At 44.7% G+C, this 62697-nt stretch overlaps 1 protein-coding gene and 1 long non-coding RNA gene across 2 annotated transcripts; both read left to right on the plus strand.

Annotated features, from left to right (window-relative positions):
* Positions 1–1189: 1189 nt before the first annotated feature.
* ARIH2 (ariadne RBR E3 ubiquitin protein ligase 2) lies at positions 1190–57148 on the plus strand. Its single transcript, XM_084752691.1, is given in 18 exon segments — positions 1190–1263; positions 5227–5290; positions 7553–7900; positions 22858–22890; positions 22892–22903; positions 38673–38740; positions 41315–41378; positions 42070–42220; positions 43826–43947; positions 45846–45955; positions 48109–48226; positions 49885–49935; positions 50029–50050; positions 53681–53832; positions 54012–54155; positions 54718–54786; positions 56388–56471; positions 56667–57148. Coding segments are annotated over 16 exon segments (1524 nt in total). The 5' UTR covers positions 1190–1263; positions 5227–5290; positions 7553–7648; the 3' UTR covers positions 56739–57148.
* LOC311580944 lies at positions 7907–13852 on the plus strand. Its single transcript, XR_014773607.1, has 2 exons — positions 7907–9307; positions 9357–13852. It is a non-coding gene; the product is annotated as an uncharacterized lncRNA (long non-coding RNA).
* Positions 57149–62697: the final 5549 nt, after the last annotated feature.

Consider the following 62697-nt stretch of genomic DNA (forward strand, 5'->3'; position numbering starts at 1 on the left):
GCATTACCACCATGATACGGCTGCTACCTGAGGGAGCCTCCTATCTGTCCACAACACTTGGTGACCAGCCCTAGAAAGGACTGGAGTCCTAATGACAGTCTATGTTGGGCAGAATTTGCGCAGCAAAGCACTTAAGAGGTATGAATCACTGGGCCAGGCAGTCTCGTAGCCACGGCTATACAGTGAGTCACTTCTAAATACAACTAACCAAACCAAACCAAAAATATCTGTCGTGCCGGTGATGGTGACTCACGCCTTATCCTAGCACTCCGGAGGCAGAGGCACACGGATCTCTGTGAGTTCAAGTCCAGCCTGGTCTACAGAGTGAGTTCCAGGCCAGCTAATTCTACAGAGATACCTTGTTTTGAAAACCCAAAAAACCAACCAGACATAGACACACACACACGCGCGCGCGTCTTGTAAGGTGAGTGGAAGTCGGAGAAGTGGGTGGCTGGTGAGGTCGTGTCGTGAGAAGGCAAAGCTCACAGACCAAAACTTCCTCCTAACATCTGAAGAAATTCCGAGTACGGCTCTTGTCAAACCATAGTTGATCGGAAACTATGATTCTTTTTATCTACTCCAGTTTCGCCAGAACGGCTTCTCATGCTCTACGTCAGACTGTGAACAGTGAAGTGAGGCGACATCTGGTCAGAAAAAAAAAAAAAAGATAGTTAAAAATATCTCGGCTAACCTCGTGCAGTGGCGCACGCCTGCAATCCCAGATATGCTAAGGGCCTGACAGGTCGCTCGCTCGGTGGGTACAACGAGCTTGCTGCCAAGCCTGCCAAGTGTTTGATCCTCGGAACCCACGTGGTGAAAGGAGAAAACCGACCTCCGAAAATTGTCCTCTGAACTCTACACGCAAGCCACGACATATGCACATAGGAAAATCTAAAAATATATAGCGAAGAAAGACGCCTGTAGGCTAACGCAGGAAACAAATGTCTACATTATTCAAATGCGAACGCTCAGTAGTTTCTCCCCGGCGGGACTCCTGTCCTCACCATAAGACCGCTGGGAAACGCATTTGTCAGAAGCCCTTAAGTCTCATAGACGACCGCGGGCCGACCCCTACCGGAAGTGACGCGGTTGCACAGAACACTTCCGGAGCTGCAGGGACAGCTCCGCCGGAGGAAGCAGCGCGGGCCCGACCCGCGTTCGCCCGCCGCCTCCGCTGTCGCTACGCCCCAGTCAGACTCTCTTGGCCCGGCTTGACCTGGGCTGCCCGGCCTGGGCTCTGCGGCCGGGGGGCCGCGGCTCCCGGTAAGTGCGCGGCGTTCGCCGAGGCCTTGTTTACTCTGGTTGGCCTCTGGGGAGGAGTGGGGAGGAGTGGGGAGGGGGGGGTGCTCCCCGCGCGCCTCCTCGGCGCAGTCGGGGCTCCGCCTTCGCCGCCGCCGCCTGGGAGGCCAGGGCGTCCCGGGGTCCCGATGTTCCGCGCCGAGCCGAGTGACAGACACTCCCGGAGGCGACATCCGGCGCCGGTGAGCGCCCGGTGTCTCCCCGGGGTTTCTCTTCCTCGTTGCCTCCTTAGCTCCCCGGGAGGTCGGAGGCCAGCGCGCCCCTGGCCGGTGGGCCGGTGCACTTGGGCCTGCCCCGCTGGGCGCTCCAGGGAAACGCGCCACCTCCCAGGCTCCTTGGTTTGGGTCGTGCTTGGGAGCTTTTGCAGCGCGCCGCCGCCCGCACGGTTTGTTAACGCCCGTCCTGTGAAGGGTCCTCCCTGCGCGTGGGTCCCGTGTCCGCGCGGATCTCTCGAGGACCACCGTGCGCGCATCGGAGAGGTGTGCGGTCGCGCCCGACGCCACTGGTCGAGCCTCGAGAGAGGCGGTAGTGTTCTCGGACGAGTTGGCCCCAGTTCTGATTGTTACTCTTGTCTTATGGAACTTTGTGTCAACGACGGACACATTCTAGACCTTTGCAGTTCATTATGGTACCCGCTGGCCACGCACCACGGCCACTTAAGCATTTGACATGTAGTTAGTAAGTCTGAGAAACTAAGCTTTACTTTTTAAAAGAAGCTAATTTTAAATAACTCCGTGTAATTAGTGGCTACGTGCCATTATTAAGGCAAATGAGTTTTGTTATTTTTTAGACGTTGCCTCTCTAGCATAGTCCTAGCCGTCAAGGAACTCAATATGGAGACCAGGCTTGACTGAAAACTCCCCCTGCCTCTGCCTCCCAAATCCTGGCGTTAAAGGCACACACCACCAAAGCCACCACACCCAGCTAGTGCAGAGTTTTAAAACAAGTTGCTGATTCATAATTTTTGGCCATGGAGTTTTCTTCAAAAACATAGTTAATAAATGACCACTTATGGCCAAGTACTACAACTGGAGTAAACATCTGTTAGGCTAACCACATTTCTGTGTTCTTGTCAACTTTAACATCTTTTTTTTTTCTTTTGATTTTCTAGACAGGGTTTCTCTGTGTAATAGCTCTGGCTATCCTGGACTTACTTTGTAGACCAGGCTGGCCTGCTTATGCCTCTGGAGTGCTGGGATTAAAGGCATGCACCACCACGACTGGCAAACTAATAGATCTTTATCTTACTTATTTACTTATTTTCTTGTACTTGGCCAAGTCTTGGAAGCAGCTCAGAATGAGTAGGAAAGTTTATGAAGATGACTTTGGACAGCCGGGCAGTGGTGGCGCAAGCCTTTAATCCTAGCACTTGGGAGGCAGAGGCAGGTGGATCACTGTGAGTTCGAGGCCAGCCTGGACTATAGAGTGAGTTTTAGGACAACCAGAGCTGTTACACAGAGAAACCCTGTCTGGGGTGAGGAGGAGGCAGGAGATGACTTTGGCTCTTGAAAAAGTACTAATTATGCAATTCCTGTCTGAGAAGTAGTCAAATTTCACATCTTGAATATGTTCTGATATTAAGAAAATTCCCTAACCAGCCTGATAGACCAGGCTGGCCTCAAACTCAGAGATCCACCTGCCTCTGCCCCCAGGTGCACCACCTGTTCACAAACCCTTTGAACAAAGTCAGGACTCACTTTTCTTGTGTGTTTGTATTTTGAGACAATGTCTTGCTCTATAATTGCCCAGGCTGGTCTCCAATTTTGATCCTCCTGACTAAACTCCAAGTTGGGATTCTCAGAATGTGCCACCAAGCTCAGCAAATCAGCATTCTTTCAAGAAGCTCTAACAGAGCCTCTTGGTGGCGCTCTGCTTTAGTCTGAGCATTCAGGAGGCTGTGAGCTCTGTGAGTTTGAGGTCAACCTGATCTGCATAGTGAGACTGTATCTCAAAAGTGTGTGTGTGTGTGTGTGTGTTTTGGTTTTTCGAGACAGAGTTTCTTTGTGTAGCCTTAACTGTCCTGGACTGGCTTTGTAGACCAGGCTGGCCTCGAACTCACAGCGATCCACCTGCCTCTGCCCCCCAAGTGCTAGGATTAAAGGCATGCACCACCACACTGGCTTCCCTTTTGTTTTTTGTTTGAACAATCATAAGATCATAAGGAAAAGCCAAATGGCAAAGAACGAGTTTTTCCATAGAGCGTAGTTTAAACATTAATTGAGTAACAACAAGCAATAATGAGTAATCTGAAGTAAATTTACTCCTATATGCTATACTTGAAAGGAGCAGGAAAACATTCCAAGAACAGTTCTGTTTTTTGAAGGAACTGAGGTCATAAGACTCTTGTCTTGTTTTCTAGGATTGTTCTCATAAGCACTCAAAATTCTCACACTATTCGTGGACCGTGTTCCACTAGTCAACTATGTCATGGTCACTGAATAACATGAAAAAGGAACACTAATATTGCCTAATGGCCAACCTACTTAAGTACATTTTTATTGTAAATTTGAGGCCTGGCTGGCCTCAAATTTTGATGACCCTGATCCTCCTCCTACTTTTGTAAAGCGAGGCACTGAAGTGTGTAATTGCAGTATTTCTACTCAATTGTGGGTGGTGGAGACAGGAGAATCCTTGGCAGGTCTTAGGCTAACTAACCTCTCATATGCATTGCTATAACAAACCCTACTTCAAACAAGGAGGAAATGAAGGACCAATATCTGAGCATGTAGTGAGTTTTAGGTTTGCTTAGGCAACTTAATGAGACCTTGTCTCAAAAAGTAAAACAGGAGTGAGCATGATGATGCACGCCTTTAATCTCTGCACGCAGGAGGTAGAGGCAATGTGATTTCTGTGAGTTCAAGAACACCTGATCTAACATAGTTCCAGGATAGCCAGAGCTGCTTAGACTCTGTCTGAGGGCTTGAGGGGGTAAAGTGCTTGCCTAGTTAGCCCTGTGTGAGATTCTGGATTTAGTTCTTCTCATGCTAGATAAGTGATGCTAATTTGCAGTGAGTGTAGTGGCACATACCTATGATTCATACATTCCACAGGGGAAAGCAGGCCTGGGATACATATCAAGATCCTGTCTCCTCGAGAGGCAGAGGCACGTGGATCACTGTGAGTTCGAGGCCAGCCTGGTCTACAAAGGGAGTCCAGGACAGCCAAGGCTACACAAAGAAACCTTGTCTTGTAAAACACACACACACACACACACACACACACACACACACACACACACACACACACAAGAAGGCTGGAGGGATGGCTCAGAGGTTAAGACTACTGACTGCTCTTCCAGAGGTCATGAGTTCAATTCCCAGCAACCACATGGCTCACAACCATCTGTAACAAGATCTGTATACATAATAAATAAATCTTTAGGAAAAAAAAGATCCTGTCTCAAAACAGGTAAAGTGGGCTAATGGGATAACTCAGCAGGTAAAAGCACTTGCTGCCAACCTTGAAGACCTTCCTTAAATCCCTGGAACTTACACAGTTGAGGGAGAGAACAAATTTCCACTAGCTGTCCTCTGACTTCCACTCATGATGGCATGTATAATGCATAAATGAGAGAAAACAAAAAACAGCTGGGTATGGTAGCACACACAAGGTTTCTCTGTAGCTCTGGCTGTCCTGGATTCACTCTGTAGACCTGGCTGGCCTTGACTCACAGAGATCCACCTGCCTCTGCCTCCCAAATGTTGGGATTACAGGTGAGTGCCATCACGCCTGGCAGTAACACATGCTTTTAATTTAAGTACTTGAAAAACAAGCAGGTGGTTCTCTTTGAGTTCAACGACAGCTTGGTTTACAGAAGCGTTCCAAGACAGCCGTTACATGGTGAGACTCGCCTCAAAAGAGACAAAATGAACTGGAAAAAGCAAGGCATTTGTTTAAAAACACAAATATTGTCTCTTTTCATTTCAGATGGAAATCATATGACACAGGCTGTTTGGGTAATATCTGCAGGAAAGATCTTTAAAAAGTACAGGTGATTTAAACATTAACTTTTTCCTTAATTTTGTTACATTGATGTGCTTGTGTGTGTGTTGCCTGTGGAAGTCAGTACAGTTTTCACTGGTTCTCTCCTACTCTTGTGGATTCAGGGATTAAACTCAAGTTGTTAGGCTTTGTGGCAGGCATCTTTATGCACTGAACTGTCTTTCAGCCCAAGGTTAACTTTCTGTTGAAGAGAAAGTTTAACCACCAGATTGTAGGAGCAGAAGCTCTAGTTAACTCAGTAACATGTTTGCCATAGGAACTTAAGGATCTGAATTCTAATCCCTCATGACAAGCTGCATGTGGTGGGTGGGTTGTGTTCAGCCTCAGTGCTGGAGGGCAAAGGCAGAAGGATCCTTGAGGTTGACTGGCCAGCTTGTAGAGCCAGCTCAGTGAAAAACCATGACTCAAAAAAAGGTGAGCCAGGTGTGGTGATGCATCTCAGTACTGGGAGATGGACACAGTCAGATCTGTGGGTTCAGAGGGCAACATGAGTATACAGTGAGTTTCAGGCCAGCCAGGGCTACATAGTGAGACCCTGTTTCAAAGCAAAACAGAACAAACCAAACACAAAATGGAAGGCTGGCAAGATAGCAAATTTAATGACCTGAGTTTGATTCTTCCAAACTTGGGACCAACATGGTAGAAGAAGAGAAACAAATCTACAAGCTGTCTTATGATGTCTTGTGTGCTATGGCTCACACACTCTTTCTCTCTGAATAAATGAGTGAATGAATGAATGAGTGAACGAACATACATTCTTTCTCTCTGCATGAATGAAGAAAGAAAGAGAAAGAATAATTAAAAAGCGAAGTGGGAGTACGCTCCAGAGACAGAGACCGGCAGATCTCTGTGAGTTTGAGGCCAGCCTGGTCTACAAAGTGAGTCCAGGTCAGTCAGAGTGACACAGAGAAGCCCTGTCTCAGGGAAAAAACAAAAACAAAAACAAAACACAAACAAACAAAAAGCTAATTGGGAGCTGGCTATGGTGATATACACCTTTAATCACAGAATTTGGGAGAGAGAAACAGTGAATTTATGTTTTATGTTTATGTTATATAGTGCATCATATATGTTTGTGTAATATATATAGTGAGTTCCATTACAGCCAGAGCTACATAGTGAGGACCTCTCTCAAGAATAAAAACCTAAAGAATAAAAATAAGGGGTTTTAAAGTTTTGTAAACTGACTGCATGTTAAGTGTACATTTTTTTCCTGCATTCATTCATTATTTTTTATTTTATTTATATATTTTTGAAACAGGGTGTCTCTGTGTGATCTTCGCTGTCCTAGACCACACTGTGTAGAGAAGACTGGCCTTGAACTCACAGAGATCTGCCTGCTGGGATTGAAGGCTTGTGCCACCACTGCCCAGCTTCATTTTATTGTTGTTGCTTTGTTTTGTTTTTGCTTTTCAAGACAGGGTTTCTCTGTGTAGCCTTGTCTGTCCTGGACGCGCTTTGTAGACCAGGATGGCCTTGAATTCACAGCGATCTGCCTGCCCCTGCCTCCCGAGTGCTGGGATTAAAGGCGTGCACCATCACAGTGGGCTTTAGTAGCTAAATCTTTAGTTATCCTCCATTTGTACAGGTAGCTGTGAAAATACATTTTTCCCTGAATGTCTCTGGGGAAAAAAGGACAAAAATTCATTAGAATTTTGGAGACCTTTAAAAAAAGAAAGAAAGAAACTCCGCTTATTGTTGTGTATGTCTGTGTGTGAGTGCTTCTTATGTAGAGGGTAGGAACAACTTGAGTCACTTGCTTCTCTTCTACCATGTTGGTACCAGATTTGAATTAATTTCAGGCTTGGAGCCAACTGCCTTTACTTGTTGAGCCATCTTCTCGGTCCTTGGGATTTGAGTCCTTGTCATGAGGAAGACATCCTTGCCTTTTCACATTAGGACTTTAGGACTTTGTTTGTCCTGGGTTTCTGTCTCTTAGTGAAGAGTTCTCTTTGACAAAAGTAAGCCAGGGAGGTGTTCTGAATAAAACCAGAATTGGGATAGGCAGCTGGGTGGTGAAACACTTGGAGGGAGAGGCAGATGGATCTCTGAGATTGAGGCCAGCCTGGTCTGCATAGTGAGTTCCAGGACAGCCAAGGCCACACAAACAAACCCTGTCTTGGGGGTGGGGGGCGGTGCGGATTGAAATAGGCTAGAGTGGGAACAGGGCTAGGGCTATGCTATTTTGATTCTTAAATGATTTTTGCTATAATTTCTCATAAGTAGTAATACTTTTTTTCCTTTCTCTTAGAAGACAAAAACGCTAATGCATTTGAGAAAACGATAAAAGTTGGGGGGAGGGGAAAAGCAACTGCTTTCCTGATCTGCAACTTGCCTGGATGTTAAGATGTCCGTGGACATGAACAGCCAGGGGTCTGACAGCAATGAAGAGGACTATGACCCAAACTGTGAGGAAGAGGAAGAAGAGGAAGAGGACCCTGGGGACATAGAGGACTACTATGTGGGAGTAGCCAGTGATGTGGAGCAGCAGGGGGCTGACGCTTTTGATCCCGAAGAGTATCAGTTCACTTGCTTGACCTATAAGGAGTCTGAGGGTGCCCTCCATGAGCATATGACCAGCTTAGCCTCTGTCTTAAAGGTGAGTAGTGCTGCCAGTTCAAATGGAATCTCTCTGGTTAAATTGAAGGATGATATGTTAACTAATGACTTCCGTATTGATTAAATGAATGGTTGTAGCTTGAAACCTAAACCTATATGTGTGTCTCATCAATTGGATATTTTGTTACACTTACTTGTTTTGAAATATAAATACGTTGGGTGTGGTGGCATTTGCCTATAATCCCAGCACTCTGGGAGGCAGAGGTAGGTGGATGGATCTCTGTGAATTCGAAGCCAGCCTGGTCTACAAAGTGAGTCCAAGACAGCCAAGGCTACATAGAGAAACCTTGTCTCGAAAAAAAGAAATATAAACATGTTCATCTTTAAAGGAGAATAAAGTTAAGATCAGAAGTATATGACAGAATTGCTTAGCCTTTATTTGTTTTAGAAAGTGAGTTCTGTGACCCTTGATGAGATGCATAGGTGATCCACTGTCTTTTTTTTTTTTTTTTTTGAGACAGGGTTTCTCTGTGTAGCCTGGGCTGTCCTGGACTTCACTTTGTAGACCAGGCTGTCCTGGAACTCACAGCGATCCACCTGCCTCTGCCTCCCGAGTACTGGGATTAAAAGCATGGGCCACCACCACCTGGCTGATCCACTATCTTTTATTCAGTTTTTTGATAAGTGTCTTAAAAAGTATACAGACCTCCTGGTTTCCTGTGATCAGAGTGCTCACAGATTTCAGGTACTGGTGTTTACTATCTTAATTTGAGAGTTTTCATAATTACTTTAAGAAAAACAATTCTCAGAGCATATAATTGGGGATATTAGTATAAAAATTTTTTTAAATGATTGTACTCAGTTATTCCAACAAAGGTGCTTGAGTTTTTTGGGGGGGGTTTGTTTGTTTGCTTACCTCTGCCTCCTGAGTGCTGGGATTACAGGTATGCACCCCTAACTTGTTTTTGTTTCTTTACCATGTAAACCAGCTACTTTTTGAATTTATATCTCAAGACAGTTTTGCCCTTTCAGTATCTAACATGTATTTTTAAATGCACAGGGTTTCTCTATGTAGTCCTAGAAACCCTGGACTCACTTTGTAGACCAAGTTGGCCTCGAATTCACAGAGATCCTCCTGCCTCTCCCTCCAATTGCTAGGATTAAAAGTATTTACTACCACACCTGGTATTGTTTAGGCATTTTCCCAACATACTTTCTTAGCAAGATGTTCATCAAAATATGAAAACAGGAGCACTTGTCTTCTTTACTAGTTTGCTGACTTTCCTTCACGAGTCACCACGTGGCTGTGCTGGATGGCACTGAGGGTCAGTGAGGCTCAGCAGGTAGAAACACTGGCCTGTATCAAGCCTGACCTTCTCACTCAGTCTCTAGAGCCCACAGAAAGGTGGAAGGAGAGTTATACTCTGTGTGTGTGTGTGTTGTGTGAGTGTGTGTGTGTGTGTGTGTGTGTGTGTGTGTGTGTGTGTGTGTGTGAGATATGCACGCTCCTCTGCCCCAAATAATGCCAAAGTGAAGGTCAGAAGGCATGATGGGCTAGGCATGGGACCACACATGTGATCTCAGCACTGGGGAGGTGGCAAGGTAAAGATCATAGTGAGTTTAAGGCCCCAAATTTATAGTGAGCTCAAAGCTGGCTGATGCTTTACAAGACTGTCTCAAAAGCAACCAAGTAGCCAAACAAAACAAGACATTCCAACCATATTTTCTTGAAGTTATTTAAAATGGAAATACCCATGTGTGTCCTATATGAATTTCTGGATTATTGTATTAATGTCTGGTATCCAGCAAAAAAATCCCATGGTTCTGGGCATTGTCCTGTAGGCCTTTAATCCCAGCATGTGGGAGATAGAAGCAAGGTCATCCTAAACTACCCAAAGTGTTTGAAGGATACATACCATTTTAACCAGTGTTTTCCTGGTATCCCTTAACAATCCCTCAAAGCTGGGTGTGGTGGTGTATACCTTTAATCCCAGCACTTAGGCAGAAGCAGGCGCATCTCTGAGTTCTAGGCCAACCAAGGCTGCAAAATGAGACCCTGTCTTAAAAAAAAATTCCCCTCAAATGTCATGTGCCTGTATTGTTTGGCCACAAGTGTGGTCTCAAACAATGCCCTAGAGGCTCCCAAGGAGATTCACTCAATGAAAAACACAGGCAACAATCTAAAGGAGCCATGAGAACAGAAAAAGGTAATAAGATCAAGGGAAGGTTTTACAAGGGGCTGATCATATGTTACTTTCATAAGGAAATAGGATAGTAAAATAATAAGTTACATATAAAGAATGTGTATGTTACAGTTTATATATATATATATATATATATATGTATGTATATATGATATAATAACATAATAATATGTTAAAAACAAAACATAGGGAAGAGTGGTATTGACCCAGTTATCAGCCTTAAGTGGGACAGAAAAGGCCACACAGAGAGTTTGAGATTTAGGAGTCCTTTGCATAAATGGAAACGCCCTAACCTTGGTTAAATGAAACTGTCTAGTACAGAGGTACAAACTGGACAGTTCCTTTTCTGACTTCTTTTTTCTGTTTTTCTTTTGTTTATTTTCTTTTTTCTTTATTTGGTTTTTCGAGACAAAGTTTCTCTGTGTAGTCTTGGCTGTCCTGGACTCACTTTGTAGACCAGGCTGGCCTTGAACTCATAGCTATCTGCCTGCCTCTGCCTGGGATTAAATAAAGGCTTGCATCACCATTACTAGCTCCCTTTCTACTTTTCAGCAGTATCTTCCTCAAAGGGAATTGAGGTTGGTTTTTTTGAGACAGGGTTTCTCTGTGTAGCCCTGGCTGTTCTAGAACTTGCTCTATAGACCGGCTGACCTCAAAACTCATAAGAGAGCCTCTTGTCCCTGCTTCTTGAGTGCTGGGTTAAAGACATTGTGCCACCACTGCCTGATTCCTCTTCTAATTTCTTAGAGATGGTTTATTATTATTTTAAAGTTGTATATTTGCCTGTGTTCTTGTGTGGGCCTGTTATGTGACTTTAGGTGCCTGGGGAAGCCAGAGGTGTTGGGTCCTCCTGCTGGGGTTACGGTGGCGGCTGTTAGCTGTCTGATACGGGTCCTGGGAAATGAACTTGGGCCCTCTGCAAGAGCACTACAGGCTCTTAACCATCGAGCCCCTCTGCAGCTCTGCATTCACCCCGCACCTCACTTTTTTTTTTTTTTTTAATTCACGGTCTCACTGTAGCCCTTGCTGGCCTGGGACTCACTATGTAAACCAGACCACCCTTAAACTAACAGAATGCTCTCTCCCTAGTGTTGGGAATTAAAGGTGTTGGACACCATGGCTTGATTATTGGAAGTGGTTTTTTTTTTTTGTTTTTGTTTTTGTTTGTTTAGATGGGGGGGGGGGGTCTTTGCAGCTCTGGCTGTGCTGGATTTGATATGTAGACCAGACTGGCCTAGAACTTGGAGCATGTCTGGGCTTTCAGCTTTGTTTTGTTTTGTTTTTAAATTTTATTTTATTTTATATGAGTGCTTTACAGAAGAGGGCAGCAGATCTCATTATAGATGGTTGTGAGCCACCATGTGGTTGCTGGGAATTGAACTCAGGACCTCTTAAAGAGCAGGTGGCGCTCTTAACCACTGAGCCATCCCTCCAGCCCTTTGTTTTGTTTTTAGACAGTGTTACTTTGAGTTTAGCTGGACATTGTACTCTAGCTCCTCCTAAATTAGTCTCTAGAGTTTGGAAATCACAGGTATTCCCTGCTACATTCAGCTCTCTTGTGGTGAGGCCAGTGAGCCTTGAGATCTGCGGGAATCGTCATCTTGAGACCAGCAGCAGTAAGGATCGCTCCCTGCCTGTTCTGGGCCTGTATGCCTCCCTGCATATAGCCTTTTGACCTCTACCTCTGCCACCGCTGAAGCAGTCCAGTAGCTTGGTGTATAGGCTCCCCTACTACAACCCCCCCCCCCCCCCCCCCCCCGCTGCCAGACTAAGACCCTGCTGACCCCCATGCTCCACCTAGTTAAGCTTCATAGCTTCCATCACCAGTGCGCAGTGCTGTCTGGACACCCCAGGCCAGAACAATATTGCATTCACAGGACAGCTAAGTCTACACAGAGAAACCCTGTTTTGAAGAGTCAAACAAACAAACAAAACAAAAAGTCAACAAAAACCCAAAATGAGCTTTGATACAAGGCTTTAAAAAATGATTTAAATATTTTGAGATTTGAAATCTTTACCTTTTTAAATTGCATGGTCAGGTGGAGTGATACATACTTTTAATTCAGCTCTTGGGAGGCAGAGGCAAGCTGATCCTTCTGAGTTCAGAGCAGCCTGGCTGCATAGTGAGTTCTAGTTCACCCAGTTCTGCATAGTGAGGCCTATCTCAAAACCAAAACCAAAACAAGGGGCTAGAGAGATGGCTCAGGTTTAACAGTTCTGGCTCCTAGCAGATTTACTAGAATGTCAGGTATGTGCTCCCTTTTATGACATACTGCTAAAATTCTTTTTTTGTTGTTATTTTGTTTTTCTTTTTTCTTTTTCTTTTTTGGTTTTTCGAGACAGGGTTTCTCTGTGTAGCCTTGGCTGTCCTGGACTCGCTTTGTAGACCAGGCTGGCCTCAAACTCACAGCGATCCACCTGCTTCTGCCTCCCGAGTGCTGGGATTAAAGGCGTGCGCCACCATGCCTGGTGCTAAAATCTGTATCCCAAGCTGGTCTCGAACTCGTGATCCTCTTGCCTCTGCCTTCTTCAGCAAATCCTACCGACATGGGCCGCCACAACCAGCAAATCTTGAGACTCTTTCAGCATTTGCTAACAGTTTGTTCAGGAAAAGATGCTCAGCCTTGGCAGAGCCCCAAACAGGGCTCAGTCTAGTCTATGGTGTGTGATGATGGGTGAATTGCAAGGTATACCTCTTTCCCATTGTGTTCTTTTCTCAGCATCATGTTCAAGGTGTGGTCAGAGAAGAAAATATTTAGGGCCCCATCCACCTGCTGCAGGAGGGAAAAGAAATAGTCTACTTTGGGAGCCATAATGAGCTACCTGGGGCAGGAGGCAGGAGGCAGGAGAGCCTTAAAAGTGAGGTAGAAAGGGATTGATAAGATGACTCAATATGCCCTGGTGGTGCATCCCTGTAATCCCAGAGAACTCTGTCTGGAAAAAAAAAAAGATGGCTCAGCAGGTAAAGGTGCTTACTACCAAGCCAGATGGTCTGAGTTTGTTAGGACCCACAGTAAAGAAAGAGAGAAATGAAATGACTCCTGCAGGTTGTCCCCATTCAGCTGTAGTCACACAAATGCTCACATATGTACAACAAGGTGAATAAGTAAATGTAATAAAAGATTTTTAAGTGCGATAGAAGACATTCAGACCCCATGGGGCAGTGAGCATGGAAGGAAGAAGATTGCCTTGTGTGCAAGCATGAGAGTATACACTGTATAGGGAAAAGGAAATAAATGGTGGACTATCCTTATAATTGGAGGGAAGTTATAATCTTGAGTGTCAGTGAAGTTCATTGCTCACTTGTCGAGTCTTTTGGATAGAACTAAGCCTGTTACTGCAGTAGTATTTGTAGTTCTTCTTGCTTCATGAGTTACTACATGCAGTAGAGCTGGGGAAATGTTCCCTAGGTTCTTTCACTCTCTTGCTTGAATTTATTTTAAAATCTAATGTTTGCTCTTCAGGGGAATGTAGGTAAAATCATGCCAGGCTCTTCTTCTGGGTCATTTTTTCTCCATTTGTGGTAAATGATGAATTTTTAGGGCTTCTGACTTTGTGTCCAGAAGTTTTTATAGTGTTGTGTTGAAAACAATCTGGTTCTATACTTTTGTCACCCAACTGACTGATATTCTTTAACACAAAATGACTGTGTTTAGTTTTTTTTCTTAGGTAGCAACAGATGCATGTATAATATCTGAAGACTTAATTACTAAATTGACTTTCTTTTATTCTGGAATAGTTGAATTTTAAGACCATTATATTCATATAATATACCTTTTTTTTTTTTTTTTCAAGACAGGGTCTCTCTGTGTAGCCTTGGCTGTCCTGGACTCGCTTTGTAGACCAGGCTGGCCTCGAACTCACAGGGATCCGCCTGCCTCTGTCTCCTGAGTGCTGGGATTAAAGGCGTGCGCCACCACGCCCGGCTGTTACGTTTATTTTTAAGGGGAGATGAGAAATATGCAAAATTGGGATTTGCTTAAGTGCCACTAGTTAAAAGTTGTCACTTTCTAGCCAACTTAGAAAGGATATTGTAGGCCGGGCGTGGTGGCGCATGCCTTTAATCCCAGCATTTGGGAGGCAGAGGCAGGCGGATCTCTGTGAGTTCGAGGCCAGCCTGGTCTACAAAGCGAGTCTAGGACAGCCAAGGCTACACAGAGAAACCCTGTCTCAGAAAAAAAAGCAAACAAACATAAAAAAGAAAGGATATTGTAATTGTGGTGTACGTGGCCCCACAGGTTACTGTGTTCACCACCCTTCAGAAAAGCAGCTCTGTCCATAGCAGGGCAGTTTCCCGTGTTAGTCTTTTTGTCCTTCCCATTTGCCTTAGAGCCACAAACTGTGTGAACAAGGGTGAAATTTCATGGTTGATCTTGAGTTTGTTTATTTTACAGTATTAATGATCATCATTCATCATTCTATTAACAAATAAAATTTTCCTTGGCCAGGGATGGTGGCACACGCCTTTATTCCCAGCACTCGGGAGGCAGAGGCAGGCAGATCGCTGTGAGTTTGAGGCCAGCCTGGTCTACAAAGTGAGTCCAGGACAGCCAAGGCTACACAGAGAAACTCAGTCTCGAAAAACAAAAAAAACAAACAAACAAAAAAAAGTGTTCTTCCCTGCTTGTTATTCTCTAGCTCTTATTCATATATATTACGTTGCTGCAATTCATTTATTCAGTCATTACGTAGTTAGTGCCCGCTGGGTTGGGGGCACTGGAAGAATAGCTCTGAAGTTACTGATGGAGCTGGGTGTGGTGGCGCATTCGTATAATCCCAGCACTCTGGGAGGTAGAGGCAGGTGCACCCACAGGCCTCCACAGATAAACAACGTCTCCAAAAACAACAACAAAAAAGCTGGACAAGGCAGCACATGCCTTTATCCTTGTGGACAGTACACTCTGAAATTACTGTCCGCATACATGAAGTGCATGTAAAGGTGTGCTCTGCTTTTAGCTTTGTTCTATAGTTACTCTGAATGCCTGTGTAGCGTTCTGTCTTGTTCATGAGCCATAACTTGCTTCAGCTTTCCCTGCTAGACAGTTGGGTGAGTACTTTGGTGTTAGAGTTCTTAAGAAACTGGTGGTATTGCTTTCAGCATGAATGTAGCCTTATGTCTCTGTAGGTTGTGTCAGTAGCCTGGATGAGTGGTCATATGATTGGATTCTTTTCTGTCTTATGGTAAAGTCCCTCAGAATTCTTAAGCTTCAGTTTATAATGTCTCCTTCACACCATTAAATGTGATTATATGCATAAAGTGCTTGGTACATAAGTTTATTACACCATTCCATCATAAGTACCTTATTTGTACAATGGGTGTGGTTCTGTAAAAATGCATTTTCTTAACTAGGCTGAAGTGGTGCATGCCTTTAATCCCAGCATTTGGGAGGCAGAGGCAGGTAGATCTCTGAGTTTGAGGCCAGCTGGTCTACAAAGCAATTTCTAGGGCAGTCAGGATTACACAGAGAAATACTGTCTCAAAAAACAACAACAACAAAAAAAGCATTCTCAGGATTGTTCCAGTGTGGGTGGTATAGTGGGATCATACTGAGGAGGTTCCCTGCTGTGCGTGTAGTGCTAGGTTTTATACTTTGGTTTCCTTTATATTAACCTCGAACCCCTCCTGCCTTCTCCTGCTCACTAAAACAAAAGTAAAAACAAATGAATTTTCCATAGGGTTCAGGAAAGGATAGGAGAAGGTAGCCTGTTCCTCACTGCTTCTGGTTGACGGGTGAGCTGTCTGGTCTTCTGCTTTTGTTTTCACCATTATCTAACAAAGTGATTAGCAGATTTGGGGATCCCTATTACCAAAGACACTAGGTGTTTGTTATGTTCCAGATTAGTTTTTTGTTTTGCACCCATGTGTCTGTTAGTCTAAGAAAAACTTGAACGATTTCAGTTGTCAACCTAAAAGGAGGAAGAAGTAGGAAAGATTGAACAAAACACAGATTAAGAAAGCAAGAAGCTTGGGCTGGAGAGATGGCTCAGAGGCTAAGAACACTGACTGCGCTTCCAGAGGCCCTGAGTTCAATTCCCAGCAACCATATGGTTCCTCACAGCCATCTATAATGGAATCTGGTGCCCTCTTCTGGTCTGCAGATGTACATGCAGGCAGAGCAGTATATATATTATAATAATAAATAAGTCTTTAAAAAGGAAGGAAGAAAGAAAGAAAGCAGGAAGCTTCTGCTCCATCTCAACTGTGTCTTCTGAGCACTGTTATGCAAATTGTATGAAAACATGGAGTCTGTCTCTTCTCTTTGGGGTCTCACTGAGAGTTGAGTAGTCGGGCCTGAAGCCACTCCAGCTAGGTTTTGAATTTAAGGTTGTCCTTTCTCAGTCCTCTGTGTAACCGAGACTCCAGGTTTGTGCCACTAGTCCCAGCTACCAGGTGCTTCACTGCTATCATCTCCCAAATATGTATTTAGCATTGCTTTGTTTTATAAGAATCCTATAAAGTATGTCTTCCTAGTTTTTCTGTATTTATTTATTTATTTATTTATTTATTTATTTATGTTTTTCAAGACAGGGTTTCTGTGTATGGCCTTGGCTGTCCTGGACTTACTTTGTAGACCAGGCTGGGCTTGCACTCATAGAGATCTGCCTGCCTCTCCCTTCTGAGTGCTGGGATTAAAGGGGTGCTCCACCACTGCCTAGCTAACAAGAGACAGTTTGTTTATGCTTATTTGTTTTGCTTTGCTTTGTTTTGTTTTCAAGACAGGGTCTCTCCGTGTTAGCCTTGCCAGTCCTGGACTTGCTTTCGAGCCCAGGCTGGCCTTGAATTCACATTGATCCGCCTGCCTCTGCCTCTGCCTCCTGAATGCTGGGATTAAAGGCATGCGCCACCACACCCAGTCAACCTGCTTTCTTTTAGAACCCAGGCCCACCAGCTCAGAGTTTTCCTATGGACTGAGCAGTCCCCATCAATCATGAATTTTAAAAATTCCCTACAGGCTTGCCTGCCGACAGCCCAAATTTATGGAGGTATTTTCTCAGTGGTTTTCCCTCATCACAGATGACTTTAGCACTTATCAGGTAATTATAAAACTAGTCAACATAGCTCATTTATTCTTGGTTCCCAGGCTTCTTCACTCTTGCTTTATGTTTACAAAATTGGCAAGTTAATAGCTTGCTAGCCAGCCGTGCGTGGTGGCACGCAGAGTTAGGTGGATCGCTGTGAATTCGAGGCCAGCCTGGTCTACAAAGCGAGCCCAAGACAGCCAAGGCTACACAGTGAAACCTTGCCTCGAAAAACCAAAAAAAAAAAAAAGAGAGAGAGAGAGAGAAGGAGTTTGCAAGTCAAGCTATAAACAGTTTTAAATGCATATCTGGTTTTGTTTTTGCTTTTTAGTGTATAGGTACATTCCTGGAGGCCAGCAGAAAATTCCCTGGTACTGGATTTACTGTGAAACTCTGTTTGTTTTCTGGGAATTGAACTTGGGTCCTCTGGAAGATCAGCCAGTGCTCTTTACTACTGAGCCATCTGAGGGCTGGTTTTGTTTTTTGAGGCAGAGTTTCTCTGTGTAGCCCCAGCTTTAAGACATCTACATGCCTCTGCTTCCTTAGTGCTGGGATTAAAGGTGTGCACTGCCACTGCTGGGCATGAGATCCAGTTTTTCTTTGCACTTCTGTGTCTAATAAAAATGCCTTTAATCCAAGGACTCATGAGGCAGAGCAGGTGGATCGCTGAGTTTCAGGACAGCCAAAGTTACTTAGTGAGAGCCTGTATTAAAAATAAATAGATAAAAACCTTGTTTGGTTATATTATGTTCTAAGTATTGCTTATTGATGATAACTAAGGCTGGGGATGATAAATACACAAATTGAAAACTTAAGCAGGGTGTGGTTGTTTATGCCAGCACTTGGGAGGCAGAGGCAGGCAGATCTCTGTGAGTTTGAGGCCAGCCTGGTCTACAAGTGAGTTTAGGACATCAAGGATTATGTAGAAAGAACCTGTCCAAACAGAAAATATAATTGTCAGAAGGTTTGTTTTTCCATAAAGACAGGTGACATGCTAAGTGGAGTTGATGTAACAGACTATGGTTTCCAGCTTATGGTACCTATCAGAATTAGTTTTGGCAATAAGAATGTAAAACTTCATTTAGGCATAATATAATAGACTCTTCAGAAGTGAGGCCCAGGCCTTTATGTTATATTCAGCAATTGGAGTTACTGAAATGAGACAGGAGTACTTGCATGCACTGACTGCTGAATGGTGTTGTCAGCATTCTGATTTTGTAGTCTAAGTGAGAGTTTGCTGTGTACTGCGCAGTTATGTTTACAAGTTGGCTAGACTTCCTGTAATACTTTTCATTTTTTTTTTTTTGTGTGTGTGTGTGTGTGCGTGCTCACATGACACAGGTGTTGAGGTCAGAGGACAAAGAGTGGCTTCTTTCCTTCTGTTACGTGGGGCCTGGGGTTCAATTCAGCTCATCAGGGCTTATGGAAAGCACCCTTGACCCACTGAGCCATCTTGCTGGCTCCTTTTGTGATATTTTTGATATCTAAATATAACTTCCTATTACTTCATCAAGATACAAGTGAGTTCTTTCTTACGCCTTTTTTAATAGTAACTGAATGTTGATGAATGATACCTGCAGTTAGGAGCTAGCTAGTGGTGCTCTTGCACAGGGCCTTAGTTCAGTTTCCAGCAGCTCCATTGGATACTCAAAGCCACACGTGACTCAGGTCCATGGAGCCATGGACACCTGCATGCACCTGCACATACTCTAATACACATATTAAAAATGAAACTTTTATGTGTTTTGATTTTTTTTTTTTTTTTTTTTTGGTTTTTCAAGACAGGGTTTCTCTGTGTAGTCTTGGCTATCCTGGACTCACTTTGTAGACCAGGCTGGCCTCGAACTCACAGCGATCCACCTGCCTCTGCCTCCCGAGTGCTGGGATTAAAGGCGTGCGCCACCACGCCCAGCCCTGTGTTTTGAATTTTAATGGTGTCATAATTAAATCCATAAATCTGCCTACTCCTTCGGAGACAGACTCTTGTAAGTAACTTGGACTCTAGCTCAAGGTGATCCTCTTGCCTCAGTTTTCTAGATGTTGAGATTATAGACACGTGCCATCTGGCCTTCAATTCTTTTCTATAACTGTGTTGACAGGAGGAGAAAGGTATTCTGTACATAGCTCTGGTGGATTGTTTGTCTTAGCATGTCCACAGCTCTGGGTTCAGTCTCTTACACACATAAAGCCAGAGGTTGTGGCACAAGTATGTGCCATACTGAGAATGTTGGCAAGATCAAGTAGAAACTTTTTTTTAAAAAAACATATTTTTTTAATGTTATGTATTAGGAGTTTGGTCTGGTTGTGAAGTCCATGTATCTGGTACCCATGGAAGAACATTGGATCCCCTGAGACTGGAGTTAGAGGTGGTTGTGAGCTGCCCAGTGAGGGTGCCAGGATCAAGCTGGGTCTTCTGGAAGAGTAGCTAGTGCTCTCAACTGCTGATCCATCTCTGTAGCCCTCAATAGAAACGTCTTTAAGGTTAGAAGCAAGGTGGTCCCAGCGCTTAGGACACTGTGCTGGAGTGAATGAAAATGGCCCCACAGGCTAACAGGGAGTGACATGATTAGAAAGTTTTAGGACATGTTGGAGTATGTCTGGCCTTTTTGGGAGAAGCATGTCGCTGGGGGTTCAGAAGCTCAAGCATGGCCCCTGAGTGGCTCACTCTTTGTTCTTGCTGTCTTCGGATCCAGGGAAGGACTCCTTCTCCAGAGCCATGTCTGCCTGGGTGCTGTCATGATGACAACAGACTAAACCTCTTTAGCTGTAAGCCGGCCCCAGTTAAACGCCTTCCTTTATACGAGTTGCTGTGGTCATGGTGTCCCTTCACAGTAATAAAACTCTGAGAGAGAAGTTGGTACCAGGGGCTGGAATATTAACTGTGATAGGCCTGACTATGTTTTTGCCTGGAGGAATATGAAACACTTCAGGACTTTGGACTAGAAAATAGATGAGAAACTTTAAGCTGGGCTTAATGGACCATATTAGTAGTAGTAGAGAAAGGAAAAACAAAAACAAAAGGAAAAAGCATGACCTTTCTGAGCCAAAAAGGAGCCGACTCAGCTAAGCCTAAAGTCTGTTGATAGTGCCTACCTAAGAGGTTTTCAGTAAACACTTCCTGACCATCTCTTAGGGCTTTTGTTTGTTTTAGGCAGAATGTCTTGTAGCTCAGGCTGGACTCAAACTTATGGAACCAAGGGTAGTGTTGAATTTCTATCCTTCTGCCTCTACTTCCTGAGTGCTAGGATTACAGGCTGTTGTACTGCCTGCCATACCTGGTGTTATACATGCCTGAAAATTGAAGCTCGGTTTCTAGCACATTATGCAAGCACTCTGCCAACCAAGCTACATTTTTAGCCCTTTTCTGTTGTTTTAACATGTGCTTGAAGTGAAGGGAATGAAAGTAGTTTAGGTTTTACCTTAGCAGAATTTAAAGGTCTATGCTTCAATTGCCTTCCTTCTTTTTTCTTTTTCTTTTAAGATTTATTTATTTATTATGTGTACAGTGTTCTCCCTGCATGTACACCTGCAGACCAGAAGAGGATACCAGATCTCATTATAGATTGTTGTGAGCCATCGTGGGGTTGCTGGGAATTGAACTCAACACCTTTGGAAGAGCAGCTGGTGCTTAACCTCTTAGCCATCTCTCCAGCCTTTTTTTTTTTTTTTTTTTTTAAGAATAGTAAGAGAGGTCGGGTATGGTGGCGCACGCCTTTTATCCCAGCACTTGGGAGGCAGAGGCAGGTGGATCAGTGTGAGTTCAAGGCCAGCCTGGTCTACAAAGTGAGTCCAGGATAGCCAAGGCAACACAGAGAGACCATGTCTCGGAAAAAAAAAAAAAAAAAAGAATAGTAAGAGAATGTAATCCTAGCAGAGGCAGGTAGATCTTTGTGAGGTCAAGGCTAGCCCGGTCTAAAAGTGAGTCTAGGACAGCATAGACTACAGAGAAACCCTACCTTGGGGGGAAAAAAAGTGAGGTAAAGAAGACTTAAATAATAATCTTTGCAGAAGAATCTCTGTGAGTTCAAGGCCAGCCTGGTCTGCAAAGCAAGTCCAGGACAGCTAATGCTACATAGAGAGATCCTGTCTTGAAAAACCAAAACAAACAAAACCTTTTCTACTTCTGCTTTATATTTCTACTTAAGTTTTATTTATTTTGCCGTTTGAGCCTAGCAGTGGTGATTGGTAAGGCAGTAGAAGGTCTGTTTTTGGTGCATTCTGTTGGAATTTGACTCATTAGTATATGTAAACCTTTGAGATATCCTCTCTTTGGAGAGCAAAGGGATGGTGTGCCTAGTTAGTATTCGCTGTACTCTATTTTTTAACCTACCTGAAAGAGGCAAACATTGACATATTTGGATAAGATGGCTTATGGTTACAAGAACAGAGTCAAGGGGCTGGAGCGATGGCTCAGCGGTTAAGGGCAAACGACCTGAGTTCAAGGCCCAGCACCCACGGGGCAGCTCACTACTGTCTGTAACTCCAAAATATGACATTCTCACATAAAATACATGCAGTCAAGACACCAGTGCACATTTGCTGTGGTTGCTGGACATGCTGGACACGGGCATGCTGGACACTAACACTAACTCTGTTAGAGTTTAGGACCTACTAAGTACTGTCCAGGGATTTTCAAGTTGAATGCACCCTTAAAAATACACATGTGTGCATTTGTTTGGAAGTTATCTAGAGGGTGGAGCAGGATATAATAGAGACGCAATGGGCCTGGTCACGAGTTGATGTTAGCACTGGGTAATAAATACAGTTCACTATTTTCCTCACTTTTGTAAATGTTAGGGATTGTTCCTAATTTTAAGAAATGCTTCAAGGTTAGGGATGTAGTTCAGTTAGCAGAGTGCATGAGTGCCTCAATTTGATCCCCAGCACCACAGCAACTAGGAATGCCGGCCGGGCCCTGCTATCTTAGCAGTGGGAGCCAGAGGCAGGAAGATCAGGAGTTCACAGTCATCCTCGCCTATAGAGCCAGAGGCCAGCCTGGCCTACATGAAACCCTGTCTAAAAACCAAACAAAAATCTCATGGTAAAGGAATAAACTTTTTTTTCTTGTTTTGCATACTTCTTTTTGAGTAAAATCTTTGGAGGGTTTTGTTTGTTCTGGGCTTGTTGGTATTGATTTTAATGAACAGACCATTGTTGTCAAGGAATGAGTTAGGTTAGACCAGTTAGCAATTTTCAAATTTGTGTGTTATTAGATTTTGAAAGCATGTTTTACATGTGGATGCCCCAATTAATTACAAGTTCTCTTTCTGTGGCTTTGTAGAGAAAAATGAACGGGAGCACAGCTACCAGCCTAAGCGCTGGCCTTTCAGAGCTGAGAAAATGCAGGTTGAAGTGTGGGGATCTGAAGTCCTCCTGTTTAGACAGACTTGAGGCTGAGCGGGGCCTGTAATCAGTGGGCGCCACTGCCACTGCCACTGCTTTGCTGATTTTGCGTGATTCTAAAGCTGCTGTTCTTTGTCTCTACCATAATTCTACCTCATCTCCTTCCTGCTTTTCCACTCATTTAAGACCCACATTCATTCATCTTGATCTTGTAAACTAGTTTTCCTTTTCTACTCCAGGCTCACCTTTTCTTCATCTGGGCTGTTTAGTGAGTGACTTACTATTACTTTGTTAACAAATGTCATTGGACCACAGAGTGGTTTAACTGGATGAGGCATGCAGACCTACTGGTGTAGCCTTAAAAGATTTCAGGCAGTTGGCAAGTAAGAATTCTAAATAAAAATTGAAACTACCACCTGTATTTTTTCAGGCCGTTGATGCTCACTGCCATCGGCTGCACCCTCCCAATGGCACTGGTAAGTGTGGGAAGGGCTGGTGACAGTTACGGTGGGCTGCTGGATTGATCTTTTCTGGGGAAATTTTTTATTGCAAGTTTTGTTAACTACATGTCTTTGAGGATAGACAGTTTGGATAGCTGTAGGTAACTGAAAGGAAGAAGCAGCTGATCGTGGTCACGGATTTTCTTGGGATGTTGTCAGGAGCGGATGTTGCTTATATATATATATGTATCTTGGTTCCTGCGTACAACTAGTGAGTTCTATCTGTTACTGCTGTGAACACCAAATAAGCCATCCAAGTGCTCTAGGATGTCAGCGAATACTTCCCAACTTCCAGAAATTCTTTTAAGAGTTTGTTCCAAGGATAGATACTTGGCTCTTACAAGAGAGGTCCTGAATGTCGACGGTGCTCTCGGTTTCCTTAAGGAGCAAGCTTTGTCATCCTTGGTATCTTTAGTTCTTTGTGGGCAAGGGATGCAAATATTTACTTGAGTAATTAAAATTTTAATAATGAGTTGCTTGAATTTGTGAGGAGGTTTGGGATTTGGTAGAGGTAGGAAGGAATTTTGTGGTATTATTTATTAACATCTTTGAGGTGGACTTGCAACTTGTGATTGAAAAATAATTTTATAGCTGGGTGGTGGTGGCGCACACCTTTAATCCCAGTACTCAGGAAGCAGAAGCAGGTGGATCTCTGTGAGTTCCAGGCTAGCTTGGTCTACAGAGTGAGTTCAGTACAGCCAGAGCTGTTACACAGAGAAACCCTGTCTTGACACTCTGGGGCGGGGGCGGCGGGGGAGAAGAGGAAAAGAATAAAAAATTAAAAATAATTTCACTAAAGCATTCTCTCTGTTTAAGAACTTAGAGGTGCTGGGAGGTGGCGACATACTCCTTTAATCCCAGCACTCAGAGAGGCAGAGACAGGAGGATCTCTGAGTTGAAGGACAGCCAGGACTACATGGAGAAACCTTATCTCAAAACAAACAAACAGAGAATCTAGTGGTGAAAATATACAGTGAATAAAATTGAAGCCTAAGGCCAGGCTTGGTGGCACATACCTTTAATCCTAGCACTTGGGAGGCAGAGGCAGGCAAATGCTGTGAGTTCGAGGCCAGCCTGGTCTCCAAAGTGAGTCTAGGATAGTCAAGGCTACAGAGAGAAACCCTGTCTCAAAAAAACAAAAACAAAATTGAAGCTTTGAATAGGGCAGCAAGTACAGAGTTGTTTTTATGCCCAGAGCCAAATTGCTGTTGGGCTTGCCTTATCTAAGACTTGAAAGCCTTGTTGACTGAGCAGGGTTACTGTCTGTTTCTGCTCTGTTGCTATGAAGAGACCTCATGACCACGGCAGCTCTCAGAAAAGAAAGCATCTGACTGGGACTTACCGTTTCAGAGGTTTAGTCCATTCTCATGGCAGGAAGCATGTTGGCAGCAGACATTGTGCTGGAGAATTAGCTGAGAATTCTTTCCCCAATCCATAGGCAACAGTAAGAGAGAGATTCTGGCTTGGAATGGGCTTTTTGAAAACTCAAGGCTGGAGGGCTGGAGAGATGGCTCAGAGGTTAAGAGCACTGTCTGTTCTTCCAGAGGTCCTGAGTTCAATTCCCAGCAACCACACGGTGGCTCCCAACAATCTATACTGGGATCTGATGCCCTCTTCTGGCCTGCAGATGGGGTGGCACTTATATACATTTAAAAAACAAAAAACAAAAAACAAAACTTTTAAAGAAGAAAACTCAAGGCCCACCCCCAGTGACACACTTTTCCAACAAGGCCATATCTAATCCTTTCAAATAGTGCCACCCCCTGGCAGTCAGGTGTTCAAATAGTGCCACCTCTTGGCAGTCAGGTGTTCAAATAGTGCCACCCCCTGCAGTCAGATGTTCAAATAGTGCCACCCCTGGCAGTCAGGTGTTCAAATAGTGCCACCTCTTGGCAGTCAGGTGTTCAAATAGTGCCACCCCCTGCAGTCAGATGTTCAAATAGTGCCACCCCCTGCAGTCAGGTGTTCAAATCTATGAGCCTATGGGGACCATTCTTACTTAGACCACCAAGATAGTTTCCATCCTGAGCTGGCTGTTTGCCTTCATTTCTTTTGACTCTAAAATTCTTAGATTATGAGGGAATATGCCTCTAGAATAGTTCTCAACCTTTGAATTGTGGCCCTTTCTGCAAACCTCTATCTCCAAAAATAACTTTTATTTATGATTCCTAACTGCAGCAAAATTACAGTTACTAAGTAACAATGAAAATAATATTATGCTTGGGGGGGGGTTACTACAACATGAGCAAATGTATTAAGGGGTTGAAGCCTTAAGGTCGAGAACAGCTACTCTAAAAACAGCTTATGAAATGCTGAAGAGGCTATAGGCGTATGCACTGTTAACTGTGTTTGGAGCCATTGCTAGTAATAGCAACTAAAGTATTCCTACAGATGTCATTACATCTCAGGAAACCTTAATGATTGGGATTTCTGTGGTCTCTGCTCTTTGTCCACCAACCTTGTTTGTGAAGCAGGAATAAAATTGAGTGGCACGTTTACTAATTCCTTGGAATCAGAACGGAAGACTAGACTCCGCTGCTGCTGCTGCAGCGTACTTGTGTGGGTACCTCTGTAACACAGCATCACCAAGTGCAGACCACTAAACATGTTGGAAGTCTGTGTTAAGGAGATAGCCTTTCAGTTTCCTTAACAAACACAAACTATAAAGGATGTTAGGTGTTTGCCTGTTTCTTTGGGAAGTACTGGTGATCAGAAACAGTCACGTGTAGCTTTTGACATGTGTAGCTAAATGTTGTGTAGGGTAACTGACCACAAGAAGTATGCTCATTCAAGCTGGAAGGATCCTCATCAGCATCTGATCATGTGTGTGTGTGTGCGCGCGCATGTGCCTGCATCCGTGTATTCATGACTGTGGAGACAAGAGGTCCAGTATTCTTCCTAATGGCTCTCTACCTTATATGGAGTCAGCGTCTTTGATGCAGAGTTTGCTTGTCAGTGTGCCTTAGGGATCCTGTGTCTGGGCATCTTTGTGCTGGGAGTAAGTCTGCTCCACACTTAGAAGGGCACTGGGGATCCAAAGACTCTGGTCTTTACACTTGCAAGGACTTTATCTGCTGAACCCTTTCTAGCTGCCTGCTTTCCACTGTCCAGTGAAATGGCAGTGCTGGCTTGTTTCTGCTCCCTCTCCTTTGTAGTCACAGTTTTTTCCTAGTTCCTGAAAAGGTTTTTGATTTTGGTGTGTGTGTGTTCACACTGAGTAAGGTTTAGGCACAAATGTGATAGCAACTAATAGATGTACCTTGTGGAACATCAAGTGGTAGGTATTTAAGGAGCTGGCAAGTTGGTAGTAAAACATTCAATGGGCGGGGTGTGGTTGCTCACGCCTTTAATCCCAGCAGAGGCAGGCAGATCTCTGAGTTCAAGGCCAAACATGGTCTAAACAGTGAGTCCAGGATAGCCCGGGGTACATAGAGAAACCCTGTCTTGAAAAACAAAAAAACAAAACATTCAGTGGAACTTCTTAGAAGGCATGGTCAAGTATGTTCTAATCAAAAATTGCATGACTTCCTTCTAGAATTCACAATATATAATCAGTTAACCTTTGTTTAAAACTGTTAGAATTCCTACACTCATGAGGTAGAGGCAGAAGAATCAGCCTGTCTGCACAGTTCTAGTCTCACTGTCAGGGAACACAACATAACAAAGCCTTGTGTCAAAAACAAACAGGGGCTAGAGAGTTGGCCTAGTTAAGAGCCCTGGGTGCCCTTCTCAATCCTGGATTCAGCTCCCAGCACCCGCATGGCAGTTTACAACCCTCTCTAACTCCGGTTTCAGGGGATCTGATGCCTTCTTCTGACCTCTTCGGGCACCAGTCATACAAGTGGTGTGCAGACATACATGCAAACAAAGCATCCAAGACCAAAACACCATATGATAAACAAAACAGGACTGACAAGATTACCCATGAGGTAATGATGCTTTCCTGCGTAATCCTGGCCACCACCCAAGTTTGACCCCTGGAACTGACCTAAAAGACAGCTGGGCATAGTGGCACATGCCTTTAATCCCACCCAGGACTTTGACAGCAGAGACAGATGGATCTCTGTAAGAGGCCAACCTGATCTATATAGTGAGTACCAGGATAGTCAGGGTTACATAGTGAGAGTCGGTCTAAGAAAAGAAAGTAAGAAAAGAAGTAGGTAACTAAGTTCACAAGTTGTCCTCTGACTTCCACTCGGGTACCATGGCACATGCATCCCCTGTAGCTGGGCATTTGGCTACTTTATTTGGGTTCCTATATCTATCACCCTTCCCAACCCCCAACACTAGGTAGGAGAGAGCAGGGTAGAGGGAAAGGAGGCATAAGCCTCTTTAGACTACTTCCTGCTGATTAGGGACATCGGGTTTCTAGGGACTAGTTCTATTCCTTATCAGAATGTCCAGCAAATCAGCGATAGCAAACCACAGCAGCAGGGACCAGCAGCAGCCACCATAGAATCTCTTAGGGCTCTCCCATATATACACTCTCCAGAGTCCCCAGAATTAAATTGTCTCAGCTGGCAAAAACCATGCCCCTCCTAGAGCAGGAGATGGTCATAGTGAACAGCTGTGGATGGTCTGAAGCAGCCCCATATCCCTCACCTGGGATTAAAACAAAAACATACTCATACAACAAAACTGGGCCTTTAAACTAAAATTCTCAGTGTAATCCTCCCAATAAGGGCCTGGAGTTAGAGACAGTTGTGCAGCAAGTGTCTGGGTCCTCTGCTCTCAAACGCTCCATCCCCGCGGTGAGGACTGTGCTCGTCCTCCTAGCCATTGCCTTTCTCCTATCACGATCCTGAAACTTACATTGTGGACCAGGGTGGTCTCAGACTCACAGAGATCGGACTGCCTCTGCTTTCCCCAGTGTGAGGATTGAAGGCTTGGACCACCAGTCCCAGCAAACTTTTAGAAAAATAGAAACCGGTACTTTAAAATCTCTTAAGGGAAAGTTTGAATTTTGAGGATTATTAGTAAAACTTCATGCCATATATGGTAGCATGTGCCTCTAATATCAGCATTTGTCACAACACACACACACACACATACACATACACACACACACACACACACACACGATCAAAAATCAAAACCAGGAAGGTGGCATACGCTTTGAATCCCAGCACTTGGAAGCCAGGAGCAGAAGGATCTGGATTCAAGGCTAGCCTGGTCTACATCGATCCTGTCTCAAAAGCCAAATAAATAATTAAGTGATGAAATATGTAAACATTTTTGTTGTTAAGAGCCCGTTGTGGAGACGGGTGTGGTGGCGCACGCCTTTAATCCCAGCACTTGGGAGGCAGAGGCAGACGGATCTCTGTGAGTTCCAGGCCAGCCTGGTCTACAAAGTGAGTTAAGGACAGCCAAGGCTACACAGAGAGACCCTGTCTCGGAAAACAGAAAAATTATTAAGCCACTGGGTATGGTTACGTAGGATGTTCTGTGGGAGATGTTTAATATGTTCTGAGATCGCAACCTCCTGATCAGACCCTCTTTTCCTGTGTGGGACTAGTAGTTTGAGTGGTTCTAGTTCCGGAGTTGCCATCCAAGGTCAGTCTTCTAACTTGTATTATGAAAAACTTAAGACGGGTAGGTTTATCTTATCTTTCCCTGAACATCTCTCTTTTAATTTTATTATCATTGTGTGTGAGGTGTGTGTGATGCACCTGTGGAGCTGTCCTTCTGCCCAGGCTTCTAGCGACTGACTTCAGTTCTTGAAGCTTGGGTAGTGAGCAGTCACTTTTACAGATGTAGGCCCAATCAGTTTTTAAGTTAGTGTTTTTTGAGACAAGGTTTTATGTAGCCCAGGCTGGCCTTGAACTTGTTCTGTAACCACGACTTTGAATTCCTTCTGATCCTCCTACCTCTTGCTGGTATTGTAGGTGTGCCCTGGGATACTTAACTTTATTGAAACTATTCTGTTTTGTTGGTTTTTTGAGACAGGGTTTCTCTGTGTAACCCTTGCTGTCCTGGATTCACTTTGTCCCAGAGTGTTGAAATTATAAGTGTGTGCCACTGCGCCCAGCTCCTGCTTTGATTTATAGGAACTTTTATATAGGAATAAGTTCATCTAGTTTTAAAATATTCCATTATATGTTTTAATTTATACATCTGTTCAACAATTACCACAAACTTGGTACTGTTTGTTTCAGTTTTTGTTATTTTGTTTTTGTTTTTTCAAGTCAGGGTTTCTCTGTGTAGCCTTGGCTGTACTGAACTCGCTTTTGTAGATCAGGCTATCCTTGAACTCACAGCTGTCTGTCTGCTTCTGCCTCACAAGTGCTGAGGTTACAGGTATGTGCCATCATGCCCAGCTTTTGTTGGGTTTTTGTTTTTGTTTTTGTTGTTTTGGTTTTTCAATACAGCATTTCTCTGTGTAGCCCTGGCTGTCCTGGAACTCACTCTGTGTAGATCTGGCTGGCTCCAACTCAGAGTTCTGCCTGCCTCTGCCTTCCCAACTGCGACACTATCTTCCAGCTTTATTTTGTTTCTTGAAACCAGGTTTCACTGTGTAGACCAGGCTGGTGTTGCTCTAACAAAGATCTGCCTGCCTCTGCCTCTGCCTCTGCCTCTCAGTGCTGGGGTCAAGGGTTTTGTACCACCACACCCTGCCACAACCCCAGCTTTGAAACATTTTCATCACCCCAGAAGTTCATTGAGATGTTTTTAAAGTTCATCTGTAGTATATACCATTAGTGGGTTCTCTTTATTGCCAAATAATGATTTTCATACTGTAGATACACATTTTGTTTATGTGTCCATTTTCAGACATTTAGGCTGTTTTTGGCTCTTATAAATTATGTTGCTATAATCATCCATGCCCTGGATTTAATGTGGACATTGCTTTCATTTTTTCCCCTTGTGTAGATGTAGATATTTAGGGGAAGAATTGTTGGGTTGTATAGTAAATGTGTATGGTAAACGAAGGAAGGAAAAAACTTAATTATCTTCTAAGGTGGCTTTTCTGCTTTGCAGTAAATAAAAATTCCAGCTTCTCTTTATCACCAGGGGTTCTGGTCCCTTTTTAGATGCCCTACAAATTTCTGCTTAGTTATTTTTTTAACTGATAAAACACGAGGCTCTTTTTAAAAAAAGATTTATATATTATTATGTATACAGTGCCCTACCTGCACATACACATGCAGGCCAAAAGAGGACATCATACAGATCACATTATAGATGGTTGGGAGCCACCATGTGGTTGCTGGGAATTGAACTCAGGACCTCTGGAAGAACAGTCAGTGCTCTTAACCTCTGACCCATCTCTCCAGCCCCCTTCTTTTCTGATCTTTGTCTCTTTTCTTTTTCTTGCTTTATTGTATTGTCCCAGCCGTGCAGCATAATGTTAAATTAAATGAGAGTGTTATCCTACTACTTCCTTAACTTATTATTGAATATGATGCCAGATTCAGGTAGTGTGTTTGATTCTCTGTTTTAGTTTAATAATGGTTTGTTATTCAGCAATAGCTGATATTCTCTCTCATTTCTACACAGTTATTGGGTACATAGTAAGTGCTAAATGTCTAGTTTAGGGCTGAGGGTGTGGCCCAGTTAGTAGAGTGCCTATCTAATATTCATGAAGCCCTGGCTCTGACCTCCAGCACCACATAAATTAGGTGTGGGTGGAGCGAGCATGCTTGTAATCCTTGTGTTTAGGAGGTAGAAGCAGGAGGACCAGGACTTCAAGGACATCTTCAGCTATTAGGGAGTAGACCACCCTGGACCGCATGAGACTTTATGTCAAAAACAGCAGCACTTGGGAGGCTGAGGCAAGCAGAACGCTGAGTTCCTGTCCAGTCTCAACAAAACAAAGCCACAACAGCAAAAGCAGGGCACAGTGGCATAAGCCTTTTATCCTAGCAAGAGCAAGTGGATCTGTATAAAGTTAAGGCCAGCTAGGGTTACATAGTGAGAATTCCTCTCGAAAGAATAAGACTGAGCAGAGTGACAGGTAACCTGTAATCCAGCACTCAGGAAGTAGAGGCAGACTAGACATGGCTACCTATTGAGTTTGAGGCCTGCCTGTAGGGGTGTGGGGGTGTATGTTAAGACATGCTCTTACTGTGCAGCCCTGGCTGTCCTAGAACTTGCTGTGTAGACCAGGTTTGCCTGGCACTCACAGAGATCCACCATCATCTGCCTCCCGAGTGCTGGGATGAAAGATAATGCCACTGTACCTGGCAAGAGCGCCTCAGGATTTAGCTGAAAACAGAATGAACTTGTACTGAAAGGTCTTGAGAGCTGTATAAGTATTGACTATTTTTTTATTTTTAAGTTTTTAAAAATTGGTGTGCATGTTTTATCTGTGATATGTATATACATCATCCGTGTGTGCCTGGTTCCCCTAAGAAGTCAGAAGAGTGTCATGCCCCCTGGAACTGGATTGCAGGTGCTTGTGAGCCACCATTGGCTGATGGGAATGGAACATAGGGCCTCTGCAAGAACTTAAGCTCCTAGGAGAATTGACTCTTAAAGGGTTTGGAGTAAACTGCTATATTCTTGGAGTATTAAAAAGTAATGATATAGGGCTGGAGAGATGGCTCAGAGGTTAAGAGCACTGGCTGCTCTTCCAGAGGTCCTGAGTTCAATTCCCAGCAACCACATGGTGGCTCGCAGCTATCTACAATGGGATCTGGGTACTCTCTTCTGGCCTGCAGGTGTAATGCAGGCTGAGTATTATACGCATAATAAATTAAAAATCTAAAGATTTTTTAAAAAGCAGTAATACGAATCGGGCTGTGGTGACACACACCTTCAATCCCTTCGCTCTGGAGGCAGAGGCGAGAGATCTCTTGTCAGTTCGAGGCCAGCCTGGTCTACAGAGTGAGCCTAGGACTGCCAAGGCTACACAGAGAAACCCTGTTTCAAAAAACTTAAAAAAAAAAAAAGTGATATGACTACTGGTTGTTTCATGAGAAAACTCACCTGTTTGTACTGAGGCTAGTTTTCATGTTGTTTTAGTCAGGGTTTCTATAGCTATGAAGAGACAGCATGACTACAGCAACTTACAAAGGAAAACATTTCATGGAGCTTGCTTACAGTTTCAGAGATTTAGTCCATTATTGTCATGGTGGGAGAAATGGTGGTATACAGGCAGACATGGTGGCACACAGGCAGACATGGTGGCACACAGGCAGACATGGTGCTGGAGAAGGAGCTGAGAGTTCTACATCTTGATCTTCAGGCAGCAGGGGACTGGGTAACACTGTGGGCATAGCTTGAGCATGTAAGGCCTCAAACCCTGTCTTCATAGTAGTGACAGTGACACACTTTCTCCAACAGGGCCACACCTCTTAGTAGTGACACTCCCTGTGGCTAAACATTCAAATACATGAGAATATGGGGGTCATTCTTATTCAAACCACCACAAACATTTAATGCACCTTAAATTCATCTACAAGGCCAGGAAGTGAAGCTGCCTCAAGGAAGGCACCATTTTCTCTGGGAAAATTGATGTGTGGAGGAAGGAGTTGAAGGAAATACAATCAGTTCACTGTTATGACCTTAATTTGGGTGGAGACTTCTGCCCTGCTAAGACTTAATCTTTGCCCTTGGAGAGGTCATTGACACCTGGTCATCCACACTTTAGTGGCTCTCAATCTCTGGCTTTCACTCCCTTTGGGGTCAAGTGATCCTATCACAGAGGTCACCTAAAACCATAAAAAAATACCATAAGATACTGACATCACAATTTATAACAGTAGCAGAGTTACAGTTCTGAAGTAATTTTAAGGCTGGGGGTCACCACTACATGAGGAACTGTCTTAGAGGGTCACAGTGTTAGGAAGGTGAGAACCTTGTGGGTCTGACTGGATGAGATTGTCTTGCCATATTTGTGTGAATTAATGCTTTCAGAATTCATCAGATTCCTAGTGGGGAGTCTCTATAGTCTGCAGACTGTGGGTATAATACAGGCACGTTTTGTTTTGTTTTGTTTTTTGAGACAAGGTTTCTCTGTGTAGCCTTGGCTGTCTTGGACTCTCTTTGTAGACCAGGCTGGCCTTGAACTCATATCTACCTGCTTCTGGCTCCCCATGATTACAGGCGTGCACTACCATGCCCAGCTAGGTACTTTTCTTAAACACCGGGTATAATTTGGGAATCATGCTTATGCCTACTACAGAAAGCTAGTGGGGGTATTTCTGAGTCCTGTTTCTGCTGACTTGAGTATATTGAGTTATTCTCACCTCTTTCCACTTAATAACTACATCTCCACAGTTTTTTGTTTATGGGTATTTTGGGGGAGTTGTCATCGTGAACACCCCCATACACACAGCTCTGGCTGTCCTGGAACTTTGTAGACCAGACTGGCCCCAAACTTAGATCTCCTCCTCAGCTCTGCCTCCTCTGAGTGCTGGAAGGCCTGCAGCAGCACAGCTGCCCAGCCTCTTGTTGCTTTGTGTTTCTGGTGGTGATTGTTGTTTTGAGAAAAGGACTCATTATTCAACCCTAGCTGGCCTGGTACTCAACATAGGCTGACAAACTCACAGAGATCTGCCTCCTACTCAGTAACTGCGACTAAAGGCAGGAGCCACTACGCCAAGCCACTCTCTTTTTCCTGTTTTGTTTTGTTTTAATGCCAGTCTCCTTTTCCTTTTCAAGTGATTTATTTATTTTTATGTGTGTGAATTTTGTCTGTGTGCATAGATGTGTACCATGTGTATGCCTGGTGTCCATGGGGTCCAGAGGGGTCAGATCCCCGGGAACTAGAGTTACTGGCAGTTATAAAGCACAGTGTGAGTCCTGGCAGCTGAACCTGTGTCCTCTGCAAGAGCATCAAGTGCCCTTAGCTGTTGAGCCACCTCCCCAGCCCTCAGCCATGTCTTACCACATCTCAACTGCTAGAACATGTACAGACGGCTGCTCAGTACATTTCTGGCTCCAACATAGCCATGTTGCTAGTGTAAGCGAATTCTTCCTCTTGTGTGTAATTCTCAGGCTTTGTTGTGGTTATTAGTGTTGAAATCAAGGAATCAGACTAAGTACAGTGTTCAAATAAATGTCTTGAACATTCTTTACAAAAAATAAATCATGCAAAATTCTATTTTTGAAAGCACATAGGTTGCCAGCTAGTGGTGCTTCACACCTGTAATCCCAGCACTCTCAAGGCAGAGGCAGGTGGGTCTCTGTGAATTCGGGCCGTCTAGTCTACAAAGTGAGTCCAGGACAGCCAAGGCTCCACCGAGAGACCCTTACCACCCCCTCCAAAAAAGAGAGACAGAGACAGAGAGACAGAGAGAGACACCCCATAGGTTAAGTGAGTAAAGAACTTACTTCAAGTGTGAAAGTGGGGGAGCACCCACAGATTGAGTTAAGTGATTAAAGATATTACTTCAAGTATGTGTGTGTGTGAGAGAAGGGAGAGAGCACCCACAGGTTAAGTGAGTAAAGCACTTCAAGTGTGTGGGTGTGTGCGTGTGCTGAAGGGGGGGGACCACCCACAGTTTAAGTTAAGTGATTACAGCACTTAATTCAAGTGTGAATACCTGAGTTCAGATCCAGAGTTGAACCATGTACAAACCAGAATTGGCAGCTCATAGGTGTAACCCCAATTTCCAACACACAGGTAGAGACAGAAGACTCCTCAGAAGCTTGAAGGCCAGCTAGTCTGATATGTTAAGATGCAAGCAACAAAAGACTTTGTCTCAAAAATGATACAACAGCCAGGTGTGGTGGTGCACACCTTTAATTGAGCACTCGGGAGGTAGAGGCAGGGGCATCTTAGTGAGTTTGAGGATATTCTAGTCTACAAAGAGAGTTCCAGGACAGCCAGGGTTACACAGAGAAACAGGGGAGACAGAGACAGGACTGACACTTGCGGTTGTTACGTGACTTCTCAGTGTGTGCATACACATACAAGAGCACACATAAAATATTAACCAATATTGAATGGATATCTTTATGGATTGAGGGGTGCTGCCCTGACTCCTATTCTTAGCCTAAAGATCCCACCTAAGTCGATGTTAATGCCTTTGCTGGGCCCCTGCCCACTGTATAATAAGAGACTTAGAAATCAGAACAGAGTATGGTGTCTTATACATGTAATCCCAGTAGGAGGGAAGATTTAAGGAGAGATGAAAGAAAAAAGGAAAGAAGTGTAAGTTTGAGTAAATTAGGCAAATCAGACAGCAAAGACAAAATGTTCCAGCAAGGAGAGGACTTATTCCTACAATTTGTTCTCTGTCCGTTGTGTGTGCACCATGGCACCTGCCCTCCCCCCACTCACACATAGAAACTCATACAACTTTTTAAAATGATTTGTAAAGTAAGTGTTGTGGAACACACCATAATCCCAGCGCATGGTAGGCTAAAGCAAAAGGATTGAGCCAGCAGGGACTGCATGGCTACATAGTGAGACTAGTCCTTGGAGAGCAGAGGCTGTGGATCTGTGTGAGTTGGAAGGCAGTCTGTGGGCCAGACACGGCTAAGTAGTGAGACCTTATCTCAAAGTGAAATAAAATGCGTACCTAATATCTGTATGGATGCTACTGCTAAAATGTAAAGAAAATAGCTAGTATATCACTTCATTTTCTGAGAGTGGTCTGTTGAGATGAATTATAGAAACAGTTAAAAGACTACTATTTATTAGGTAGGAACCTAAATTCTCTGTGGGCCTCATTAGTGGTGTGCATGGTCTTCAGCTTCATGGGAGAGTAGTGGGGGCCTCTGCCCCAAGTGAAGTCACCTGTCTTACATCATTGGTTTCTCCAGATATATTTAGTCTCTGGGGATCACATACTGGTTACTGTGTCTTCCCTACTAAAGTGCTTCTCTGTGGACCGCATAGGCGCTACCTTACCGTAGCTGCTACATAAGGACTCAGCCCCAGATCAGAGTGATGTTTGTACCTTGAGGTATCCACTGGCTTTTCATGTTTCAGTAGCACCCTCATGCTATCTTGAGCTTTCTCTGGGAAGCCTGCCTGATCCAGGTCTCCAAACAAACCCCAACCTGTGGCCCCCACCCTAGTCTTGTTTTTGTTTGTTTGTTTGGTTTGGTTTTTTGAGACAGGGTTTCTCTGTGTAGCCTTGGCTGTCCTGAACTCACTTTGTAGACCAGGCTGGCCTTGAACTCATAGCAATCCACCTGCCTCTGCTTCCCGAGTGCTGGGATTACAGGCGTGCGGCACCACACATGGCTTGTTTTGTTTTGTTTTGTTCTGTTGGTTTTTCAAGACAGGGTTTCTCTGTGAAGCCCTGGCTGTCCTGGACCCACTTTGTAGACCAGGCTGGCCTCGAACTCACAGCGTTCCGCCTGCCTCTGCCTCCCAAGTGCTGGGATTAAAGGCGGGGGCCACCCCCCCCCCCCGACTCCCCACCCTTGTCTTGACACTAGATGTTTTGCTGTTAGTTTACATACAACTCAATAAGATATTATGTCCTCTAACCAGCAAATGCTATGTGGCTACTTGACTTCTTTAACCTAATATTGAAATGCAAACTTCTGGGGCAGGCACTATAGCTCAGTAGCTTGAGTGCTTGCCCATCATATACAAAGTTCTGAGCATAAACTGGACATGGTGGCACACATCTGTAATCCCAGAATTGAGGCAGTGAAAGCCCAAGGATCAGAAATTCAAGGCCATCCATAGCTATATAGTAAATTTGAGATCAGCCTAGATTATGTGAGAGAATCAAAATTCTCTCCCTCTCTCTCTCTCTCTCTCTCTCTCTCTCTCTCTCTCTCTCACACACACACACACACACACACACACACACACATACACACTCAGAGACACACACAGAGGAAACCTTTTCTGTGTCAGTAGCTATAGCATTCTTTTCAATAAGTACATTGTTGTTCATTGCATGGATCTGTTACATGTTATTTATCAGGCTCATTTTTCTTGGACATACATGTTGTTTTTAATATCTTAACAGCCTAGTAGTGCATATATCCTTTCTCATTTCCATGGAGGAAGATTTTATACTAGCCTTCATCACCTGTTGAGACTCTTTGATAGCCAGAACTGTATGAAGAGACCAGAAAATGGATAAGCCAACAGACTGTCTACAAACCTTTAAAAGTGTTTAGCAGGGCTGGAGAGATGGCTCAGAGGTTAAGAGCACTGACTGCTCTTCCAGAGTTCAATTCCCAGCAGCCACATGGTGCCTCACAACCATCTATAATGTGATCTAATGCCCTTTTCCCTGTCGTGCATGCATACGTACAGGCAGAGTACTGTATAGGTAATAAATAAACAAATCTAAAAAAAATGTTTAGTAATTGCGGCTTGTTGGATTTTGTGAATTCAGAAATTTAAAACTTTTTTTTTTTAAGACAAGCGTGGTGAGTGTACCTCTTTATTAATCCTGACATTTGGGAGACAGACACAGATGAATCTCTGAATTTGTGGCCAACACAGGTAGTACCAGGCCAACCTGATCTACAGAACAAGTTTCCAGGACAGTCAGGCCTAGTAGCTACACAGAAACTCTTTCTTGAAAAACAATAAACTAGGGCTGGAGAGATGGCTCAGGAGAGAGGGCTCAGCGGTTAAGAGCACTGACTGCTCTTTCAGAGATCCTGAGTTCAATTCCTAGCAACCACATGGTGGCTCACAACCATCTATAATATGGTCTCATGCCATCTTCTGGTGTGCAGGTGTACATGCAGGCAGAGCACTGAATATATAATAAATAAATCTTTAAAAAGAAAAGAAAAACAATAAACTATCTTTAAATGTTATTTATTTGGAACAGAGTCTCCCTGTGTAGCCCTGGTTGACCTGGCACTATCTGTGTACACCAGAAATCTGCCTGTCTCTTCCTCAGGAGTTCTGAGATTAAAGGCCTGAACTACCTTTATTTTTGACACAGGGTCTCACTGTGTAGCTCTGGCTGGCCTGAAACTTAGATTTTTTAGACCTGATTGGTCTTGAATTCAGAAGAAATTTGCCTGTTAAAATTAAAATTATATGCTACCGCATCTTACCTTAAATTCTTTACTTTGTTGTTCACAGGGAGTAAGTCAGGAAGTTGAAGCCTAGAGCTGTGCTGCTAGTCCTAACTAGAAGCACACTGTGCTTGTGACCTGTAGGGCAGCGTGCGCGCACATGTGTCCTCTTGGCAACCCATTCAGGAAGCGCTCTTGCTTATGTTGGATATCACAGGTTTTTGTTGTTGTTTTGTTTTGTTTTTTTGTTTTTTTGAAACAGGGTTTCTCTGTGTAGCCTTGGCTGTCCTGGACTCACTTTGTAGACCAAGCTGGCCTTGAACTCACAGTGATCTGCCTGCCTCTGCCTCCTGAGTGCTGGGATTAAAGGTGTGCACCACCACGCCCGGCCAAAGATTGACTTTTTAAAAAATCATTATTATGTATGCAGTGCTCTGGCTGCATGTACACCTGAAGGCCAGAAGAAGGCACCAGATCTCATTATAGATGGTTGTGAGCCACCGTGTGGTTGCTGGGACTTGAACTCAGGACCTCTGGAAGAGCAGGCAGCACTCTTAACAGTTGAGCCATCTCTCCAGCCCCGGGATATCACAGTTTTAATTACCATAGACAGGGTGATTTTGCTTCAGTTTCCAGTGAGTGTTTCTAATTTTTTTTGTAGGAAATGTTAATGAAAACAAAGACCAAGAATAAGAGATATATAAAATTATATAAGAAATGAACTTAAAAGACAAAGCATGCTACTAAGTGAAAGAATGTGGCCCTAGCATGGTGGCGAATGTTTACATTTCTCAAACTATAGCGCACCATGAGTTAAAATCTGTTGTTTTGTTGTTGTTTCTTACAGGTATCTCATTCAGTTGCAAAACTTATATTAGTTAATTTCCACTGGCAAGTCTCAGAGATTCTGGACAGGTAAGATGTTCAGTGGAAGGAGACGAGGTTGCCCATAGCATCCTTCTCTTCCTACCTACTGTGATGTGATGAAACACCATGACCAAAAGGGGTACATATCCTGAGTCACATCCATTGAAGAAAGCTAAGGCAAAAATTTACATGACAAGAACCCAGAGGCCAAGCTGACTCAGAGGCCACGATAGAGGGGTGTTATTTACTGCTTGTTCTCCATGCCTTGGTCATGGAGCTTGTATGCAGGACCACCAGCCCAGGGTTATCATATCACCACCCACAACAGGCTGGGCCCTCCCCATCAATAACTAATTTAGGCTTGCCCTACAGCCTGATCTTTTGGTTTGGTTTGGTTTTTGAGACAGCTGGTACATAGCTCTGGCTGTCCTGGAACATAATGTGTAGACCAGGCTGGTCTCTGCCTTTGAGTGTGGGGGTCAAAAATGTGCATTACCAGCCTGATGTTAGGGAAGGGTTTTCTTAATCAAGGTTCCCTCCTCTCAGGTGTTTCTGGCTTGTGTTAAATTGATATAAAAAGTAGCCAATACATACTCTAAGCATAGCATCCCTCAGTGCTGCCCACCCACTGTGGTGGCTCTTGATGTTTTGGAGTATACTCACACATACCTGTACTTCTAAAATACTTGATCATATTTTATACCCTTTTCTTTACATTTCTCCAATCTCTTCAGCATACTCTTCTATTTCATCTTTAATGTTACTATACAGGTGCTTCATATATATTTAAACTAGTTGTTTGGCAGCAGATTTAGTTAAAAATCTATCAAAGCCAGGCGATGGTTGTGCATGCCTTTAATCCCAGCACTAGCGAGGCAGAGGCGGACAGATCTCTGAGTTCCAGGCTAGCCTGGTCTTCAGAGTAAGTTCTAGGACAGCCAGGACTGTTACACAGAAAAAACCCTGTCTCCAAAAAACAAAAAATCTTCTGTGTCTGTGTGCAATAGAACAATCCCACCCCCACCCCCCAAAAAAAAAAAAACTTGAAAAATGGTTGGGTGTGATGGAACACTCCTTTAACAGTTTTGATGAAATAGGCAAGTGCTTTCCCAAAGAGCTATATCCCCAGCCCCATTTTACCCCCCCTTTTTTTTTAATGATTTATTTATTTATTATGTATACTGTGCTCTGTCTGCAAGTGCACACCAGAAGGCACATTATAGATGGTTGTGAGCCACCATGTGGTTGCTGGAAATTGAGCTCAGGTCCTTTGGAAGAGCGGCCAATGCTGTCAACCTCTGAGCCATCTCTCTAGCCCCTATATTTTGAAGTAGGATTTTGAACCGGGCATGGTGGCACATGCTTTTAATCCCAGCACTCAGGAGGCAGAGGCACGTGGATCTCTGCGAGTTCAAGGACAGCCAGGACTACACACACTAACCCTGTCTCAAAAACCAAACAAACAAAAATAAGATTTTGCTAAATTGTTTAGGTGCCATAAGTCTCTTTTGCCTTTAACTTGTGATCTGCCTGTGTCTGAAGTAACTGGGAATACAGATCTGTGCTACCAAGCTTAGCTGGAGTGATAGTTATTTGGGGATGGGTGGTACTGCATGAACTATAGGAAATTTACCTACTGCCTGTCAATAGCAGTGGCACCCTCAAGTCCTTGAGAACCACAGACATCTTCGTTGGGCATGGTATCTTCTCCTGTCTCTTCCTCTTGAGTACTGACTTTGCATACATGTGCTGCCAAGATAATTAAGTGCAGGGCATCAAACCCCAGCACCTTGTGCGTGCTAAGCAAGTACTCTACTAACTAAGCTGTGTCCTTACACCCTTCCTTTTATATATTCTTATTTTACTTAATTATGTATCATTATTTGTATGACTTTACAACTTTATAAACATAAAATTATAGTGTTTGTATTCTTCAGTTTTGTATTTATATGGTTGCATTTTATACTGTCCTCTCATCAGAAGACATTTATCAATTCTCTCTCAAAGCACCTTTTTGAGGGCTGGAGACGTGGGTTAATGGTTAGGAGTGCTTATTGCCCTTGCAGAGGACCCATATTCAATACCTAGCACTACATGGTAGCTCTCAACTGGCTATAACTCTGCTTTCAGGGAATCCAGTGCCCTCTCCTGGCCTACGTGGCATGAGGCATGCCTATTGTGCATGACAAAACCGTTCACACACATTAAATAAATATTAAAACAAAGCAGCTGGACATAGTGGCACACCCCTTCAATTTCAGCACTTGGACAGTAGAGACAGACAGATCTGTGAGAGTTCAAGGACAGCCTAGTCTACACAGTGAGTTCAGGACAGCCAGGGCTACGTAGTAGAAAACTTCATCTCCAACCCTCTTGCCCACGCACCCCGTAAGATAGAAGGAAACTTGATTCAATAAAGAAGCTATCAGACATAATCTCAAACTCACTATGTAGAATAAGCTTGGCTCAGTTTGCAGGTGCTAGGATTATAGAGATGTACCATTATCCTGACAAAGTGGAAACACTTTGATGTAACCGCAACACACGATGGTTTGATCTGTTATCGAGAGTTTAAAATGTCTTCAGTTCTGATTCTCTGTATTTGTGCCTTTTACTTTCTAGGTACAGGTCTAATTCTGCTCAGCTGCTTGTTGAGGCTCGAGTTCAGCCTAATCCATCAAAACATGTGAGTATTTCCTGCTTGAGTGAGGCTTTGAATGTCCATGGTTCTCTGGCTTGCAGTGTTAGCATCTGCCTTTTTTCTGTGCTATATAGCATGTAAAAGATCCTTATTTTGCTTCTAATTTTAAAATCTTTTACAATTTGTTCTTATTTATTTATTTTGGTTTTTGGTGGGTTGTTTTGTTTTGTTTGAGACAGGGTTTCTCTGTGTGGCTTTGGCTGCCATGGAAATCACTCTGTAGCCCAGGCTTGGCTTGAAACTCATAGACATCTTCCTGTCTTTGCCTCCCGATTGCTGGGATTAAAGATATGTGCCACTATGCCTGACGTTTTATTGTTTATTATAAATATTTATTTTACTTTATCTGTATGAGTGTTTCGCCTGCATATATGCACGTGTACTACATGCCTGGTGTGCAGGGAGGCCAGCAGAGGCCATTGAGTCCCCTAGGCCTCCAGTTACAGATGGGTGTGGGTTGCCGTGTGGGTGCTGGGAACCTAACCCAAGGTCTTCTGCAAAAACAAGAACCCCAGAAGTTAGTACATTTTGTGATTTGGGCGTACTTATGGGCAAACTACTGTTCTTGACAAGCTACAGTGTGGGCTGTGAGAGCCTTTATAGTTCAGCCTTTCAGAACCTTTATCTGAATTTGATATTGAGAGTCTTTGGCTTATGTGGCTACATCTCTTTCTAGGTCCCCCCATCCCATCCCCCTCACCACTGTGCAGTATGTATGCAGTTTGTTCGGAAGGAAAACCTACTCTCTCTGGCCTGCCAACATCAGTTTTGCCGAAGCTGCTGGGAGCAGCATTGCTCAGTTCTAGTCAAGGATGGGGTTGGTGTAGGTGAGTCTACACCAAACGTAAATATGGCTCTCACAACATGCTCTTGTAGAAAGGGTTTTAAATTATACTTATTCATTTGATTTTATGTATATAAGTGTTTTGTCGACATGTAGATCTGTGTGTGTGCTTAGTGCCTGTGAACCCCGGGAGTTGGAGTTATAGGTGCTTGTGATGATCATGCGGCTTCTGGGAATGGAACCCAGGTTCTCTGAAAGAGCAACAAGTGCTTTTAACTGCTGAGTCATCTCTCCAGCCTTAAAATATTTGTCTTTTTGGGATTTTTTGGTTTAGTTTGGTTTTTTTGTTTTTTCGAGACAGGGTTTTTCTGTGTAACCTTGGCTGTCCTAGACTCACTTTGTAGACCAGGATAGTTTCAAACTCACATCAGTCCACCTGCCTCTGCCTCCTGGGTGCTGGGATTAAAGGCATGTGCCACTATGCCTGGCTCATTTTCATATACTTAAGTAAACATTTCTCCTAAAATTGACAGATTTTTAAAAAAGATTTATTTATTACATATACAGTGCTCTGCCTACATGTATGCCTGCACACCAGAAGAGGGCACCAGACCTCATTATAGATGGTTGTGAGCCACCATGTGGTTTCTAGGAATTGAACTCAGGACCTTTGGAAGAGCAAACCTCTTAACCTCTGAGCCAAATCTCCAGCCCAGATTGACATACTTTATAGTCAGATCTAGTGGTTTCTAAATCCACCAGTTTAAATAGTAGCACAGTTTTATAAAGTCTCCAGCAAAATGCAAAAACTATAGGCTTCACAGATACTGGTGTGAGGAAAAGATGATCTTCTCTCACATTTAAGTGAACTGTTCTTAACTCAGCATTGGTGACATGCACCTTTGGTTTTTTGAGACAGGGTTTCTCTGTGTAGCCTTGGCTGTCCTGGACTCATTTGTAGATCGGCTGGCCTTGAACTCACAGCAATCCACCTGCCTCTGCCTCCCAAATGCTGGGATTAAAGGCATGTGCCACCACGCCCAGCCTGTGACATGCACCTTTAATCATAGCACTAGGTAGACAGAGACAGGTAGATCTCTGAGTTCGAGGTCAACCTGCTCTACAGAACTAGTTCCACAACAGCAAGGGAAACCCTGTCTCAAAAAAACAGAAAAAAGAAAAGAAAGAAAAAAAACTCTCCTTTGAGCTGCCTACTATGTCTTGATTCCTTCTACTGCCGTTTAGCAATATAACCTATAGACATGTCAGTCACTAGGTCTATAATGATCTTTTGTTTTTTTGAGACAGGTGCTTATGGTGATATTTGGGTAATTGGGCACAATATCTTTGTTACATTACTGTGAAAACATGTTCATTTCTCTCTTTGAGTAAGTTCTTGATAAATTTTTTGTTTTGTTTTGTTTTTTGAGATAGGGTTTCTCTGCTATCTTGGCTATCCTCGACTCACTTTGTAGACCAGGCTGGCCTCGAACAAATGTGCTGGGATTAAAGGCATGCACTACCCACTTGGTTTTGATAAATATTGTAAACAAAGGATTTACTATATGAAATCAGAATTTTTTGGTTGAACTTAGTATTTTATGTATTTTGCAATATGGTTATCCATCACATTATTTTTGTTCAACAGGAGTCTCATGTATGGCTCAGGATTGTCCACTCCGAACACCAGAGGACTTTGTATTTCCCTTGCTTCCCAACGAAGAGTTGAGAGATAAATACAGGCGCTACCTCTTTAGGGACTATGTGGAGGTATGGACAGCACTGTCTTCCTGGGCCTACCCTACACACCATAATTACAGCTGCCATTAGGTAATGAGTGGTAAAACATAGGTTGTGGGGCTGGAGAAATGGTTCCGCACTTCAGAGTCTTGAAGAGGAGCTGAGCTAGTTCTCAGCACTTGTGTCCTGTCTATAACTCCAGCTCTAGCCGACCTGACACCTTCTTCTGGTCTCTCTAGGCACCTTCATGGATATGCATATACCTGCCCACACCCTACATTAGACCCATAATTTAATATTATATATAAATTAAAACTTTATTGACAGAAAAGCCACTGTGTAAATCCCAGCTCTGTTACTTGCTTGTTATGAGACCACTTGCTCATTAGTTTGCCTAAGTCTTCCCTTTCACTCCATAGTCTGTACAGTCATCCCAACATACACAGGTGATGAAGCAAGCAGAGCCAGGCATCTTATGTGAGGGATGAGCACAGCTCAAGAGTTGCTATTCCAGGGGCTGGAGAGAGGACTCAGAGGTTAAGAGCACTGTTCTTCCTAGGGTCATGAGTTCAATTCCTAGCAATCACATGGTGGCTCACAACCATCTATAATGTGATCTGGTGCCAGGCAGAATACTGTACAAATAATAAATAAATCTTTAAAAAAAAAAAGTTATTATTCTGTTAGGTTTTCTGTACAGTTCAGCCCAGAGAAGGTCTGTTTTGCTTTGTAGTTTTGGCAATTTGAAAACTTGCTTAGAATTCCAGCTTGGTTATTTTTAGGTTCCTTTCTCTTCTTGGGCTATCTGTGAAGCATAATTTTCATCTTTGTCTTTTATGACTTAGTTTTAAAGGCTAATTGGGGGCTGGAGAGATGGCTCAGCAGCTAAGAGCTCTTCCAGAGGTCCTGAGTTCAATTCCTGGCAACCACTTGGTGGCTCACAACCATCTATACTGGGATCTGATGTCCTCTTCTGTCATGCAAATGTACATGCAGATAGAGTGCTTATATACATAAATAAATCTTGTTTGAAAAGCATGTTGGATTGGTTGTCTTGTGCACGTGCAGGACGAACACAAGACTTTATTCTTTGGGGTATTTGCTGCCTTGGGTAGATTGTTGAGAATCTTTGAGCCCTGGAGCTGTTAGATGCACGGATCACTGAGCTGTGTTCTCATCCAACTCATATCAGAACAGCTTTTCCCAAGCCCCGTTCTCCCTGTGTTGGCCAGGTTGCCCATGATTAAACTCCCTGGGCTCCAGCAGTTCTCCTGCCTGACTCTTCCAAGGAGCTAGAGTCTAGTCAGACATATCTGCACTCAGCCTACAGGCACTGCTCTATGCCACCACCACCTCCTCCTCTTCCTTTTACGATTGATTGATTGATTAATTGGTTTACAGTGTTCTGCTTGACTACCAGAAGAGGGTTATGAGTCACCATGTGGTTGCTGTGAATTGAACTCAGGACCTCCGGAAGAACAGCCAGCACTCTTTTTTTGTTTTGTTTTATTGTGGGGTTTTTTGTTGCTGTTGTTGTTTTGTTTTTAGTTTTTCGAGACAGGGTCTCTCTGTGTAGCCCTGGCTGTCCTGGACTCACTTTGTAGACCAGGCTGACCTTGAATTCACAGCGATCCGCCTGTCTCTGCTTCCGGAGTGCTGAGATTAAAGGTGTGCACCACCACACCCAGCATTCTTAACCTCTGAGCCATCTCTCCAGCCCCTAGGTCTGTACCTTCTTACAAAATAACTTTAAGATGAACAAAGATTCTCTTCAGTAATTAGTTAATATCTGTTCGTCACAACATCCATCCTAAATTTTAGTCCTTTGATATAAGTCATCAGCTAAAAGTACCAAGGCACTTACGCAGTCTGTTTGAGAGACAACAATTAGGAGATCGTCTCATCGTTTCCCTTTGCTGTGTTCACAGAGTCATTACCAGCTCCAGCTGTGCCCTGGTGCAGACTGCCCCATGGTTATTCGGGTACAGGAGCCTAGAGCTCGACGAGTGCAGTGTAATCGGTGCAACGAGGTCTTCTGGTAAGAGAGAGTGAGTGCTGAGCAGTCCTGGGCTCATGGCCCATCTCTCTCCGGACAGCACTGCTGCTGAGTGTGCAGTCAGGGCTGGGGGAGGTGGAGTGTCTGTTGTACGTGAGTGCTCTGCTTCGGGTGGCCAGGGTTGTGCCCAGCATTTCATATTCTCGGGCATTTTTGGTAAATGAACAGACTCTGAAGACAAGTAAGAGATTCCTTGAGATTTAGGTTTATGCTACACTCATGAGCCAGATATGTCTACCTTTACTGACAAGTCACATCTGACTTCAACATCTTCATCTTTCTCTGTTTTGAACTTTTCTTAGCTAACATTTTAAACTTAAATTTATTAGCTGGCCATGGTAGCACATGCCTTTAATCTCAGCACTCAGGAGGCAGAGGCAGGTGGATCACTGTGAGTTCAAGGCCAGCCTGGTCTACAAAGGGAGTGAGTCTAGGACAGCCAGGACTGTCACACAGAGAAATCCTGACTTGGAAAACCTAATTGGATAATTAATTTTTACTTTTTAAGGAAAATCTTATTTAGCTCAGGCTGGCTTCAGATTCAAAATATAGCCAAGGATAGCCTTGAACATCTGACCTTCCCTCCTCCACAATGCTGGGATTCCAAACTTGCACCACCATGGTAATTTATGCAGTGCTAAGGGTTGAACTTAGGCCTGTGTGCATACTAGGCAAGCACGCTGTCAGCTGAGCTATTCCCCTTTGGCTTCCTCTCCCCTCCACCCCAGTGTGTGTGTGTGGTGTGTGTGTGTGTGTGTGTGTGTGTGTGTGTGTGTGTGTGTGTGTGTGTGTGTGTGTGTGTGTCCGTCCCCCCTGGACTCATTTTGTAGACCAGGCTGGCCTCGAACTCAAAGTGATCCACCTGCCTCTGCCCCCCGCAAATGCTGGGATTAAAGGCATGTGCTACTATGGCTGGCAGGCTCACTTTTTTGTTTGTCTCATTTTCTTTTGATTTGAGACAAGAACTTGTTATGTAACTTTGGCTAATGTGGAACTTACTTTGTAGACCAGGCTGTCCTCAAACTCAAATAGATCTGCCCTCTAAGAGCTGATATTAGTGCTAGGATTGACTTCATGTGCCATCCGACTGGCCCTGGCTGACTTGCATAAAACGGTAATTTATGAGTGAATTCTACATGTAAGGTTCTCTTCATTCAGTAAATTCCATAGGCATAATTTAAACTTACCAAATTCTTTCCAAGTGACAAGCTTCTGTCCAGCCATTTTCCCTGCATTATCACAACTGTGTAGCTCTGTCATCATCTTTGTGTTCTAGGTGAGGAAATCAGGGTACAAAGAAAATAAACTACTAGTAAATAGCAGAGCCATAATTTAAAGGTTTTTTGTTTTGTTTTGTTTTTTTATTGTATATGAGTGTTTTATCTGCATGTACTCCTGTACACCAGAAGCGGACACCAGATCTCACTACAGATGGTTGTGAGCCACCATGTGGTTGCTGGGAATTGAACTCAGGTCCTCTGGAAGAGCACTTAACCACTGAGCTATCTCTCCAGCCCCAGAGCCATAATTTAGATCCAGGTCTGTCTTAATTGAACCTCCCTGGAAGATTCATGGGCTGGCTTCAGAGAATCTTTGCAGTAAATACTTGTGTGTATCTCCTTCCTTTCAGTCTCACCAAAAGTTGAGAACTGAACAGTTGCTGTCTTCAAACCGTTACTATTGGCTTGTACAATAGGAAATTGAAACGGGTCGTAGCGCTTTTATTTTAGGCCTGTATAGCCCTGGCTGTCCTAGAACCCGCTGTATAGACCAGGCTGGCTTTGAAGCCAGAGATCTGCCCCTCCCTCCAGAGTGCCACCTCCAACCAGCTCCAGTTCTTCCCTCCCCACCCCACCCCCATCCCCCATCTCTTTTGGCTTTTCCAGACAGGGTTTTCCTGTGTAGTCCTGGATGACCTGGACTCGATTTGTAGATGAATTTGTGCATCCTTACATGCAAATCTAGCCAGAGGCATAGAGAAGTTCCCCAAAATCTCAGTCCTCCTTTAAACCCGAATTAAGTTGCTCTTCAGAGTACAGCACTTGCCTCCCAAGGAACTGAGCTCATGGCTAAAATGTAAAACATGAAACCCTGACTTGAGGAATATTTGAATGTGTTTCTTTTCCTATTTCAAGTTTCAAGTGTCGACAGATGTATCATGCCCCCACAGACTGCGCCACAATCCGGAAATGGCTCACCAAGTGTGCAGATGACTCCGAAACGGCTAACTACATTAGTGCTCACACTAAAGACGTAAGGACTATATGTTACCTGTAATGCATCTTTCCTGTGGAATGCTGGTCAGGGCTCTCCCTAAAGACTGGCCATCTGAGCAGACAATCAGCCATGCCCAGTATAGTTTTACCAGTTTTTATTATTTATTTAATTTAATTTTTGTTTGTTTGGTTTTTTTGAGACAGAGTTTCTCTTTGTAGCCCTGACTGTTCTAGAGTTCCAGGACAGTCAGAGCTACATAATAGACCCTGTCTCAAAATTTGTTTTAAATAATATTTTTTTTCTTACTTCATATGTATGAACTGCCTGAAAGTATGTATATGTACTACATGCATGTCTTTTGGGTACTCTGGAACTGGAGTTATAGATGATTCTGAGCCACATGTGGTGCTAGGAATTAAACCCTGCTCAGCATCAAGTGCTGTTAACTGCTGAGCCATCTCTAATTCCAGATGCTTTTTTTGTTTTTGTTTTTGTTTTTCAAGACAGGGTTTCTCTGTGTAGTCTTGGCTATCCTGGACTCACTTTGTAGACCAGGTTGGCTTCGAACTCACAGTGATCCACCTGCCTCTGCCTCCCAAGTGCTGGGATTAAAGGTGTGCACCTCCACTGCCCAGCTCACATGCATTTATTTTAATAAAATTCCAAAATACTTAGAAAAGTGTGAACCAAAGCAGAACAAATTAGAAAAAAAAAATCCTGGTGTTTATTGAATGTATACCAAACTTTGATAGCCCTCAGAATGAAGTAGTTAATTGGCATAGCTCATAAATAGCAAAATTGTAATACACAGTTATTCTCAATATTTATTAAAGCTTAGCCCGGGGGAAGGATCCAGGGTTGCCTTTGCAAACTCACTGACTCACTTGGAATCACAGACTGCTTCACCTTGGTGGAAGGCTCCATGTCAGTCTGGTCTTGCTGGCCTTTTTCAAGTCAGTGGAGTTTTAAGGTAGTTTCCACGCTCTCTTCTGGAACCTATCATCCAAGCCAGCTGACTAGGACTTAGTCCAGCGTGGCCCATCTCCTAGCAGGCATGCAGGCACGCAGGCAGGCACGCAGGCAGGCACGCAGGCATGCAGGCACGCAGGCAGGCAGGCATGCAGGCACGCAGGCAGGCAGGCACGCAGGCACGCAGGCAGGCACGCAGGCACGCAGGCAGGCAGGCACGCAGACACGCAGGCAGGCACGCAGACACGCAGGCAGGCACGCAGGCACGCAGGCACGCAGGCACGCAGGCAGGCAGGCAGGCACGCAGGCATGCAGGCACGCAGGCACGCAGGCAGGCAGGCACGCAGGCACGCAGGCACGCAGGCACGCAGGCACGCAGGCAGGCAGGCAGGCAGGCAGGCACGCAGGCACGCAGGCACGCAGGCAGGCAGGGCGGCCTTCTGCTGCCTCAACCTGGCCTTAATCTGAGTGGCATCAAAGCAAGGACAGATGGAGAGGTCTTAGTGGGGCTCAGCTGACACTTGAATTATTTCAGAACCAAGCGTGCTGACCTCATTTCCTTGAGTTGCTGTTCCAGCCTCAGCGACCTGTCACATTTAAGTGAAACACTCCTTCCCAGAAGTGCTTGGGATGAGATATTAGACACAGGTGCCTGGAGTTTTGTGTACTTTTTCTTAGAGCTGGGCTAATGATTTGTAGCCTAATGGCCCCTTCTGTCTCCTCAGTGTCCCAAGTGCAACATCTGCATTGAGAAGAACGGAGGATGCAATCACATGGTGAGCAGGGGCATGCAGAGCTTGACGTCTGACATAGAGCCCTTGTTCAAAGCATTTTTCCTTAACGTGTTCTCTTCTGTTTCTCTTTGACAGCAATGCTCCAAGTGTAAGCACGGTGAGTCCCAGGCCTGGCCTCTGGTCCAGGGGTGTGGCCTATGTGTCTTGTGCTTTGGTCTCCATAACTTCCTAGTGAGTTCTTTTATAACAACGAAACAGCAAAATAAAGAGGAACCTCCATCACTTAGATCATTGTAATTGGCATAAGAGCAACTTTCGATTTGGGGGCTTAGGAGCATTCTTTTATGATTCTGCTGCCATCTTGCTGACATATGTAGGTAAAAGTCATGTTTGGCGAGACCCTCATGATCCTCAGTCATCCAACAAGACTTAGCTTTTCCTTATCTTTCTTTTATGGACAGGGTCTTGCCGGGCTGGCCTTGAACTCACAGGGATCCACCTGCCTCTGCCTCCCGAGTGCTGGAATTAAAGGCGTGTGCCACCACACCCAGCTGTTGTTATTGTTTTTTGTTTTGTTTCTTGTTTTTTTTTTTTTTTTAAGATTTATTTATTTATAATGTATACAGTATACGCCTGCAGGTCAGAAGAGGGCACCAGATCTCACTATAGATGGCTGTGAGCCATCATGTGGTTGCTGGGAATTGAACTCAGGACCTCTGGAAGAGCAGACAGTGCTCTTAACCTCTGAGCCATCTCTCCAGCCCTTTTGTTTTATTTTTTTTTGAGACCAGTTTTACTATGTAGCCTTGGCTGGCTTGGAACTTTTAACTATGTAACCAAACTGACCTCCTGCCTCCTGAGTGCTGGATTAAAGGTGAGCACCATCACACACAGTTACCATTCTCTGTTAGGGCTCATGTTGCTGCTATTCCCACAAGCCCTCCATAGTCAAGGGTCTATGGTAAAGTTACAGACAGTTTAGAGCGGTGTCTCTGAAGACAAGTCACAGGTAGTAACCTGTTCTTTGGTGAGGCCCCATGCGCTCCTTTTCTCTGTATGTGTGATGGAGTGAGGGAGTCTGTGAAACAGAGAAGCACTGTCTCGGAAACAAACAAACAAACACTCCTTCCTTTCTTGTAGAGGAATTGTATGTTATGTGCCGCAATACTCCCAGCTCTATGGGCAGGAGAATCAGTGGATATTTGAGGCCCACATGGGTCTCAGACCAATATAAAGAGAAAAGGAAGGAAAGTGATAAGACTGTGTCACACATTCCTAGTGCCCAAAAAGCCTCACTCTTTTGTTTCTCAGCAGAGCTAACTGTCATCCCTACTTTGGTATAGAATTACGTCTCTTACTAGCGCAACCCTAAGCCATGCATTATCCCTTACAGCAGTCGTAGGTGATGAAGGAGGGAAGGGCACCCTGTGACCCACAGTTGGACAAGGTCTTCCAGGAGAAGGACATTGAATAGCTTTGGCTCCCTGCATGTGACTTTTCCTTCTCCAGAATGTCCTAAGACCCATTTGGAAAGCCAGTGACCAGGTTAAATGTGTCCTAGGAAACAGAACTTACGACTGACAGGTTCTCTGGCAGAACATAAGGCTAGGTGGTGGGTACCTAACAAAACTGGTAACTCCTCTCCACTACACGCAAGAGTTATGTGAATACTTAGCACACTTGAGGGGTTTTTCTTCTCTCCTTCCTCACTGTGAAACAGAATCATAATTCTGCATATGAGCTATTGAGTAAGTAGAGATTTTATATTAATAGGCACTTTGGAAAGGGTGGGAGAGGTAGCTCCGTGAGTGACATCCTTGCTGCAACACAAACATGACAATCTGAGTTCAGTCCCCAGAACACAGGTAACAAAGCCAGGCATCGTGCCACATACTTACAATCCTAGTGTTGGAGAGGTAAAGAGGTGGGTCCCTGGGACCTTCTGCCAGCCAGACTAGCCTGCTTGGGTGAGCTCTAGAGCTTGTCTCCAAAAAAAAAAAAAAAAACAAACAAAAAACAACAACAAAAAGAGTGAGGGAAGGTGATACAGCTAGGACCTGGGGAGCAGCATTCAGAACTGAGCTCTGTGCCCCATGTGTGTGCATCCTCATAGGTGCATTCAGAACTGAGCTCTGAACTCCATGTGTGTGCATCCTCATAGGTGCATTCAGAACTGAGCTCTGTGCCCCATGTGTGTGCATCCTCATAGGTGCATTCAGAACTGAGCTCTGAACTCCATGTGTGTGCATCCTCATAGGTGCATTCAGAACTGAGCTCTGTGCCCCATGTGTGTGCATCCTCATAGGTGCATTCAGAACTGAGCTCTGTGCCCCATGTGTGTGCATCCTCATAGGTGCATTCAGAACTGAGCTCTGAGCTCCATGTGTGTGCGTCCTCATAGGTGCATTCAGAACTGAGCTCTGAGCTCCATGTGTGTGCATCCTCATAGGTGCATTCAGAACTGAGCTCTGAGCTCCATGTGTGTGCATCCTCATAGGTGCATTCAGAACTGAGCTCTGAGCTCCATGTGTGTGCGTCCTCATAGGTGCATTCAGAACTGAGCTCTGAGCTCCATGTGTGTGCGTCCTCATAGGTGCATTCAGAACTGAGCTCTGAGCTCCATGTGTGTACGTCCTCATAGGTGCATTCAGAACTGAGCTCTGTGCCCCATGTGTGTACATCCTCATAGGTGCATTCAGAACTGAGCTCTGTGCCCCATGTGTGTGCATCCTCATAGGTGCATTCAGAACTGAGCTCTGAGCTCCATGTGTGTGCATCCTCATAGGTGCATTCAGAACTGAGCTCTGAGCTCCATGTGTGTGCATCCTCATAGGTGCATTCAGAACTGAGCTCTGAGCTCCATGTGTGTACGTCCTCATAGGTGCATTCAGAACTGAGTTCTGAGCTCCATGTGTGTGCATCCTCATAGGTGCATTCAGAACTGAGCTCTGTGCCCCATGTGTGTGCATCCTCATAGGTGCATTCAGAACTGAGCTCTGAGCTCCATGTGTGTGCATCCTCATAGGTGCATTCAGAACTGAGCTCTGAGCTCCATGTGTGTGCATCCTCATAGGTGCATTCAGAACTGAGCTCTGAGCTCCATGTGTGTACGTCCTCATAGGTGCATTCAGAACTGAGCTCTGAGCTCCATGTGTGTGCATCCTCATAGGTGCATTCAGAACTGAGCTCTGTGCCCCATGTGTGTGCATCCTCATAGGTGCATTCAGAACTGAGCTCTGTGCCCCATGTGTGTGCATCCTCATAGGTGCGCACACACCAGAAAAGGAAGAAACATTTAGTTCCAGCTTTGTGTATAGAAATTTTTTTTAGCTTTTTTATTTAATTTTTAACTTATGTGCACTGGTGTGAGGGTGTCAGATCTTGGAGTTACAGACAATTGTGAGATGCCATGTAGGTGCTGGGAATTTAACCCGGGACCTTTGGAAGAGCAGACAGTGCTCTTAACCACTGAGCCAACTCTCCGGCCCCTGTGTATAAAAATCTTAAGGCAAACAAGAATTGTATGGTGGGGAAGAAGCTGACCAGTGAGTTTGTACAGTCAGCAGTAAGGCACACAACATGTGTGCTCGTGGGTTTGGGAGAGTCCATAGGCCACTGGCTGTTCTAACAAGCTGTGGGAATGGTCATTTGTGAAAAGAATGAGGGTTGCCTATCACTCTGCAAAGAGGCACCTTGGGAGTTTGTCCTCTGGTGCCCCTTCGCCCTATGCCCTGGAGGCGTGTGTGGTGGTCTGTGAAGGTAAATGGCTTGCCCCTGTCCTGTGCAGACTTCTGCTGGATGTGTCTGGGAGACTGGAAGACGCATGGCAGTGAATACTATGAGTGCAGCCGGTACAAGGAGAACCCTGACATTGTCAACCAGAGCCAGCAAGCCCAGGCCAGGGAGGCCCTCAAGAAGTACTTGTTCTACTTTGAGCGGGTAGGTGTCCTGTGCTGCCCAGCCCTCACAGCAGGCTCGTCACGGGGCCTGCGCTGCTTGGCGATGGGCTCTCCTCAGTGTGGCTTTTCAGTTGTGCAGGGTGGTGGGGAAGGATCGTGGGCATGGCCCACCAGCCGTGGTCTTTGTCCTTATCCTCTCTACCTTCCTCTGCTTTGTAGTGGGAAAATCACAACAAAAGCTTGCAGCTAGAGGCACAAACATACCAGCGTATTCATGAGAAGATTCAAGAGAGAGTTATGAACAATCTGGGAACTTGGATTGACTGGCAGTACCTGCAGAATGCTGCCAAGCTGTTGGCCAAGGTATCTACCATCTCACCCTTCCATCACTAGTCCCTGTTCGCTGCAGACATTAGGGTGAGAGGCCGCCTCTGAAAGGAGGGGGAGTTTGGTACCCTGCATAGCTTTCGTGCACATCTATGGGACCCCACCCCCATGTACTGGATATACTAGACGGCTCAACCCTTGGCTAGAGATCCTAGGGTTTTCTGATTGGTTTTACTGCCTCTGCCAACAGAGAAAATTAGAGCCTTTTCTTCCTTTGTCCTATCTCTAGATAACTGAAAGGAAAATACATGATTGATAAGTATTGAGATAGGTAGATTTTAATGTCCAAAGATAGAAAAGTCATGCGGCACTTGGTGGTCATCAATCAGTTTGAAGCATGGTGTTTCTGTGACCACTCTGTGTCAGTTTTCCCCATGTCACTCTGTAGTCCATCATCTCTGTTGCTTGTCCTCATTGCTTTAAGGTCCACAAGTCTAGAGTCACCGTTTGCCTGGTCGGATATGAATTCTAAGAGCCACCTAATAGGTGGATCAATTAGAATCAAAGAGAAAGCTTCTTTTTTTCTTTCTAATTCCAGTGTCGATACACCCTGCAATACACCTACCCATATGCATACTACATGGAGTCTGGTCCCAGGAAAAAGCTGGTAAGTGAAAGCTGCCTTTCCGCTCTTCCCTGCCGTTTTACTGTTTGTTTTTGGTTTTTCAAGACAGGGTTTCTCTGTGTATCCCTGGCTGTCCTGGACTCACTTTGTAGACCAGGCTGGCCTCGAACTCACAGCAATCTGCCTGCCTCTGCCTCCGAGTGCTGGGATTAAAGGTGTGCGCCACCACCCCCAGTTGAAATCATTTTTTATTTTATGTGTATTATTGTTTTCCTGCTCACATGCCTTGTGTGAGGATGCTAGATCACTCGGAGCTAGATTTACAGACAGTTGTGAGCTGCCATGTGGATGCTGGGAATTGAACTCAAGTCCTCCTGAAGAGCCACTGCTCTTAACTGCTGAGCCATCTCTCCAGCCCCGTGAGCGAAGTCTTTATGCATAACATTTTAGTACTTGGATGTATAGTTACTAAATCAAAGAATTTGATTTCTTTTTTCTGGGTCTCGAATAAGAAAAACCAGCCCAGACAGCCTTGAACTTAAAATCTTGCTGTCTTTGCCTCCAGTGCTGGGATTATAGGAACTTACCACCACATAGGCCAAATCGTTTGGTCTGTCTTTCTTTCTTTCTTTTTTTAAGGTTGATTTATTTATTATTATGCATACAGTGCTCTGGCTGCATGTACACCTACAAGCCAGAAGAGGGCACTGGATCACATTGTAGATGGTTGTGAGCCACCATGTGGTTGCTGGGAATTGAACTCAGGACCTCTGCAGGAGCAGTCAATGCCCTTAACCTCTGAGCCATCTCTCCAGCCTCCTTGTTTGGTTTTTCAAAGGATTTCTTTGTTTGGTTGATGTTGTTGTTGTTGTTGAGATTTATTTATTATGTATATGGTACTCTGCCTGCATGTGTGCCTGCCTGCCAGAAGAGGATACTAGATCACATTGTAGATGGTTGTGAGCCACCATGTGGCTGCTGGGAATTGAACTCAGGACCTTTGGTCCAGAGCAGCCAGTGCTCTTAGCCTCTGAGCCATCTCTTCAGCCCCTGGTTGGTTATTCTGGAGGTAGGTTTCATATAGCCCAGGCTGGCCTCAGACTCTAGATAGCCAAGGAGGACCTTGAGCTTCTGATACTCCCGAGCGTTGGGATTACTGGTGTATTCTACTATACCCAGTCTATACAGCACTGGGAACTGAACCCAAGACTTCATACATCCTAGGTAGGTGTTTCACCAACTAAGATAACATCCCTGTCTCCCAACTTTTTAAGGCTTCTTATTGGCCAGGTGGCTGGAGGAACATAAAATGTTGAACAAATGCAATGTCTTGAGAATATCCATTTTAACTTAACTTTTGCAGTATCTGTGTCCCAGTGGTTTGAGACCATCTTTTCTGTGGTTGTAATTTCTCACCTTCCTTTGGTGGTAGATGACAAAGATTCTTTTGCCATTTGCTCCTCTCTCCTCGGAGCTCTTTGCTGTTTTCCAGCTCTGGGCATAAAGATAGCAGGCACGCTGAGGACATGTCAGGCTTGTCAGCTGCTAATTGGAGCCTGAGGTGCTTGCATGTACCCTCCGTCTGCAGGCCCTGCCCGGCTACAGCCCCCTCTCCTTTTGACCCTCCTGCTCTGCCCATACAGTTTGAATACCAGCAGGCTCAGCTGGAGGCTGAGATTGAAAACCTTTCATGGAAAGTTGAGCGTGCAGACAGCTATGACAGAGGGGTAAGTGCTTGCTGCCTTCTTGCAGGTAAGGGAAGGTTATCATATTAGTATTGATTGTGTTTGTGTTAGCATGGGACTTAAAGCTGCCACAGTGGAGGGTGGGAAGGTTAGCCCCAGATAGGAGAGCTGTGGCTTTTGCTAATCTCTGCTGCTTGCATTGGGACTTTAAACACCTATTGTGTGTCCTTCATATAGGACTTGGAAAACCAGATGCACATAGCAGAGCAGCGAAGAAGAACTCTGCTGAAGGATTTCCATGACACCTAAGCTGGGCTGTGGATGTGCCGGGGTGAGGAAGATGTCGCTGTGAGGCCTCCCGGCTACTGTACTGCATGCTGCAGGCTCTGCCTTTCACGACCCCAGGCAACAGCCAGGGCCCCACTCCTGAGAGACACTGGCCACACACCTCTTAGTCAATTTGTTTTCTCCTCATCTTTTTGCTTTTTGTTTCTACCAGGGTAGAGGCGCTCTTGAACTGGCCTCTAACAAGGACTTTTATTTTTCCCCTGGACGGTTGTTGGGTGGGAGGGAACTTTTTTTTTTTCTGAATGGCTATTAATAGTATTAGATCATTACAACTTATGTAATTTTCAAAGGTTGTACGATTATAAAGAAAAAAAAGACAAACCATAGATAACACAGCGCCCTTGAAAATAAATTGGCATTGGAGTGTTTCACCCTCTAGCTATTTCACTTAGAATGTAACTTGATGCTGCCCACCTACCGAGCCTCAGAATATCTGCACTGCCAGGGGCCCTGGGGTGGCATCTGCTTTCCAGCATCATGTTTGACCATAGCTGTCCCAAGGGAAGAGCACGGGTGGCATATGGTGGGGCTGAGTTGGCCTGCATAACAGGCCTGGAGCACAGTGAGTTCCATACCTCCTGCCTCAGCTGGGCAGCAAGGGCACAGAGCAGAGCACGGTCTCACTACGGCCTTGCTTTTCTTCTTGAATGTGAGGTTATCTGAGTCAGGCCACCAGGCCAGAACCCACCACCGAGGTGTGCTAACGTTAGCGCCTCCAGACTGGGAGACTGGCTCAGCACGGTGCTTCCTCTTGTCTCATGAAGAGAAGAGACCCACCTTTGAAAGGAATAGTTCCCTCAAATAAGTTTCCTTCTCCTTGGTCCTTCTTTTGATCCAGTATTCAAGTGGTGTACTCTGACCAGGGTCACATGTGGCCATGTCCGGCACTGTCTTACTGTGTTACGGTGAACAGAGTCCACAGGGTCAGAGTTCAGCATGGCCCTTCCAAGGACATGCGCCTTGTGTTTCAAGAGCTAGATTTGCACAAATTATTTTTATGTTAACCTGGAGTGTGGCCAGAAGCTGCTCTGAGGTGGGGTGTGTTCCCTTCTGCCTAGTTGCAGCTGCCAGAAGACCCCATCTCTGTAGTCTGGGAGTCTAAGAACAGGAGAATCCCTGGTCTGTGGTCCCAGTTCCTGTACTAGAAGGGGCTGGTCAGAGGAAAGGACCAGCTCTTGCACAGTCAAGTGCAAAGGAGCAGGCAGCCGGCCTGGTGTCCTTCCTATCTTGACCCTTGGCCTGTGGGCCTGTGAAAAGTTAGGTCTGTGATCTCTGCGGTTTCCATGGCTTTGTTCAGTGCCTCCCCTCTGAGACTGGCAGAGCTGTCTATACTTGACGGGGCCTCCCTGAACTCCTAGGAGAGCCTATAGAGAAATCTGTGAATACTATGATGCAGATTCTTTGATATTCATACATTTTCACCTCCAGTCAGCAATTTCCTAGGTACCATGTAAAGCCGTAAAATTGAGTTGTTCTTGAAGACAGGTGACAGCTGTGACTCTTGGGGTACATGGCCAGCTGCGCATTCTCTTTCACCTCCTCAGGTTTTGTCTCTTCATGTTGTCCCCGACAAGTGGGAGACTGCGGGGTGCACTGGGAATAGAGTGTGCTGAATGAGCCCAGACTAACAATGGGAGCCGATTGTGAACAAGGAGTGTGCCTGCTGCAGGCCCAGCGTGGCATGTGGAAGCTGTGCTAGTGCACAGTCCTCTCCATGAAGTCCATTCGGTGGCACTGCCATGACACAGGACAGAGTTGTGGCCTGCAGCCTGCTCTCCCTTGGGCACAGCTGACTTGCACAGCTGCCATGCTCCTACTCATGCGCTGTGACCCTGACCATAGGCACCACAGGAGGCTCTGCCAGCCCTCAGTGGCTGTCCTTTGTTAACATTATCAGGAACATCTGAAAGGTCAGGCAGAGGTGGGTTGCTTTGGTTTGCTATTCTGCCCTGCAAGGGGCAGAGAAAGATGGTGTTTTCATGACCTGACCAGATCCTTGTTTTTCTTCAAAGAAAAGTTGAGGCACTGTCATCTGCTCAAAGTTGAGTGATTTATTGAAAATAAACTAAGTTTCTGATTATAAAAATGTGTGAAGTCTTTCTTCAAACTGCCCAGGTAGCTAGCTGCCTTCTGTTCTTTCCTCTCCTCCAAGGGTTGAGAGGGCCCAGCCATACTTAGCACTGCTTTTCTTCCTGTGGGGAAAAGGTGGTTCTGGGTGCTCCCTGCAGAAGAGGCAACTTGGAACTGTTATTTCTTCTCTCCGTGGGCACAGCCTGAGCCATTCCCTGCAGGCCTTTTGGGATTGAGGTAGGAATGCCCTGAGTGAGTCCTGCCCTTAAAGACTCCGGGTCCCTCCAAAGCAGATGCAGAACCACAAGGCAGAGAGCATTGTGGCTCTTGAAAGTTATAAACTCAGGACAAAAACTGGAAATGGGTTTGAATTCCCATCTGTACCATCAGGCATATGAGCAGCACTAGTGAGAGGAAACTGCAGGATAAGGTGAACTCGAGGCTGTGGCGGGCTCCACTCCACACTGCTCTGGGCCTCGAGTGTGCTTCCCTTCTGCTTCACACGGGTGCAGCAGGTGTGAAAGGACACTACCCTAGAAGTGCCTTTAGTCCGCAAGGGACATAGAAGGAACTGAGCACTAGGGACTTTGGGGGTAGGGGTAAAGTGTGGGTGTTTTGTCTGCTTGTGTACTGTGTACGTGCCCGATGCCTGAGGAAGCACGTGAGTGCTGGGAATCAGGCTTGGGTCCTTTGCAAGAGCAACAAGTGCTCTTACACTGAGCCATCACTCCAGCCTCACCAGTGAATGTGTTTTCTGGGAGCAAGGCCCAGGACCAGTTAAGATGGGGACGTCCTTGAAAACCAGGGAGCGTCGGTACCATAACATTCACACTACCTTTCGTGTTCTTTACACAAGAGCATGCCCCTGGCAAGAAGGGTCGCTGGGTAAAGGCATTTGACAGCTGAGGACGAGCCACAGGATCTACGTGGCAGAAGGCGAGAACTGCTGCAGATTGTCCTCTGACCACACTCTCACTATAGCACAGACGTGTACATACACACGTTCAAAAAAAATTTTTTTTTCATGTATTTTAAGAGGCTGGAGAGCTGGCTCAGCAGTTTAGAGCAATTGTTACTCCTGCAGAGGACATGGGTCCAGTTCCCAGCAGCCACATGGTGGCTCACAGCCGTCTGTAGCTGTAGTTCAAAGAGATCCAACACCCTTTTCTGGCCTTCATAGGCATGCATATCTTGCGCATAAATGCATGCAGATAGAACATATACATTTTCCTAACATTTTTTAAAGGCTAGAAGGATATAGTCTGAATATTGTTGGGTTGGGGTGGAAGCCCAGAAAACTCACTCCAGACACAGATGCTTAAAATGAGAGCTTTATTTTCTGAGCTCAGGGAGGCGACCAGTTCAGGATCTGGTCCAGCAGGAGACTGTACAACATTTGTAAAGGATAGGAACACAAACTGAGGCCAATCAGATTTTGACATAAGGGGTTGAGGAAGGGAGTTTACATCTACCATGATTATGGGAGAAGCCTGGGAACATGAACCGTGCCAGCAAGATGGGGAAGGTGTCCCCAAGATGTCTGGACTCAGACAACTGCTTGTTTGTTTGTGTTATGTTTTTATAACAGAAGCTATTCAGCTGTAGAGAAGTCCATAGGGCCTGGGGCCTTGAATTGAGTTTTTCCCTGTGATCAAATGGAAGTCTAAACACAAAATGGTAGTACTTAGAATACAGGGTTTTTATTTTGGGGGGTTTGTGTTTGTGTTTTTGTTTTTGTGTAGCCTTGGCTGTCCTAGACTCATTGTAGACCAAGCTGGCCTCGAACTCAAAACTATCCACCTGCCTCTGCCTCCCAAGTGCTGGGATTAAAGGCATACACCACCACGCCTGACAGGTTTTTGTTTTTGTTTTTAGATTTATTTATTACAAATACAGTGTTCTGGCTACATGTATGCCTGCACACCAGAAGAGGGCACCAGATCACATTATAGATGGTTGTTGGGAATTGAACTCAGGACCTCTGGAAGAGCAGACAGTGCTCTTAACCACTGAGCCATCTCTCCAGCCCTAGAATACGTTTCTTTTGCTTGTTTCCAACACATATTAGTATCTGAAAGTCACAAGTATCTTTGGTAAAGTGCTAGGTGTGGTAGCACACATACACACCTGTAATCCTGGAGCCCAGGAATCTGAGATGAATTCAAGGCTAGCCTAAGCTGTCTCATACTGAGACCCTATTTTGAGGGGGAGAAAAAAGAAGGCCATGCTAAAGTGTTAAATCTTTCAGTTATCAACAGTTGGAAACTATAGTTTCTAGAAAATGTTGATTGTCTCCATTATAGAAAGAAACAGGTTCTGGACCTGAGTAAATTATAGACAACTACAGAGGGGGAAAGCCTGGAACCTGTTTCGTAGATCAAGCCTTGAACCTTGGCTCTGCCTCACTGGGTAGCTGTCTACCCAGCTAAGACACTTTTGCCGGGTGGTGGTGGTGGCCCATGCCTTTAATCCCAGGCACTTGGAAAGCAGAGGCAGGTAGATCTCTGAGTTTGAGTCCAGCCTGGTCTACAGAGAAAGCTCTAGAAGAGCAATGGCTACACAGAGAAACCCTGTCTTGGAATAAATAAGTAATGATACATTTTTTGTTTTTCAGAAAGGATCTTGCCATGTAGCCTTGGCCGGCCACTACCTTCACTTCCTGAGTGCTGAGATTATAGATATGTGCCACCCACGCCCAGATTTGAGACTAAAACACCATAGCAGCAATTACACTCAAATTAATTTTAGGTGGCTGAGGAGATGGTTCAGTGGGTAAAGTGATTGCCTCACAAGCTTGTCCAGAATCCTAAATAAATGCTGAGTAGGCGTTGCAGCCTACCTATAATCCCAGTAACAGGATCTTCAACGCAAGTCACTAGGGGCTGGGGAAATAGCTCAATGGTTACGAGCACTTCCAGAGGTCTTGAGTTCAAATCCCAGCAACCATGGTGGCTCACAACCTTTTATACCTTCTAATGCCTCCTCAGTCATGCAAATATACATGCAGATAGAGCACTCATATCCTCTTTAAAAAAAAAAAAAAGTAACTAGCCAGACAAGCTACATTGGTGAGTTCTGGGTTCAAGTGAGAAAGCCTGTTCAGTGGATATGGTGGGGAGCAACGGATGAAGACATCAGTATCAACCTTCAGTTGCCATGTGCATATATATAATTTGCACATACATTAAAAATAGAATTTGGAAAAAAAATAGATTTTGGAGCTAGTCGTGGCGCATCCCTTTAATCCCAGCACTCAGGAAGGAGGCAGAGGCAGGTGGATCACTGTGAGTTCGAGGCTGGCCTGGTCTACAAAGTGAGTCCAGGACAGCCAAGGCTACACACAAAGAAACCCTGTCTCAAAAAACCAAAAAATAAATAAATTCTGGTACTGGAGAGACGGCTCAGAGGTTAAGAGCACTGACTTGTTCTTCCAGAGGTCCTGAGTTCAATTCCCAGCAACCACATGGTGGCTCACAACCATCTGTAGTGTGATTTGATGCCTTCTTCTGGCCAACAGTGTACATGCAGGCATCATAAATGAATCTTTATAATAATAATATAAAAAATTCTGGCCGGGCATGGTGGTACACACCTTTAATTCCAGCATTTAGGAGGTAGAGGCAGAGGGATCTGAGTTCGAGGCCAGCCTGGTCTACAGAGCGAGTTCCAGGACAGTTAGAGCTGTTGCACAGAGAAAACCTGTCTCAAACAACAGAGAGAGAGAGAGAGAGAGAGAGAGAGAGAGAGAGAGAGAGAGAGAGAGAGAGAGAGAGAGAGAGAAGCCGCGCAAGCCTTTAATCCAAGGCAACACAGAGAAAACTTGTCTTGAAAAGAAAAAAGAAAATAAAGA

Source organism: Acomys minous, assembly GCF_964271855.1.
Source record: "Acomys minous genome assembly, chromosome: 13".
Taxonomy (NCBI): domain Eukaryota; kingdom Metazoa; phylum Chordata; class Mammalia; order Rodentia; family Muridae; genus Acomys; species Acomys minous.